The sequence below is a fragment of the Schistocerca cancellata genome, chromosome 7 (assembly GCF_023864275.1).
Source record: "Schistocerca cancellata isolate TAMUIC-IGC-003103 chromosome 7, iqSchCanc2.1, whole genome shotgun sequence".
Lineage (NCBI taxonomy): Eukaryota > Metazoa > Arthropoda > Insecta > Orthoptera > Acrididae > Schistocerca > Schistocerca cancellata.
This window is the reverse complement of record NC_064632.1, coordinates 489074628-489146716: the sequence shown is the minus strand read 5'-3', so window position 1 is coordinate 489146716 and position 72089 is coordinate 489074628. Positions and strand designations below refer to the sequence as shown.

At 42.9% G+C, this 72089-nt stretch overlaps 1 non-coding gene across 1 annotated transcript; it reads left to right on the top strand.

The window, feature by feature from the left end:
- Positions 1-48716: 48716 nt before the first annotated feature.
- Positions 48717-48791, top strand: Trnat-ugu (transfer RNA threonine (anticodon UGU)). The gene has a single exon. It is a non-coding gene; the product is annotated as a tRNA-Thr (tRNA).
- Positions 48792-72089: the final 23298 nt, after the last annotated feature.

Genomic DNA, 72089 nt, shown 5'->3' with positions numbered 1-72089 from the left:
GTACTTATTGTCCTCTGAAAGCTAAGTTCTGCAGAAGTCAATGTACTTACCTCATGATAAACAAAAGTGAAATGCTTTGCGTATAGATATCTTAGTTATTATGCTTATTGTTGTGATGAAGAAATTACTGTGCTGTAACATATTGTTGTGCTACGGAAAAGGCTGTGTCATTGTAGCTATACCACAAAAGTTACTACTAAAACATGTTTTACTTTCCAGAATAATACAGAAAAACTGTGCAGATATGAAACAGAAACACCGCAAAAGCAACATTGTAAATTGTCACACATTAGTAGCGTCGTGATAAAATCTTGTAGCTGTCACATAAACTAACCACTGTGTCATCTGGTATCTCACAGAAAGTACATTAAATCCAGAATGTATTTTCAAGTAAACCAAAATGTTGCATTAGAATCTCATTAGCAGTACCAGTATACGTTCTAAGTATGTGAGCCTTATAGTCGTTACGTAATCGTGCAACTAACAAGCAAGAATGTACACACACAATAACACTGTGACGTCTGTTCACTATAACAATGCATTCGTAATTCCTGTTTAAATAAGTTCTCTTGGTTCCTGACTGGATAGTTAGTTAGCTTTAAAACATAGTTGCATGTTAACAGTTTGTAAGTGTGACAAAGAGTACTAGTAACATTAAGTGAAAAATTTTATAGCAAAGACTAAATTAAAAAACAGTTTATCTCTCAATAAATGGTTTTACATGTGAAATGTGGTGTAACCCTTTGCTCATCTTAGTAAGCAGAGTTTCAACTTTAATGCAACTATCATGTGGTATACGTCGGTAAAGAATACTGGAATTTTTCTCTAGGTTAGCGTCTATGTTATTTTTCCCTGAGCCAGCGGGCGCACGTGGCTGCCTGCGGTGCGAGCCATTGTCTGTTTCTTTGTTGGCGCGCGTCCTTACTGGGATTAGGAGACCTAACTTCTACAAATTCACCGTGACGAGAGGGCCCTGCCCTGTTTAAATCCCGCCAGTTCTGATGCAGTTCAGGTCTGTCGTTACGATCATATCGTCTGTCGTCATGTCGGTAGATTCCATAGTTTCTTTCTTGTCGGTCACGTGGTGGAGAATTTCTCCCTGAGTCGTAACTGCGCGCTGGACCGTTGCGTCTAAAGTTATTCTGTCTCCCTTGATAATAATTATTTTGGTTCCCATATTGTCTGTTTCTCTGGTTGTCTCTGTGATAGTCATTACCGCGGAGAGGTGTTCTTTTCCTGTAATTATTACTACTCTGCCAACGGTTGTCATACGGGTGGTGTCTGTTTTGGTCATGATTTACGTTATAAGAATAGCCTTCTCATGTATTATTTCTGTCATCGCGGAATTGTGACAGATGTGACCAGTAATTGTTGTGCTCCTGTTTTCGCGTTCCACGATTGTCAGTGTCAATTTCCAGTTCTTGTAACAGTCCCTGAAAAGCTTCAATGTCGTCTTTGCAACGTCCTCCTAAAATAATATGTCGGAAATATTCAGGCAGTTTGATTAAGCAAATGCGGATGAGTTCTGAGGGGCTGTATGGGTTTGAAAGATACTGATTCTTATGCAACATGTCTTCAAAATATTTCATAAGACTGGAAAATTCAGATTGTTCGAAATGTTTCATCATTATGATGCTATGTTTTACTCGGTCTTGTGTAGTTTGAGACCAATATGCTGAGAGGAAGGCATGGTAAAATTCTCCTTCACTGTGACAATCGTGAATGACCGATCGCATTCTTACAGCTGGTTCATTCTCCAAGTAGCCACACATAAATTCTAACCTGTGCTCCAATGACCAGTTGGGAGGGAAACAATGAGAGAATTGATGGAGCCACGCTTGTGGATGAATGTCGTTGGCAGAATTGTTAAACGTTTTGAATTTACGTGTAGTAATGAACAGCTTATAGTCAAAATCATCGTGTCGGGGAGTAGCATGTCGGTCATTGTTACGTCGTTTCAGCGGTTCCATCTCAAAATTCGGTGTACCTTCTTTCATAATTTCCGAAGTGCCCTGAGTTATTATTTTATGGCTGGTCCGTTTTTTTATGTCCCTCTTCCCGTATTGGAGCGCGAGTGGCCTCTGAAATACGTAATTCTTGTATTACCTGTGTCAGCTGATCTTGTACTACCTGGATTTCTCTTTGTTGTTGCGTATTAATTTGATTCTGATTTTGTTTGAATTTCCTAATTTGTTCGCACTCTTCTGTGTCATTAAAGACTACTGGTTTTGTGTCATTCAGATTATCATCTACCTTCGTAGATAAATTATTTAGCTGATCCGAAAGTTCAACTACTTTCTCTGATAATGAACTAATTTCCTCCATGTGTCTTTCTACTGTGTGCTTTAAGTTTTCCTGAGTTTTTGCTAGTTGCGTAACCGAATCGGTAGATGCAATTGAGTCTATTTTAGCTTGCAAGGTCTCATGATTTTCATGAACAACAGTTTGCAGTTCTTTTATGGCTGCTTCGTGATTCTGTAGTGCATTTTCATGACGCGAAAAAATAGGTTGGAAATGCTCACAAATTTGTGTTTTTACGTCATTACAGACTTTTTGACATTTCGATTCAATGTTATGTAACTCAGTAGTTAAATCTTCACGTGTTTGTTCAAGTGTGGTGTCTAACTTCCGAAGATTTTGTTCCATTGTGTCTAACTGTTGCTGTGTTTGTCTCTGGTGTTGTTCCATTGTGTCTAACTTTTGAAGCTTTTGCTGTGTTTGTCTCTGATTTTGTTCCATTGTGTCTAACTTTTGAAGATTTTGTTCCATTGTGTCTAACTTTTGAAGATTTTGTTCCATTGTGTCTAACTGTTGCTGTGTTTGTCTCTGATTTTGTTTCATTTGCTGCATTAATTGCAGTAATAATGTATTAGTGTCTGGAATCTGTTCCTCTATGCATTTTGGCAGTGCATTTGCACCGGCAGCATTCACATTTTGACAAGCAGAAAAAGTGTTTTGACTTGTTTGAGAAAACGGTGAGGCTCCAAAACCTGAATCTACAGTATTTGCAATATTGTGTTCTGTCATTTCGGATTCATGAGGCGAGCTGTTGCCGACCGATCGATCGATAATGCTTCCCTGTTCACTACCTGTTTCACTGTCTACACCATTATTTGACGCCGCTCCATTTCCCTATGCACAGTTACCAAATTACTACTTTGAATATTAGTTAATTCATTACATGGTGGCGTTAACACACTGTTTTCGTCTTCACTGTCATTTCTCAGTTTACTTTGGATCCTAGTATTACGTTTTTCACACGCCATTATTGTCACAATATTTCACACGACAACAAAGAAAAACACTATTTGAAGAGCAACAATAAGAGAACACATTAACATAGCACTGAAAATATTATCTCGTTAATTGCAAGAGCAGCTGTGAAATACTTGGTGCAAATCTACATGCATGCTACAACTGTTATACTGTACAACAATGAAAGACTGCAACTACAAAGGAGATTCTCTCTACAATTATGCACTAGCAATAAACAATAGTTACACTAATTACACAAACTACAAGAAAAAATCAGAAGATTCCAGGTTCGAATCCTGGCAGGGTCGCCATATGAAACGTCCCCTTTGAAAAATTATACAAGACTGTGCTTAAACTAACACACAATATTTTTAGCGCAACGCAATCTGACTTTCAGAAATCCCTACAAAAGAATGGCCCTGACTATCATTAACCTATACGTTTCACAAATCACTTACCTCACAAAAATCTTCATTACTCGAACTACTGCAATACAGCGAGCGCCACTACTGCCAGCTAAATAAAAGATTCAAACTACGGAAGGCACTAACTACTGATAGGCATAGTTAGCAAATGAAAGATTTTGATACAGAACAAACAATGTATTTACCTCAATAGTGTTCAAAAGTCATAATGTATATAGCAGTTCATGATATCTAGTATTGCAAATTTCAAAACTTCGCCATCTCTCTCCCCACATCCACCACTGCTGGTGGCTCTCCTCCAACTGTGCAACGCTACGCGCTGTTCACATCCAGATGCCGCTGCCCAACACTACAATGGCAGACAACAATGCAAACTAGCCACAGACTGCACACAGCACAGCCAGTGATTTTCATACAGAACGCTACGTGGCGTTACCAATATAAAAACCTAAACAGTCTACTTACTCGTGGAAGTAGTTGCCAGTGGGTAACTAATGAAAACAAATCAAATTTCTTTCAACAAATGGAAATTTTATTCCTAAAAGACTTTTTTTTTAGAAACATATTTAAAACTGTAATCCGAAAGCACCTTCAAAATATCAAGTTACAATTTATTCAGAGGCACAAAGAACAAACTTTTTACAGTATGAGCTTTCGAGCTGAGAACCTTGCCGCTCCCTTTTGACACAGCCGTAGTCACGACCGCTCACAACAACCTCAGAAAGAATACACTGGTGCAAATCTGCAACACACCAGATTACTTTAAATTAAAAATTTTAACAACTGACACAAGCACATAAACTATGCACCCCGTAGGAGCGATGGAAATGGTACAAAACACTAACATTAAAAGATTAACTTACCACCGAAGGTGCAACTTCATTTTTTAAAAAGAAAAAGCTCTTACGGTGGAAGGGTGGCAACTTTATATACTAAAATAATCATTTAAATAAAAACCCATGAAATGCAGTCTTACATAAAATATACAAGGTTAGCCAAACATGCTCTACATTACACATATACCGCCTCTCAAAGTAATAGGCAAGATAAAAACAAATTTCAGGAATTCGGCCGTTACACTTCAAGCAATAAATTCGTTAACACCGAATCCGACAAACATGACAGAGGCAGCTATTAACGTATGGCAGATTGACGGGGAGATTACTGAAAAACCCTAAACCGCAGGTTGCTCTAACCCGCCTCCACTCCACAAGGAAAAAACGGACCACCCAATCCGTAAATAACCACCGTCCCGCGGGTGGGCAAACGGAGAATGATGGTGGGACGACCCTAAAACAAAGCGGCTGGTGACCTCCCCAAGAAAACAAGTAGAATTTAACAAGTGAATGAAACAACATATCTCCAATTATTTAACTTCTAATAAACTGCGATTTCTGGCGAAGACCTGGCGCAACACCCCCAACGCTCTCCCGAACCGTCCGCTGCCAGTCGCTTCGACGGACATAGGAAGGCGCGCCGATCTCCCGTCTCACGGTGTCGCAGCTCGCACCGGCCGGACCGATGTCGTGGGTTGACTCCTGTTGCTCTCGTCGGCCGCGAAGCCATTACCCCTCGCTATACGGCGCGGCCCACTGGACTCACGTGGCGACCTCACATGCGCCGACCAACCGACCGATCCAACCGCCAGTGACCGTTGCCTGAGCAAACTCGAGTAGACTGGCGGCCTAACGCGCAGACTCAGATGCAGGAACTCAGTCAGCCCCGACCGGCGGACCACTAGCTGAGTTCTGTTACTGGCGGAGTGGCAAGACTCTCATTTTTCCGGCTATAAAGGTTGATCCAAACGACAGACATACTAGCACTCCGAACAACAGACACACACTAACTGCCGCACAAATGCGAACGAGAGACAGACCAGAGGTGATGAGTGACTGACACAGACTCACTCCAACTGACCAACTGCCACTGGTGAGTTTTTTTTTTTTTTTTCCTTTATTGAATTTCAGTTCCCCCCGAAGGGGGCGGGCTGGCAGCAGCTTAGGACGCCGCTCTGCAGCCTACAGATTTTCTGATAAAGAGCAGGAGAATAAACAATAATAAAAAACAGGCGATAAAATCGGGGACTTAGTGAGTAACAAGGTGAAAAGAAAATGGGGAAATTAAAACAAACAACAGACGGAGGATGAAGCGAATAAAAATACATACGGAGCAGACAGGGGAAACAATAGACAATTAAAAAAACACGGCGACAGTCTGGATTCTGTTCGCAAAGTATATAAAATGCACACCCAGCGACAGCATGGTTTCTGTTCGCAACACAACACTGAATAGTCACTAGAACACAGCACGAAAAAGTCGGCAAAGGTGACACCACAGTCGAGAGCAGGTGGGGGGAAACTGGACAGGAGATGGGAAAACAAAAAGGGGGGGAAAGGAGAGTAAAAGCGAAGGGGGGGGGAACCGGGAAAGGAGCTGATGGAGGATGAGGACCCATAAGAGGGGTGGGGGGCAGACGCAACAGGGAGGGGGGAACTGGTGAGCTTATAGCGCCTCTTAAATGCACGTGAATAGGCAACCTTTCCCCTTTCCCATCAGAGGGAGACACCAAAGCTGGGATTGCCACAGCGGCGCCACCGCCAGCAACGGAGGGTGACTGCTTCACACTACGCGCTGCGACGCGTTCTTCAAAACAGCAATTTTTACCACGGCTCACATATTCACGTATTATTTTTCCTTCTCTTCCTTTTCCTATTATCGAATTCCAGACCCTTATCACGATTAACTTTTCGCCTCCTTTAACTATTTTAATAATTTCTTTTATTTCATCATACATTTCTTCAATTTGCTCATCATCTGAAGAACTAGATGGCATGTAAACTTGTACCACAGTGGTAGACGTGAGCTTTGTGTCTGTCTTGGCTACGATAATGCGCTCACTATGCTGTTCATAGTAGCTTACGCGCATTCCTATTTTGTTATTCGTTATTAAACTATCCCCTGCATTACCCCTACTTGATTTTGTATTTGTAACCCTGTATTACCTGATCAGAAGTTCTTTTCCTCCTGCCACCGAACTTCACTAATTCCGACTACTTGTAACTTCAACCTACACATTTCCCTTTTTAAATTTTCTGAGCTACTTGCCAAATTAAGGGATCTAACATTCCACGCTCCGATCCGTAGAATACCATTTTAGTTTCTCCTGATGACGACATCCTCCTGAGTTGTCCCCGGCCGAAGATGCGCATGGGGGGCTATTTTATCTCCGGAATATTTTACCCGAGAGGACGCTATCATCATTTAACCAAACAGTAGAATGGCATGTCCTCGAGATAATGTGCATTGTGTATTTAAACCGGGCACCTTGAAAGGGAGAGGCTTCGTGCCGCCGTAGCCCTCAGTGGTTCACAACCCCACAACAGGCCACAGCAGTCCACCCATCCGACTGCCGCCCCACACCGAACCCAGGGTTATTGTGGGCTCCAGCACCCAGTGGATCTACCACCCCGAGAACATCTCATACCAGACGAGTGTAACCCCAAATGTTTGCGTGGTAGAGTAACTATGGCGTACGCGTACGTGGAGACAGTGTCTGCGCAGCAATCAGTGACATAGTGTAACTGCGGCGGAAATAGGTGAACCAGTCTGCATTCGCCGAGGTAGATGGCAAACCGCCTTAAGGGGCTCCGGAACGCCCTATACTTGCAATGTTAAAATAACGCTTACAAATTACATCTTTCCTCACAAAGTATTTTAGGTAGGAAGTTGAACTTTTTACAGATTATTTATTGCAATATGGGCTACAACTTAACACAGGGATTTTACAAAATTTTAGTTCAGTTATTAAAGATGATTTTTTTTCAATTGTAATGAAAATTCACAACATTTTTTTGCAATTTTGTATTTATATATTCAAAAATATACAGTTTTTTGGAAAAAGGCTGTGTTAAATTATGCAGAAGGTACTGTGTAACATTTACTGAAAGTTTGAAACAAATATGTTTGGAAGATCCTTAGAAAACATGTAATTAGTATGAGAAAATAAAAGTTTTGGGAATCGAGCGACAAAGATTGGATTAACTTTTTAGTGCATTCCAGGTCCATAGGATGGATTATCTTCATCCTCTGCAAACTCCTCCTCCAGCTTCCTCTTGTTCCTTCTCCTGTTTACTCTTGCTTGTATTTCTAGACTCTTTACAGCCCTGTCTGCAGCCCGAAGGCGTTCCTTGTCTAAAGCAAGCATCGCTCGTACCATGTTAGAATGTTATTATTTACAGTAATAACACATACCTTTGGCTTTCCAACTTTTCTCCTTTTCTTAAAAGCCTTCAGAGAATTTCTAATAACTTTACTTTATTATAGTTCAACAAAACAGAGACTCAAGAAACAGAATTAATTACGAATATTTTCGAGATAACGACAGAGTAAATAAACATGAAACAATCGACAATCACACCAGCGATATATATTGAACCATAACAGGTTAGCCACAACACATACTTTATCTCACATCACTAAAATATACCTGATGAACACGGACGTTAATAATAACACCATTTGACAGCAGTTTAACAGCGCCACAGTGGGTCACGCCCATGTAGAACACATTTCAAAATTTTTTTTTAAATAGTTGTAGTCTTCGGAACTGAATAAATTATATATCTATTAAAAGGTAATAGTCTGCAGATTCAGAAAACGCAAAAAAGTAAAAATTGAACTTTTCATGATTTTGAGCCTTTCCGAAGCCCCTTAAAAACCATCCACAGACTGGCCGGCTGGTTTCCCCTTGCTTTCATCAGTTCGCAGTATCAATCCAGCAAGACAGTTTTGGTTGATGTTACAAGGCCAACAAGCATCCAGACTGTTGCACCTGAAACTACTGAAAAGGTTGCTGAAAACAGAAACCAGTACGTGGTACTGGACAGCAGCTGTTCATCTGAAACACTGTTATCGTCAGGAGTGCACAGGGAAGTGTGACAGGACCGCTCTTGTTCCTTACGTATATTAACGTTCCCTGTGTAATACATTTTTTGACGAATAGCTAGACTGATTCACGAGGCAAGTTTACGCAAATAGTACATAAATATTTCGTGGAAACTGGCTGACCCATGGTGAATTAAAGTCCGCTGAAGCTGTGAAAACGATGCCATCGGCATACACAAATTCAGCTATAGCAAATCCATACAGCACTGAACCTTGAGTAGAATCTGAGTCGGGAGTGGTGGTCTATCGTGTGTCTTGAGAACCAAACGGTCGCGAAGCCGAATCCCGGTCAGCTCGCGGATTTTCATTGTCTTTTAACCTAATATTCACCTGTCAATGAACTGGACGCTTACCAGAAGTTAAAGTTGCAGCGAATTCCGTATTAAACCGTAGGTGACATTTTCCTTGAGCACTTACTGAAGTCGAGTTTGGTAGACCTACAGTCAAGCAATGGCTTGGTAATGATAAGGTCTGGGGATCGAATCTGGAGCGGATTACTGATTTTTATCTCCGTTTGTTAATCTAAAAATCACGTCTATGTGATGTAGTGATTTACTGGAAACGAAACATGTTCCTGATTGAACGTTAAAATTGCACGTTAAACAGTAGCTCGACTTTTCCCGGCTGGAGAATTGGCTGGGTGCAGGGCTTCCCAAGCTCTTCCTCCGACAGAACATAATAGAATCCTAGTACTTTGATGTAGTGCATCTGTTAATTTTGAAGGTTAATAAAATTTTTAAAAAACGAGAAAAACTTGTTTTATTCAGTGACTAGTCCAGTTTTAAAACATAGAAATCAAAATAAAGATTTAAAAATAATTAGTATCGTCAAGATGTCAAAAATATTCCATGTTATTAACCCTCGCAATATCAATTCGTTTCCCATAAATAGCGTACCAACGAGGGGAGGGGAGAGGGCTGCTTTATGACCACCCCAAAGAAAAAATTTAAGAAAGCAATTTATTTGTTGTTGACTTACACCAACAACATATTTATTAAAGTCGTACTGATGTGTAAGTAAGTCATATAAGCTGAAAATATCTTTTAGCACACTCTCAGCAATAACAACCCACTTTTCTCAAGGTGTATTAACAGCGGGTGCATACTGTATCGCAACCGAAAAAAATTAGTAATACATATTTCGTCGTTAGTTGCTGACTACTACTCACGACATACTTTTCACAGAGATATTGACATGCAAGGATGGTCCTGAACTGAAAATTTTCAGCATAACATTAACTGCTGAAGTTATATCTATTCATAAGACTTAAATTTTTGGGTTCAGTGTAACTGAAAATTTTCAAACATTAATGACAAAGGGTAGAAGAATTCGTTAGTAACAATTTATTTTTTTTTAATTTTAAAATTTAAAGCAGATGACTACAACATAACATTTTCAAAAGGTGGGCGTAAAGTACGCACCGCCCCCTTATTACTGCGGGGGTTAATACTTTTTCGCGGAGCACTTATTCACCTACTGCGGTACACCAGGGTTCCACGGAACTCAGCTTTTGAAACCCTGGCTAGGGAGGTGCAAGTCGCCTAAGTGACGTTCAGCTGAAACATCCGCACCAGGATACTGACTCACACATTATTACTACCAGGACCTATACAAAGTGTACGTACGTACATTCTCCTGCTATACTGGTTATAAATTAAGGTCACATGCGGTCTTTTTCTGCCAATATGTGAAGGCTAATCTCACGAGTTACTGAAGGGTTGTTGATAAAGTTTTCACCAGTACTCTGAGGGGAAAAAAAATCTCAAGACCAAAAAGGAGTTATGCAACGTAAACGAAAGTTCGTAGGCGTGTTTCTATTCAGGTTTTTTCGGGTCATTCGCATAAGAGTGGTGATAGTAGCGCAACTATGAAGACACAAATCAGATTTGCTTTAAATAGACGGACGACGGTTCAATCCCGCGTCCGGCCATCCTGATTTAGGTTTTCCGTGATTTCCCTAAATCGCTCCAGGCAAATGCTGGGATGGTTCCTTTCAAAGGGCACGGCCGACTTCATTCCCCATCCTTCCCTACTCCGATGAGACCGATGACCTCGCTGTTTGGTCTCTTCCCCCAAAACAACTCAACTCAACTTTAAATAGACGGCCGTGAGCGTTACTTACCTTTGAGATTGGACGTAGTAAGTTGATGTCTATGAGGCGACAAAGACGCCATTGTCAACGCCTCGATGTGTTTGAACGAAGTTTTGTAATAGGGCTAGGAGAAGCAGGTTGTTCCTTCTGCGATGTCACAGAAATACTTGGCAGGAATGTACGAGGGCAGTTCAATAAGTAATGCAACATATTTTTTTTCTGAAACAGGGGTTGTTTTATTCAGCATTGAAATACACCAGGTTATTCCCCAATCTTTTAGCTACACAACACTATTTTTCAACGTAATCTCCATTCAATGCTACGGCCTTACACCACCTTGAAATGAGGGCCTGTATGCCTGCACGGTACCATTCCACTGGTCGATGTCGGAGCCAATGTCGTACTGCATCAATAACTTCTTCATCATCCGCGTAGTGCCTCCCATGGATTGCGTCCTTCATTGGGCCAAACATATGGAAATCCGACGGTGCGAGATCGGGGCTGTAGGGTGCATGAGGAAGAACAGTCCACTGAAGTTTTGTGAGCTCCTCTCGGGTGCGAAGACTTGTGTGAGGTCTTGCGTTGTCATGAAGAAGGAGAAGTTCGTTCAGATTTTTGTGCCTACGAACACGCTGAAGTCGTTTCTTCAATTTCTGAAGAGTAGCACAATACACTTCAGAGTTGATCGTTTGACCATGGGGAAGGACATCGAACAGAATAACCCCTTCAGCGTCCCAGAAGACTGTAACCATGACTTTACCGGCTGAGGGTATGGCTTTAAACTTTTTCTTGGTAAGGGAGTGGGTGTGGCGCCACTCCATTGATTGCCGTTTTGTTTCAGGTTCGAAGTGATGAACCCATGTTTCATCACCTGTAACAATCTTTGACAAGAAATTGTCACCCTCAGCCACATGACGAGCAAGCAATTCCGCACAGATGGTTCTCCTTTGCTCTTTATGGTGTTCGGTTAGACAACGAGGGACCCAGCGGGAACAAACCTTTGAATATCCCAACTGGTGAACAGTTGTGACAGCACTACCAACAGAGATGTCAAGTTGAGCACTGAGTTGTTTGATGGTGATCCGTCGATCATCTCAAACGAGTGTGTTCGCACGCTCCGCCATTGCAGGAGTCACAGCTGTGCACGGCCGGCCCGCACGCGGGAGATCAGACAGTCTTGCTTGACCTTGCGGCGATGATGACACACGCTTTGCCCAACGACTCACCGTGCTTTTTTCCACTGGCAGATCACCGTAGACATTCTGCAAGCGCCTATGAATATCTGAGATGCCCTGGTTTTCCGCCAAAAGAAACTCGATCACTGCCCGTTGTTTGCAACGCACATCCGTTACAGACGCCATTTTAACAGCTCCGTACAGCGCTGACACTTGTCGGAAGTCAATGAAACTATACGAGACGAAGCGGGAATGTTTGAAAATATTCCACAAGAAATTTCCGGTTTTTTCAACCAAAATTGGCCGAGAAAAAAAATGTGTTGCATTACTTATTGAACTGCCCTCGTAGCTATTGTACTTGACTCAAGAGAATGTACGGTCGCAGGAAGACCGGGCTCCGGACGGTGGCGTAGCACTACCGAGAGGGAAAACCATTGTGTTTGGCGTACGGCTCTGACTCATGTACCGCATCTGCAGGAGGATTTTGAGCAGCAGTTGGCACCGCTGTGACGCAACGAACTGTCACAAATCAGTTACTTCATGGTCAGTCCTGAGCCAGACGCCGTGCTGCGTGCATTCCACTGACGCCAAACCACCGCCGCTTGTGGCTTCAGTGGTGCCAAGCGAGAGCTCACTGGAAAGTACGGTGGGGGCGGTTACCCCAGGCACCTTGACCGCATATGTGCACGTCAATCTGGTGACTCGACCTGTTGTCCTGCCATTCGTGAACAAAATTCCAGGGGTTGTTTCCCAACAGGATAAAGTTCGGCCGGCCGGAGTGGCCAAGCAGTTCTAGGCGCTACGGTCTGGAACCGCGCGACCGCTACGGTCGCAGGTTCTAATCCTGCCTCGGGCATGGAGGTATGTGATGTCATTAGGTTAGTTAGGTTTAAGTAGTTCTAAGTTCTAGGGGACTGATGAACTCAGAAGTTAAGTCTCATAGTGCTCAGAGCCATTTGAACCATTTGATAAAGTTCGCCAACATGCCGATGTTGTGAGCCAACATGATCCACAGTGTCGACATCTTTCCTTGGCCTGTTCGATAACCAGATCTGTCTCCAGTCGAGCACATGTGGGACATCATCAGTCGAGAGCCCCAGCGTCATCCACAAACAGCATCGGTCGTACCTGTTTTGACCGACTAAATGCAACAGGCACTGTCCCACGAGCTAACATCCGGATCTTGTACAACACGATGCATGCATGTTTGCATGCTTGCATTCAACATTGTCTGTTACACCGGTTATTAATGTACCAGCCTTTTACATTTGCAATTGGTAATCTCGCGCTTCCTTTAATCTCTGATCCTGAAGTTTTAATAACGTAATGTTAACTAAACACATGTATTCCAGAAATTTATTTACCATGGATTAATTACTTTTTGGTGCTACAATTTTTTCCGTAGCTTAGATACATTGACCCAAGATGCGGGTCCTCTATAAAATATATTTGGTACAGATTGGCTGAACTGCGAGGAATTGGCGTATCTGTACGTGGAGGCTACTTTCAGGAACTACTGCAGGAATTTTTATACTCGTGGCATATTGGCGCGCCGACCGATGTGGCCGAGCGGTTCCACCCGCTTCAGTCCGGAACCACGCTGCTGCTGCGGTCGCAGCTTCGAATCCTGCCTCGGGCATGGATGTGTGTGATGTCCTTATGTTAGTTCTAGGGGACTGATGACCTCAGATGGTAAGTCCCATAGTGTTTAGAGCCATTTGAACCATACTGGCGCTACCACCGCGCTGACAAATGAACGGCAGCGACGGCGTTTGACGCACATCTCGCGTTGTTAGCTCGTTGCGGATGGGCAGTCCGGTCACGCCTTTGGGCGTTGCAGCACACTGGCAAGTGTCATTTAGTGCTTAAATCGTTAACTTTACATGGAACTGGTAATTTTCAGCTACCTACCGTCGTTCTGCGATTTTTAATCATAACTCTGCACCGTGCCCCGTAAACTAAATTACCACGCCGATCGTTGATACTTGGTGCTACCCAAGGGGAGGCGGGGGTGGGTCGCCAGTTCACTATGTACCACGGCTGATCAACAAAGACTGACACAGACTGTTTTTTGTCACAGATGTTTATTACTGCATTTGAATATCTACAAGATCCATTTCAGAGTACTCCCGTCCGACTTGAATGCACTTTTTACAGCACCTCTGCCAGTCCTCAAACACACGGTGCTGGCCATTCTTTGTCAGGTCCTTGAGAATCGCCTCAGATTTCTTGAGCACTGCTTGAGAGTTCTAAAATCGAATGCCCCTAAGCTTTGTCTTTAGTGATGCGAATGACGGAGAGAGAGAGAGAGAGAGAGAGAGAGAGAGAGAGAGCACAGGGTGCCGGAGCTATAAGGCGAATGCACTTCACAGGTAACGCCAAACTGAGTCAGAAACTACACGACGTGCTTTGCGACGTTTCCGACGTGAGGCCGCACATTATCATGATGAAGTCGTCACCTAGACGAGAAACTTCTGGTCGTTACCTTGCAATGCCCTTCCTCAGTTAAGCCAATACTGATGTGTACCATGCTGATGTATTTCCATGGCAGTCAAAACAACTCATCACCATCACCATCTGCTACGGTCGCAGGTTCGAATCCTGCTTCGGGCATGGATGTGCGTGATGTCCTTAGGTTGGTTAGGTTTAAGTAGTTCTAAGTTCTAGGGGACTGATGACCACAGATGTTAAGTCCCATAGTGCTCAGAGCCATTTGAACCATTTTTGAACCATCACCATCGTTGCAGATAGACAAGCTTTCCCCTTTTTTAGTGTTAGAGAGCCTGGCGATCTCCACACTGTGCTGGCTCATTTTCCTTCAGGATCGTAGTGGTGCTGCCATGACTCATCACCGGTGATAACCGATACCAGAAACGCATCACCTTCATCAGCAAAGAGACGCAACACTCCACGTCTTGCCTCCATTCGCACAACCTTTCGTTCGGCAGTCAACATACGTGGCACCCAACGGGAGCAAATACGGCTGATATAGAGGTTGTTGGGAATGCAGAAGGACGATGTAGGTTTTCTTCAGTCAGAAAGATTCCCAATAATTAGTAATAAAGTGGTATTTATTAAATATGAAGAAATACCTAACTTCAATCATCCTGTTGTGAAATTTCCAGCATAATTCGATGTTTGAAATTATTGCACAGTCCTCTAAAATATTCAAGTTCTATCAGTGTGCCTCTGAGTGATACCTACGTAGAACTGACCCACGAGACCTAAGTCTCTGAGACGACGGACGAACACTGTAGCTTGTAGACTCGGCGGTAACTGAAGACTGTACACGACTCGGCATAGTGTAGAGAACTGTTCGCCGTTGCTAAGTGCTCCAATATTTAACGAGGCATCGACGAATCGCTTTCCATACTCGTCATACCGACGGGTTGGCTGCGGCTCCTGGCCGTTCTCGGTTTAGTTCTTATTGCCAACCCATATAGCTACTGCGCTACAAGTGTTCCAAGCGCGTCTTATCGATTGTGGTGCGGTACTCTCTGGAGCTGTGAGCACCGTCACCACGGAGGTGATCATGCATAATCGTAAATACACTGCCATATGAAATTTTCAACACTTCACTAACATTACTTAACGTTATACACCGGTACTCACGGACAATCGCAGTAGCTGTTTTGATACTGACTTCAGTCACAGCAGAAGCCGAAACGTTTGGCCCACACTGCTTAAACACTGTCGAGTCGTCTTTCTTTGAAGACCTTGTACCACCTAAACACTGTTGCAGGAGGTAGTGCAGCTTTTCGTACGTTCCAGTGACTGTTTGGTTTAAACGAACACAGAAATTTATTGCGCCGTAATTCTCCTCTCACGTCACTTCCATTCTCTGGTATGTGAAATGCAAAGAGCGTCTACAAAATAGACCATAACGACCAGCCTAGCGATACGAGAGTGCTGCCGCCTACGGACAATACGTATAAAACCCCGCTCTTTTCATATATTCATCGTACAGATGGGAAACTTGTAGGAACCTACAGGAAAAAATAAGTCTTTGTTTATCAGCCCTGGTAAATAAACGAACTGACGGAAACGCTGACTGAATGCTGACGACGCTCGTAATTAAACTGTTCCGCGACACTCTTCTTCTTTAGTATGTAACTCAACACACTAAAAAAAAATGCAAATGTGTGTGAAATCTTATGGGACTTAACTGCTAAGGTCATCAGTCCCTAAGCTTACACACTACTTAACCTAAATTATCCTAAGGACAAACACACACACCCATGCCCGAGGGAAGACTCGAACCTCCGCCCGGATCAGCCGCACAGTCCATGACTGCAGCGCCCTAGACCACTTGGCTAATCCCGGGCGGTTCATCAAATAAAGATACTATCCGGTCCACCTACACTTCTTTCAGATCGCGAAGTTTTGCTTTTATTTATAGTTAAAAACAGTAAAGGATTATTTTTGTTACTATGTTCAAATATAAGCACATAAAATAAGTAGTAAACTGAAAATTAAAACAATAAAAACTGTGCAAAACTGTTTTTCTTACATTTTGATAAGATGTTTGAAATTATTATTGTTGTTATTATTATTATTTCTATAATTTCTGATGATAATTTGAGAACATCTTTGGATAAATTATGCATTATATTAATTACAAATGACTGTCTTCGGATGCATCGATCGACATGTTATAACGTTTTTCCTCTTCCATTTAATATCACTAATCTATTTCGTTTAACCTTTTAGCACGTATTAATAGAGTTGATTTCTAGAAGTTCTGTTCTATTTACCACTTCTGTGTGTCTCTATGTTGGAAGGTAATGGTTGCCAAAGTGTGATAAGGCAGAGTTTATCTTGTAAAGTTTGTAACTCGTATTTTACGTTTTGTGTTGCGGAAGAAATAAACTGAGCAAATAGTAAAGACCAACAAAGCTAAGCAGTATTTCATTTCCAAGAATTAATATATGAACTGGTACACCTGGATCGTTCCCTGTAGAGAGGAATCAACGAAACAGATAGCGAGGCAAGTAAAAGGAACTTAGAGAACACTACAAAAAAGAGATATCCTAATTAACGCATTCCTTTTCAAATAGTGCTTTTCCGCAACACTGTAATAACACATTTCATCTTTGTATTTTGTCATATGTATAGTACACCAGTGCAAGACAATGATGTCTGTTGAGGAACTTCAATCAGTGGTTTTAAGGAAACGGCTAGACGCTGTAGTGTAAGAGAAAGTCTCGTCTGTGAGCGAGGGCACCCATACTTGGGGTTAGTGGGCTTGTGGGCCCCATTAGCTCTCATGGAAACGATAAAATGTACTACAGTCAATATAAAGATGGTATTATGCAGTTTTTTTTTAACAGAGTCTGGACTGGAACTGTTATACAACTACTTGTAAGTCGCCCTTACTCTTCCAGAATATTAAAAATATCCCATAGCTCTAGGTTTAGTCCCCCCCCCCCCTATAAACTGTGATATGAAAGCCCTTGTCTGTGAGTGGCTGTCGGAGAATACAGAGGACTTGGCTAGAATTACTATTTTGTTTGATGGCGGCAGCTTGCTCTAAATATGTGGGGAAATGTAACTCATTGTATATGAGCAGAAAAAACAACTCCGTAATGTTCGAATACAGAATCAGTTGTATGCCGCTTGACCCTGCCACGCCGATTACTTACATGGAAAGCGACGCGAAATGGAAATAGTCTTTTGTAGGGAACGTGAATTGCCGACTTTGATTTATTTGGGGACTTTCAGGAAAGTGTAGCTCATCTATAAATGAGACAGCGTACGGGACACTTGTCTGACACATCCTTGAGTAGTGCTCGAGTGTTCGGTAGCACCACCAGGTCGAATTAAAACAAGACATCGAAGCAATTCAGAGACGTGATGGTAGATATGTTGTTGGTAGTTTCGATCAGCATGCTCCGTTTAGTCAAATGGGAATCCCTGGAGGGAGGAAGAGAATCTTGAGAAAATTTAGAGAACCGGTACTGCGACAGACTGCAGCTCCTATTAACATCGGAACACGTATCATGTAATGACTTCAAAGACTACATAGGAGACATCAGGGCTTTTATACAAGCACATAAATAATCTTATTTTTCCATCGCTCCATTTGCGAGTGGAATGGGAAATGGAATACCTGTCAATGGTACGAGATATTCTCCTCCATGCACCATATGGTGGCTTGGCTAGTATGTATGTACTTATAGAAGTGGATGAAACTCCAAATTCTTTTTCTTTCCTTTTTGCCATTGTTAATCATGTATCAGAAAACCATAACCATTCAGTCTTATTTTACGAAAGTTTGAAGCTCCTTTTGATGTATTCCAGAAATTTCTTTACTCTACATTAATTACGTTTTGGTGCTACAATTTTTTTCTGTAGCTTAAATACATTGATTCACAAAGCAGATTCGTCTATAAATTTTATATATATTTGATACAAACTGGCTGAACTGCGAGGAATCAGCGTGTCTGTACGTGGAGGCTACTTTCAGGAACTACTGCGATTTAAAAATTGCATTGTTTAGAAAATCTGCCTTATGCAAACACAATTATTTATATTTTTTTTTAATATTGACCCCTACATGTTTTGACACCTGTGTGTCATCTTCTGCGCATCGAACTTTTATTTCTGTAAAGTACAAAACCAAATTTATAATGTAGGCCTATGTACATTTTGCTTTGTTTTGTTTAGACGCTCACCTTAAATTACATCGCTAAATGAACTGCATTATTATGCATCGGTTTTTGTGCCCTTTTTCGTAGTTTTTTGACTGCATGTAGTCTGAAAACTAGCCATGAACAAAATTATGGTGTATTTGTGAAGAACTTTTTCGTGGGTAGAGATTATGTACGTTTCTGTACTTAAATTTTTCGTCCTGTTGCGTGTCTCTGGTTGATGTCTCGATCAGCTGCTACTCAGTGTACTGTTTCCGTACAGTTTTGCACAACATTTTCCCTCACTAGTTCACCACACATGTACTTTCACAAAATGTGTCGAAATGTGATCTGAGCAGACACTTCTAAACCCATATTCGATGAGAGGTGTTATGTTATTGCTGTTTCTCACTTGTTCATTGTTGGTCTTTTGTTTGTTGTGGCGCTAATTTGGAATGTTTCGTCAGAACCAGTGTTGTGTGGCTGCTGCGAGAGGACAGAAATATATATATATATATATATATATATATATATATATATATATGTGTGTGTGTGTGTGTGTGTGTGTGTGTGTGTGTGTGTGTGTGTGTGTGTGTTTGTGTGTGTGTGTGTGTGTGAGAGAGAGAGAGAGAGAGAGAGAGCTGGAAAGAGGGGTGGAGAGGGAACCGAGAAAACATGGTATGTTCATATCTTTTATCTGCTCAATCATACTATCAACAGCAACCCTGGTATCTTTTGACATCACATCCTTGTACGCAAATGTGCTAGTAGAAGAAACAATCAGCTTTGTTAAAAAACTATTGCAGTATTAAGGGGACATAACAAATGCACACATAGATGAGATAGAAGCCACACTAAAGATTATAACAGAACTACTTCACTTTCAATAAGGAGTTCCAATTACAAAAATTTGGCCTACCAACGGGCTCACCTATCAGCGGTTTAGTTGTAAACATATTACTAAACCACATCGAAAACAAAATATTCAATGAAATCACACATCAGAAACAGTACAAGATTATATACTGGTAGAAATATGTGGATGCCATCATTCGGTTGACTGATGAAACAGACACCCAAATAAAAAATTCTGCAGTGATATAAATACAGTTCACCCCTGAATAAAATTCACCATTGAGGCAGAAGAGGAAATGAAACTTAATTGCTTAGACATCACCACACATACACAGAATAAACAACAAACATAATTTTGGGATTTTCAGGAAAATTACAGCCACAAGAACCATTCCCATCAACTCCAATCAACCCCAACCACACAAATTCTCAAGTTTCAGACACTTGCTACACAGGCTCAACAGAACTCCACTGGACAAACTCAACTACACACAGGAACTAAACAAATACATGAGATAGCCAGAGAGAATGGGTACAACACACAAAAGATAAACAAACTGAACAATAAAATTTTTAAAAAATTAAAAGAGAATAAACCATGAACAAATCACCAACCACAACAGAGAACAAGTACACAAACTTCAGACAAACACAGAAAACCAGGAACGCTCTACAAAGAGTACAGCAAAAACGTCCACAGGGTGAACATACTGAAGAAACAAGGTCTACGAATATCATGCCGCACAAGTAACACAGTACAGAAAAATCTGAGCACTTAGAACAGCTCTGCAGAAAAATTCTCCAAAGCTGCAAGACGGTCTACATAGGCCAAACATGCAGAAATTTCAAAATGAGTCACTATGAGCTCCTCAGAGCCCTAAAAGTGATAACACACGCTCCATTTTTGCAAGTCATCTAGTGCAAGGAAACCTCCATTCAACAAACATGTAGACTGATCTTAAAATCCTCAGAGAAAGCAACAGTCTATTAAAAACTCACAATAGAGGAGAGCTACCACATACAAAAGGCAATAATACAAGGAAAGAGAGCCCTGAATGAAAATACAACACTGGGCAACAAAACACTGCCCTACAATAGATAAAATATTATGAATTTGATATTGTGTTTTACAGGAATAAAAGTTCGACCCACAGAAGATGACAGCTATGTATCGAAACATGTCTGAGTAAATATAAATTTAAAAAACAAATTAATTGCATTTGCATAAGGCGGATTTTCAAAACAACCCAATTCAGTATCATATTTAGGTTTCATTCCCTCTTTTCACTGTCAAATAGGAGACTTACTAGTCTAAACATTTGCTGCATATATTTTTAGATAAATTATATATAGACACAAAGAAATTAAACTTTATAAAATAAAGAACTAGTATAATTATTTCATACACTATTTCATTATATCAGGAGATAAAACGAAACATAAAATTTATCCGTTTTATTTCCTAATGTTTATTAAAGTAAAAATTTGGAATTAACGCCACAAGACGGTATTTTAGAGGAAGAAGTAGACTGAAGATAGTGTTACCGCAACATCTGATCGAACTAATTCACTAACAGCGTCACAGTTGAACTATGTTTCCAAATGATATACAACAGTAAAGTTTCTGAATGTGAAAAAGGATAACGTATGTACTACATATTTCATTATAAAATGTTACCTGAGCGTTTAATCCACTCTAATTGGTGACAACAATGTTTAACAGAAATCTGGAAATTCACCAAACTAACGATTGTTCCTCTAACAAAAACAGGGAGCTACATGAGACGAATGACAGCTAAGCCACTGGTACAAGTTACACTGAAAACATCGAGTATCAATTTAACTTATATTAGGAAAATGTAGCACTGCTAAAAATAGAAGTGAAAAATTGGGAGGTAGCATGGAGTTGGATGTAGTAAAGTGCGTATCTCAACATATCCAGAAAGGAGAACGATTTTTCTTACATTTATTCGCCTCAGCGGCCGTCGAGAAATAATGACTATAATGAAATTCCTGAATAAGTTAAAATTTCAAATAAGACATAATTATTTTGCCTTCTTCTAAAACTGGCGCTATGAGAGCCACCATAAAGCTGTTAATGGATCACGCAATTATAGTGACACTTAAATTATTCTTTTAAACATTTAAAGGAAATTCTCAAATTTTGTCAAATTTTATACATATGAACATTAAAATTACCATAAAGAGTGAGAGAATCACTATTAACAGAATTTAAAGATTACGTAGCTACTTTTCGTTATTCAAGAGTTAAATTGATGAGCGGTTCATATATAAACATAAATGCATTAACAGTATTAAATTACTATTCGAAGAGGTGAAAATAAACCCATTTGCTTAACAATCACGCTTTGATATAAGGTGACCAGCTTTACCTTAGGCCAGACATCATTCGGTCACTTCATTCAGCTCAGATTAGCTACTCTAAACCAAACACAGGGTAAAAACTGAAACAGTATAGCCACAGTGTGACAATAACAAAAATTAATTAGAGTTCGCTGGCCGAAATATTTCGTAAGGACCTATTATACTTTTATTTCGGCTCAGTAACCTTGAATTAAAAAATAATAATTGTGGCAACTTAAGAGATGAAGGGAGCAAATAACTCAAAAACATTAATCTTTCATGACGGTTTTAACATGTGATCATTTGAAAAGGAAAAACACAATTTAAAAAAGATTATTTTTTTATAATTTTCATTTCAAAAGGCTGCGAAGAATTTTTGAATGATTTTGTAATGCCTTCAGCTGCCATTCTCTTTATTTCACGTGCGATTGTACAACTGCTCGAAAGTAAGGTGCTCCTACAACCTACAACAGTTAAGAGGCACTCTAGTTTATTTTATGCGCATTACATGCATTCGTAGGGACAAGGACGTACATGGCATAATATACTACTACAGAATCATCCATTAAATACTTGAAAATGGCCTAAGGACCAAATTGTACAATCGTACATGAAATAAAACGAATGGCAGCTCAAGGCATCACGAAATCATTCAAAAGATTATTTTTTGTATATACCCAGTCATGATTGCACCAAAGAGTTTCAGTTTGAAACTTGGCTTAAGAATGACAGGGGCATGTTCTGTTACTTTGGGATGCTGGTTCACATTGAGGAGTAATACAAATATGGCAGTCACTAATCAAAGCTAGAAACGCCATGGACACGCTTTTCGCAGTTAAGGATCACCATCCGTAACATGAAGAACTGAACCTCAGTCCTCTGGAAGAAGCCCTAGTCGCTATGGGGAACAATAAGCGAAGACTGAGTGGAGGAAAACCATGCGTGCAGTTCAATCACATCGTCGAGTGGCTATGCTGCCACTTGTGGGATGCTGGTGAAGCCATAATTATGATACGAAATACACACTAGTTTAATCAGCGGCAAAATCGTTACTAACGCATGCATGGCCCAAGAATTAATTCTGGAAAGGAATATGGAGTACAATTAGTTTAATATATCTACTAATACTTGTAATATTGGGCAGGTATCTCATTATATGAAGAGAGTATTTCTGAGTCATATGTTTCAGCGGTGTGATAAACTGGAAAACCTAACACACAGTATTTTCGCATAATATTATTCCAGAAGCAACAGTGATTGACGTTCTGAATTAAAGTGGTGATCAGCGAAGTACAATTCAAAGTGTCCGACAACTACGTAGCATCTTTCCATTGTTTTCATGGATGTATCCCGTCAACACCAGGATTAAAACGTTTTAAGCCGAAATGACTACAAAATGAAGAAATTAATTACAGGTACTGTTTCTTGCAGATTTACCTTAAAAGAGAAGATGGAAGGCATACTTAAATTCTCCATTCCTATGAAAACTAAATTTATTTTGATTTCAATCTGTGAATTTTTGGAAATAAAATCAAAATGAGGCATGAAATAAAAAGAATTCCGTCATTGAGATACACTCCTGGAAATTGAAATAAGAACACCGTGAATTCATTGTCCCAGGAAGGGGAAACTTTATTGACACATTCCTGTGGTCAGATACATCACATGATCACACTGACAGAACCACAGGCACATAGACACAGTCAACAGAGCATGCACAATGTCGACACTAGTACAGTGTATATCCACCTTTCGCAGCAATGCAGGCTGCTATTCTCCCATGGAGACGATCGTAGAGATGCTGGATGTAGTCCTGTGGAACGGCTTGCCATGCCATTTCCACCTGGCGCCTCAGTTGGACCAGCGTTCGTGCTGGACGTGCAGACCGTGTGAGACGACGCTTCATCCAGTCCCAAACATGCTCAATGGGGGACAGATCCGGAGATCTTGCTGGCCAGGGTAGTTGACTTACACCTTCTAGAGCACGTTGGGTGGCACGGGATACATGCGGACGTGCATTGTCCTGTTGGAACAGCAAGTTCCCTTGCCGGTCTAGGAATGGTAGAACGATGGGTTCAATGACGGTTTGGATGTACCGTGCACTATTCAGTGTCGCCTCGACGATCACCAGTGGTGTACGGCCAGTGTAGGAGATCGCTCCCCACACCATGATGCCGGGTATTGGCCCTGTGTGCCTCGGTCGAAGGCAGTCCTGATTGTGGCGCTCACCTGCACGGCGCCAAACACGCATACGACCATCATTGGCACCAAGGCAGAAGCGACTCTCATCGCTGAAGACGACAGGTCTCCATTCGTCCCTCCATTCACGCCTGTCGCGACACCACTGGAGGCGGGCTGCACGATGTTGGGGCGTGAGCGGAAGACGGCCTAACGGTGTGCGGGACCGTAGCCCAGCTTCATGGAGACGGTTGCGAATGGTCCTCGCCGATACCCCAGGAGCAACAGTGTCCCTAATTTGCTGGGAAGTGGCGGTGCGGTCCCCTACGGCACTGCGTAGGATCCTACGGTCTTGGCGTGCATCCGTGCGTCGCTGCGGTCCGGTCCCAGGTCGACGGGCACGTGCACCTTCCGCCGACCACTGGCGACAACATCGATGTACTGTGGAGACCTCACGCCCCACGTGTTGAGCAATTCGGTGGTACGTCCACCCGGCCTCCCGCATGCCCACTATACGCCCTCGCTCAAAGTCCGTCAACTGCACATACGGTTCACGTCCACGCTGTCGCGGCATGCTACCAGTGTTAAAGACTGCGACGGAGCTCCGTATGCCACGGCAAACTGGCTGACACTGACGGCGGCGGTGCACAAATGCTGCGCAGCTAGCGCCATTCGACGGCCAACACCGCGGTTCCTGGTGTGTCCGCTGTGCCGTGCGTGTGATCATTGCTTGTACAGCCCTCTCGCAGTGTCCGGAGCAAGTATGGTGGGTCTGACACACCGGTGTCAATGTGTTCTTTTTTCCATTTCCAGGAGTGTATAATTACTACTGGTGTATCAGTGTTTATCTGCAAATATTTCGGCTGTGGCAGCAGCCAGAGCTAGAAGTATAAGGGAGCAGATGTAAACAATTTTTAATCTGTGCTAAGAACAACTGGCTCTTATAGCGATAGCAAATGGACGGTAAGTCAACTAACATGTGAAAAAAATTAGGACTTTCCTGACACTTCTACGTAGAAACATGACTGCAAGATGAATAGAAGCAGCAGAGGAGAAATAATTTGCATTAATCAAAGCATTTTCATTTACAGGGTTACATACGAAACATAATGAGAGGATTGTTATAATTTTTAGTAATGGCGGAAACGTGAAAGATGGCACTGTAATGTGGGAGGACTATGTAATAGGGATAGGAAATAGCAAGAGACCAAACGTAGAGATTCGTAGACGGGGTATCTTCGAAAAGAAGAGGGAATGGTGGAAGCAGTTAAAGGTCAGAGATAACAAATTTATTGGTCAGGGAGAAATACTAAATACTGTATTGGGAAAACAAAAGACAATACACGAAGCCATATTATCGAGTAGCAATAAATTAACAGATGAAAGTGACAGCCTGAATTCAAGAAGTTAACACATCTGCATTCCATTGAGAGTGGTACAGTTCATGCAACATATGCTAATGAGATATTACTGATACGTAAGAGTTAATAAGCAGACAGGTGAACAGATAATGAGGAAATCCTGCTGCGTAACAGACAATACGAAGCATCAATATCGTAGTAAAGAGGGTACGTCGGAGGAATACGTGAGAGTGGCAGAGGCCTAGCAGAAACTTAAATCCGCGTTTATTAACTGAAAGGTTATCCACAAGAAGAGCAGAGGCCTGTTGGAGTTATTTAAAACTGCATTAAAAGCCGGTGAAACCAGTGATGTACTACAGTTTTGAGTATTTACATCATGATATTAGCTCTCAGACAGCAAAAGCAAATTGAAAGCTAGCTGAAATAGTTCCTTCTGGGAAACTTATTTATTCCACAGAAGAGTTTTTGATTAGAAACTTGTAGCTTAGTGCAAATGATTTACACACTTCTGTCACTAAACTATTACTGTTTATGTGAACTCACCTGCAAAACGTCAGAATTGAATCATATTTAAACACAAATTAAGGTAATAACCTACAAGCTAACTCGTCCTATGTAATCACGGTATACCGTCACTCGTGGAACGTGTAACAGAAAATCTAGATCCAGTCCTTCCGTTAGCTTGCATTGAATGCACTTCTACCTTTCTACTATGCTACAGCGTCATGTAAAAGTAAAAGAATGGATATCATGGAAAAATTGGAAATTTTCATACATAACACAAAGCATGGAGATAACATTCTTAATGAAATAACCGAATTCAAAAACTTAAAATTCTTCAACAGTCTTAAGCCCGTTCTGACTCAATAGATTCAAGATATGTCAATGTAAATAGTTGTCTACAAATCTGTCAGTACCAAGAAAGTCGATACAGAACCTCGATAATCGATACAGACTCACATGCTACAGTCCGCCATCTTGTCTTCTGTGTATAACATCGAAGCAATTTGTGCAGTGAATTACGTTGGCAATCAGTGACATAAAATAATGTGCAACAGTGTAATGTCAATCTACAGCTCCGCCATTACACCAGTGATGCAAGTGAAGCAGCAAGATGACGAAATTGTAAGTGATCAACTGTCATATAAAAGCCTTTCACACTATTTTCGTGGCACATAACTGATGCTAATCTATCTGCATCCTATACAGGCTCTGATATACATAGTCAACCACAAAGAAGAAAACCAGCAGAAGACATTACTGATTTCGATTTCTAGCCATACACTGCCCCCCTCCTTCCCCCCAAATGCCACACCAGCAGCTACAGTAAAAAACAATGGAAAAAGTGTTCTAGATTAATCTAGTTTAAGACTATTTATTAGTAGCATTTCTCTACATATGTATGTGTGTTTGTACAAACGCCTGAAGATGAACAGAACATGTTCGAAACGCGTTGGGTTATGTTAAATTGGGAATTATCTTGCTGAAAGGTAAGCCCAGGACGACTTGCCATGAGGGGTAACAAAACTGGATGTAGAATATCGTCGTCATACCACTGCTGTCTAAGGATGCCGCGGATGACAACCAATGGGATAGTGCTATGAAATGAAATGGCACCCCAGGCCTTCAGCCTTGGCTGTCACGCCGTATGGCTGGCGATAGTCGGTTTGGTAACATATCGTTGTCTGGGGCTTTTCTGGACACCTCTTCGCTTGTCAACGGGGCTCGTCCTGAAGCGGGACTCATCACTGAAGACAATTCTACTCCTGTCAATGATGTTCCAGACTGAAGACGTATCTTGAAACGCCCCAGACCGTGGTAGGATACCATCCTGACATCCAACAACTCTAGGACTCAGTGCCAAGCCAAATAACTGTTTGCATGAGGACCAGAGGTGGACCAACGCGTTATTGACTTGCTCAATTTGTGAAGCTCTTTCTCTTGAATAAATCGTCAAATATTCATGTCACTGCAATCATTTGTATGGCTGTACAAGTACATAACATGTGCCAATTTCTGTTCCATTTCTGATGGTTGCTTCGTGCAGCAGTATTTTCCTATCTCACTTTAGATTTTTGAAAAAGATTTTGCTTTTAGATGGGAATGTTTTACAAATGAAAAAGAAGTTGAACGTAATCTAACCTAAAAGCTGTTAAACAATTCAAGTGGCGCAACTGCAACATAAGCTGGCTATCGACTGCATTACTCACCTTGTTTGAGAGCTAAGGCCATTGGAAGGAGCACACGAACGAGAGAGAGAGAGAGAGAGAGAGAGATGTCTTTTTCTGAGTTAGGATTGTTGGTTTACAACTCTCTTAATGAGTAATGATGAGATTTCTGCAGTCATCGCTGGTGGACTGATGGGAGTCACTGCTGGGTCCCATACCCACCCACTTTGACCCAACGCTGATGGAGATGACCGGACGCGGCGTGAGAATCAATGCATTAATGAAGTCCGTCACACAATATTTCGACATTGATCTAAAGTCTGAAAAGTAGAAAAAACGACTAGGAGATCGTAAATAGGATGTAAAGAGATTTTATGAAACAGTAACCCCCAATGGTAATTTGTGAAGTTCTTGAGTAATGTGAAAGTAGTGTGTCTCACATACATAACGATGATACAACTGAGCCATGATCTAAGTCATTAATACGAGGGTAATCCCAAAAGTAAGGTCTCCTATTTTTTTATAAGTACATAGACCTGTTTATTTCTACAATGGTTTACATCGGTTACCAGGTTGAATATCTAGCTATTTTTCGATATAATCACCATTTCTGTCGATTCATTTTTGTAGACGCTGTGTAACTTTTTGTGTGCCCATGTCATACCAGCTCGCCGCCATGCTGTTCAGAAAGTTATGAACCCCTTCTTTCACCTCGTCGTCGGAGCCGAATCGCTTTCCGGCCAAATGCTCTTTTAACTTACGGAACAGGTGATATTCACTGTGTCCCAAGTCAGGACTACAGGGTGGGTGGGTGATTAAGTTCCACTGAAACTGTTGCAGGGGAGCAACGGTTTGCCGAGCGATGTGTGGGCGAGCGTTGTCACGGAGAATGTGTACGCCCTTGCTCAACATTCCTCTTCTCCGGTTCTGCATTGTCCGTTTGAGTTTTTTCAGAGTCTCACAGTACCTCGCAGCGCTAATTGTGGTCCCAGTGGGCATAAAGTCGACCAGTAATATCCCTTTCCGATCCAAAGAAACGGTTTTCATGACTTTACCGGCAGACTGGTTGGTTCAAATGGCTCTGAACATTAAGGGGCTTTACATCTGAGGTCATCAGTCCCCTAGAACTTAGAACCACTTAAACCTAACTAACCTAAGGGCAGCACACACATCCATGCCCGAGGCAGGATTCGAACCTGCGACCGCAGCGGTCGCGCGGTTCCAGACTGAAGCGCCTAGAACCGCTCGGCCACAACGGCCGGAACGGGAGACTGTGTTTGTTTCAATTTCGGTGAAGAAGGATGCCGCCACTGCCGTGATTGTTGCTTGGTCTCAGGCGTAAAGTGGTGTGCCCAGGTTTCGTCATCCGTGACAATTGAGTCCAGAAGGTTGTCCGGTTCGGCTGCAAGGCGGTGAAGAAATGCGCGGGAAGCATCAACTCTTTGCCACATGTGGTCCTCAGTCAGCATGTGTGACACCCTTCTTGCGCACACCTTCCGGTAGTTCAATGTTTCCATTAAAATTTTGTGAGCGGTGCTTCGGGAAACCTCAGGAACCAACGTGCAGAGAGAATCCAGGGTGATCCTCCGATCTACACGCACGCTTTGCTCAACCTTCAACACTGTCTCCTCAGAATTTACCGGTCTCCCGCTCCTTTGCTCGTCGTGAAATTCGGTCCGACCAGTTACAAACTCTCTACACCACTTACGAACATTTTTGACATCCATGCACGACCCACCATACACTTCCGTCAATTGGCGATGGATTTCAATCGGCGCAGTGCCCTTTGCTTCCAAAAACCGAATAACTGCGCGCAATTCGCACTTGGCGGTAACATCCAACGGGAGCTCCATGCTCAAAAGCTGCCAAGACAAGACTGAGCGCCTCAGCGCGGTGTGCGCATGTTTACACACAGTGCGTGAAGCACTCTTCATAACAGTGTGACCAACTGCCACACAAACAGAGTTCAGTGCTTATAAAAAAATAGGAGACCTTACTTTTGGTATTACTCCCGTAGAAAAGAAAAGCTATAAGTTATGGTAAAAGAGGTCTAACACATGGTGGTAAGTCAGAAAATAATACCATCTACTTTTTTTTCATTTTACAAGAAAAGTAAATGCCATTTATACAGGATAACAGTTACAACACTGACGATTACCTCTTTTAAATATAATCACCATATTTATCGATAATTTTTTTTCCTCCTTGAAACAGGAGCATCTATTCCTGTGCGGTAAAAATCATGGTCCCCCTTCCTCAGCCCCTGGTGCACAGAATGTTCCAAGGTTTCTGCATCTTCAATGTGGAGCCCCCGGTAAGCTTCTTTCGGTAGACCGAAATGATGAAAGTCTGATCGTGCAACAGATTGGATCTAATTGTTTACGTTGTCTCTTTATTCTGGTCGGTCAATATTTTCGATACCCAGTGTTCATATACCTTGGAGTAGCCCTGTTTCTCAATAACGGCCATTGGGCTGCCTTTACCAACGAGTAACTGACAACAAATTCCGTCTGTTGTTTCCCAGCCGTCATCACGGATGATTTGATGGACAAGCAGGACGGTTTGAAATCACTGCAGTCACTGGCTAGTAATTCCACATTGCTAACATCGTAGCATTCCACGCAGTTTCTACTGTCTTTCGTGAATGCGACTGGGCATTTCACCTTCTGCAGTAAGAAAGTCACAGAACGCTGTCTTATACGTTCGTGAAAGTTGTCCATTTGCTAAACTTAAACAGGGCTACCACCTGTTGATGTAAGACGCTGTCACTGGAGTGAGCCGTAGAAGGTTTTGCGAACATGCGTCACGTTCACGACTAGTATATTACCAACGTAACGGAGAAGAAAAAATAGGAGAGATCGCTCCCTTACTAACCTTTGTTCTTATTTACAAGCTCTAAGGCGATGCAATACGAATGGAACATCAAGAGAGAGGCACACGGATAAAAAAGATAGTCTTCCTCCCCTATAGTTCAACCTGGACATCCGAAGGGTCAATGGCGACACTAACAGAACGGCTTTAGTGTTGGATTAAAAATCAAGGTGACAGAATATCAAAGATAAGGTTACAAAATCTGCAGAGTACACCCGGTTTTGAAACTCATTGCGATAAAGATATTGATTGAGCTAAATGTGGAAATGAAAGTCAGTGGATTGTGGAATTCCCGGAACGCTCTTTTGGGTCGTCTTACTTGCACGGTCAAACTGCCTTCTAATGTCACGCAAACTACAAATATTTGTTGCAGTCCTCTTACCAGTTGCTGTCCTTCTTGCCTAGTTATTCTTGACACGTCCAGTTTCCCGAATGTCAATGACACTATTAGATGATAACATCACTATCCTCAGAGAATGTCACGAAGAGTAAGAGAGTCTGCTGAATGGAATGAACAGTGTTATGAGCACGGAATGTGTATTGAAAATGAACCAAAGAAACAAGGATTAATGACGAGTAGCAGAAAGGATATTAGTGATAAACTTAACGTAGAAATCGGGGACTGTGTAGCAAAGTGCACGAATTCTACGAGATTAGATGTAAAATGGCACATGACGGACAAAGTAAGGAGGACCTAAGCGGAATAGAACAGGCAAAGAAAACATTCTTCACTAAAAGATGGCTGCTAGTATCCAACTTAGGACTTTAATTTGAGAATGAAATTTGACCAGAGTTTTGTATGAAAGTTAAACATGGAGTGTGGGAACACCAGAGAGGATGAGAACAGAAGCTATTGAAATTCAGTTTTGTAGATGGATACTTCAAATTTTGTGAACTCATGCGATACGAAAGGTGGATGTTCTCCGTAGGATTGCGGTGGAAAGGAATATGTGGAAAGTTCTGACTAAAATAAGGGACAGGAAATAACGTCCGTGATAACAGATGGACGCCTTAGAGGGCAAGAACTGAAGCGGAAGACAGAGAATGGAATTGGGTGTTTATAAATTACTTAGACGAAAATAATATTTAATTGTGATAAAGGTCAAAAAATGTGTGTGAAATCGTGTGGGACTTAACTTCTAAGGTCATCAGCCCCTAAGCTTACACATTACTTAAACTAAATTATCCTACGGACAAACACACACACGCATGCCCGAGGGAGGACTCGAACCTCCGCCGGGACCAGCCGAAAAAGGTTAGTTACAGAAATGTTTTGTACAGCACTGAATGCAGTATATCTTCAAGTGTTGTTCACAAATATTCAGTGCGGCTACCTTCTGTAACACGACAAACGTCCCAACTGTAATCAGCTTCCAACAAATCCTATGGAGCAATTATTGATGTGTGGTGGCAACTGCCTGTGTTATTTGTTTTCGCATCTCGTCGACCTTTCGCAGAAGCTGAGAAACAAACACTCTCTCTTTAATGTAACCCCATGCGCAGAAGGCCATTGGGGATAAATTAGGTGGTCGTGATAGCAACGTTATTGATCCACTACGTCCAGTCCGAGATGGCACATTCCTATGGACATACGCGAAAACCTCACGATGATAATGTGGTGGCGCACGATCTGACTGGAAAACAATTCTGTACCCATATGCTGTTGTAATTGAGGCATTAGATAATGTCAATTTACCCGGACTACGAATGTAAAACTGCCGAACTTGTTCAACTGCTGCGTCAGAGAGTGCTGCTCAACCCTGACCCGGCGTCCCGTGTGATGCGCAGCCAGTTTCGGTGAAAATATTGTAGCAATTAATCACAGTTTGTCTTTGATGTGATGGCTTGCGATGAATAGTCTTGAATCGTCTCTGAACTGTAGTAGAGGAATTGGATTCATGAAACGATAAGCAACACCGTACACGTTCTGCACCATTATATGACTCCATGACGACTGTTGGAATAACTCATTCAAGCATGCCACTTAGCGGAAACTAACAGCATTGGGAAGGAATAAAACCTGAATATGATATACGGCATACTGCATTCAGTTCTTAGCAAACATTTCTGTACTTTTCTTACCCTTTTCAGAAATAAAGAATTTAGGTCTACTTCCTGAGAAGAATCGAATGGAACAAGAGAGGAACTAGTGGTGAGTCGCAACAAACCAATCAAAAGACTGGTGCAACCAGTCCTGCAACTAGCGCACATTTAATTATAACTACTCCTCTCAAGCGCATGTATTTAATAAAGCATTAAAGTTAATAACGTATAATTAGTATTCCTATGTTTACCAAATGACCACACAATTGACCACAACATGAACGGATTTCCAGTAAGCCACTTGATAAAACGAGTGCTAAAGTCGCATTTTGTTGATAAGGACTCCCGATACATATCGAAGCCATCGCACTGTGTTCGCATATGATTATACGCTGTTTTTCATATTATTGGTTCCGTGTTGGTTAATGAAACGTGTGGCGGGTTTTCAACATTCCAGATTGGAAGCTGTTTTATTTCATGAGTTATTTTTCTTGTAAAACGTAAATGAGTTGCCCTACTGAAACCCTAATTTAATTTTCAGTCGAACTGGAGCAGTGAGCTTCCTAGAATTCCTCTACGAATGTTAACAGTCGATGTCTATCATCACACCTTACCAGGGGCGAAGAGTGACACTGTTTGTAGAGTACGATGAGTGCTACGAATTTCGAAAAAAGAGATAATTCTAAAACCAAAAAGTGTAAAACAAAAACACTGCAAAAGCAACTTAGTTATACGTTTCTACTAAGATTGCATGAAACTACTACAGAAATTGTTATAAATAAATACATAAAAATATTAAACACCTACAAATTAATAAAAAAACGCATAGCAATTCACCTCTACATCTTTTTGTAAATTAGTTCTATCTTCCTGACCATTTGCTGGGGGATAGGCATCGATAACACGAGAAATGAACTCTTGCCGTTTGGTTAATGATTTCACAGTTCGCTTCTCTATCGCCAAAATCGTAAAGTTTGACGGTCTGTCATTTGTCAGTGTGTTGCGATGGTAACTTTTAGCACGTTTTAGTGTGATCATGCTACTTGCGCAGGAAGCGGTGATCACTAGATTTGCAAGAACCAACCACAGTAATCTCTCACATACAAAGAACACAATTTTTAAGTTATTGCTTATAATGGATTTAAAGAGACGGCGAGGCTGTTGATGTTTATCCTTACTGCCGCAAATAAAGATAAGTTCTACTTTTAGGTTTTCACTGTCAAAGAAGGCATATATTTTAAGCATATTTTCAACTTCACGTGTCGGGAAATTGTTTGGCGTACTGTAACCTGAAAACTACTTCCCATTTACATGTTCTGTAAAATCCGTTTCTTGAAAACCCTTGAATCTAGTTTCCGTGCTTATTGTCACTGTGTCAGTTATTCCAAATACTGTCCGTCTTAATTTCTGAATACTTGTTTCTGTTTCCATAAAACTAATTTCAGATATTCCTGCTGAATTTATATCGTTCTTAGCTTCCACTAGGCATTTCAGAATCACTTCTTCACATCGCGATCCTTCAACAGCTTTAATACAGTATTCATCTTCGAGCTTACAATGTCATATAGACAGTTTTGCTTTGCAGGATGCCAAATAAGGTACTTGTATATGAAGGGCTTATTTCAATAGTGGTACAAGTCCATTTTTGTTCATCCTGAGGTACAGAGTTCCAAAGTTAAATGAACGCTGAAAAATGTGCAGTTGAGATACCAGAAATATACAAGTATATATACTTGAATATTTCTGGTATCTCAACTAGTGATTTTTCAGCGCTCATTTAACTTTAGGACTCTTTATCGCAGAACGAACAAAAATGGACTTGGACCACTATTGAAATAAGCCCTTCATATTGTAAAATCGAACTGTACAGCTGCAGTAGAGAATGAAAAGTTCGATCCTCCAGTACATTATTTAGCCCAGTTGCTTGATTTCAGAAATTATCATCCCACCCACCATTGTTTATCACGTCATTAAATGTTCCTTGGTCTGTGCAGCGCGTGAACGAAAATTCCACCTTGTTCCGCAAGGTACTTTAAATTCCCTTTCCCTCAGAAGTTCACTTTTTTACTATAAAGGCTAAATTGCGTCAAATCCTGGGACATTTGCTACGAAATACAGGGTGACAATTATTGAACTATGTGGAAAAATAAACGAAAATTCGTTACGAACTACGGCATGCACGCACGTTATTCAACATGTAAACTACCTACAGATATCCGGATTTAGGTTGTGACATTTTTCAATATGCTTGCCATCATTGGCGTTGGTGTGGCGCAGACGAATAGCGAAATTCTTCACGACCAGCTGAAGTATCGGAACATCGATACTGTCAATGATCTCCTGAATGGCTGTTTTCAACAGAGCAAAGCTTTTGGGGTTGTTGCTGTACACCTTGTCTTTAATATAGCATGTGTTCGGATTCGGAGAATATAGCGGCCAATCGAGGCCCATGCCAGAGGCCTGTGGGTACTGCTTGGATGGAGTCGAGCTCCGTCTTTATGAATGACATCTTGTCGAAATCAGGGTCACTTTGGGTAATGGGGATGAAATCATCTTCCAAAACCTTCACGTACTGTTCGGTAGTCACCGTTTCATCAAGGAATATCGCACCGATTCTTCCGTGACTGGATGTTGCACACCTTACAGTCACCCGTTAAGAATGAAGAGTCTTTTCGATCGCGAAATGCGGATTCTCAGTCCTCCAAATGCACCAATTTTGCTTATTGACAAACCCATCCAAATGAAAGTGGGTTTCATCCCTAAACAAACCATACATGCGCATAGTAATTCCCATTACGCCCCGAGGCCAACCGTGCAGTTTGAAGGTCCTAACGCAAACCGTTCAGAAGTTATGACTATTTTACTTCATACAGTTCAATAACTGTCACCCCGTATTTACTTGCGTGAGTTTGTTACAGGAATAGAAGAGAACCAGATTAACTGATGTGCATAGTAGTGTACAAACATAGCAAGAGGATATGCTTGTTTCACAATAGACTGCACACCATAATTATTCCCTGCCGTTGCACTGCAGCCGTCGTATGTTTGCGACACTAATTTTTCTTACCAATATTCCAACTGCTTAGCAGGTGTAACAAAATGGTTGTTGTGCCTTGTGCACTCTGGTATTTGGATATGTCATAAAACACAACGAATCTCTCTCGTATTTCCCCTGACCTGATTCGCTATTTGCATAAAGAAAAACTCCACGCATTTGACTTCTAGTTGAGACATCCGTTGTTGCATGGGCTTGTACTGACATAAAAGGACTATTAATTTTCAATTTCACTTGAAAGTTGTTCTCTAATAATATCCGTGATATAAGTTATTAATTCCTTCTTTGTGTCAAAGAAAGTGCCTTTAAATAGTCCATCGGATGCCGAAAGATGTTGCATGTACAGTTATTCTTCTGCCAAGAAATCCAAAAGTTTTCAATAACGTCCTTTATTTACTGACACCTCAGATTCGTCATGACTTTGAAGAGCAAACTCTTGCTGTGCTAAAAACAGATACTCGACATAGTTCTTTACATTATCGTATGGTTTCGATCAAAGTTCTCGTTATATTTTAAAGCTACCCGGTGCACTGCTTCCGAATGAGAATGATCAATTTTTACTGCAACTAGCTGACTGTGTTTAACAGCTGCTGCGGCAAGTGAAATGGAGCATTCATGCTTTTTAGCTTTCGAAAGGAAATTTTGAAGCCCCTCTTCCCGTACGCCTTCATTTGAGCTGCCACTTAACCACTCTTTCGAATTGTACCATTGTGTTTCGAAACGTCTTATAAATTTTCCATAAGATCTTTTAATGGACTGACTAAGGTGTCGGAATTCGTTCTTTCACCAGGAGTTTGTCTTCCAAAGGAAGACGAGAGAATACTGCCGTGTTTTCACAGTTAAAAAATACAGCGAGTCTTGTGATCCATTAAGAATGTCCGTGGCAATTGGAAGTACTTTGCGATACCATGCTTTACAAGATAATAATTTAAATACACTCCTGGAAATGGAAAAAAGAACACATTGACACCGGTGTGTCAGACCCACCATACTTGCTCCGGACACTGCGAGAGGGCTGTACAAGCAATGATCACACGCACGGCACATCGGACACACCAGGAACCGCGGTGTTGGCCGTCGAATGGCGCTAGCTGCGCAGCATTTGTGCACCGCCGCCGTCAGTGTCAGCCAGTTTGCCGTGGCATACGGAGCTCCATCGCAGTCTTTAACACTGGTAGCATGCCGCGACGGCGTGGACGTCAACCGTATGTGCAGTTGACGGACTTTGAGCGAGGGCGTATAGTGGGCATGCGGGAGGCCGGGTGGACGTACCGCCGAATTGCTCAACACGTGGGGCGTGAGGTCTCCACAGTACATCGATGTTGTCGCCAGTGGTCGGCGGAAGGTGCACGTGCCCGTCGACCTGGGACCGGACCGCAGAGACGCACGGATGCACGCCAAGACCGTAGGATCCTACGCAGTGCCGTAGGGGACCGCACCGCCACTTCCCAGCAAATTAGGGACACTGTTGCTCCTGGGGTATCGGCGAGGACCATTCGCAACCGTCTCCATGAAGCTGGGCTACGGTCCCGCACACCATTAGGCCGTCTTCCGCTCACGCCCTAACATCGTGCAGCCCGCCTCCAGTGGTGTCGCGACAGGCGTGAATGGAGGGACGAATGGAGACCTGTCGTCTTCAGCGATGAGAGTCGCTTCTGCCTTGGTGCCAATGATGGTCGTATGCGTGTTTGGCGCCGTGCAGGTGAGCGCCACAATCAGGACTGCATACGACCGAGGCACACAGGGCCAACACCCGGCATCATGGTGTGGGGAGCGATCTCCTACACTGGCCGTACACCACTGGTGATCGTCGAGGGGACACTGAATAGTGCACGGTACATCCAAACCGTCATCGAACCCATCGTTCTACCATTCCTAGACCGGCAAGGGAACTTGCTGTTCCAACAGGACAATGCACGTCCGCATGTATCCCGTGCCACCCAACGTGCTCTAGAAGGTGTAAGTCAACTACCCTGGCCAGCAAGATCTCCGGATCTGTCCCCCATTGAGCATGTTTGGGACTGGATGAAGCGTCGTCTCACGCGGTCTGCACGTCCAGCACGAACGCTGGTCCAACTGAGGCGCCAGGTGGAAATGGCATGGCAAGCCGTTCCACAGGACTACATCCAGCATCTCTACGATCGTCTCCATGGGAGAATAGCAGCCTGCATTCCTGCGAAAGGTGGATATACACTGTACTAGTGCCGACATTGTGCATGCTCTGTTGCCTGTGTCTATGTGCCTGTGGTTCTGTCAGTGTGATCATGTGATGTATCTGACCCCAGGAATGTGTCAATAAAGTTTCCCCTTCCTGGGACAATGAATTCACGGTGTTCTTATTTCAATTTCCAGGAGTGTATTAGGCTACTTACAGTTTTCCTTTCGACAACACAGTGCTGTAACGAACTGATGACGCATAACGTCTGACAGATCACACCGAAATATACTTCACTAATCTATTAATCACTAACACTACCCACTACATTTCAATTACAAAATTAATGTGCAAGGTTCCACCACAAGCGCATATATTGTCGATACGAATAACTAGCGACATTCCACGGAACTACCAACATTTGAAATAAGTAAGGCAACTAAATTTTAATTTGAGGAACAATGAAAGTACATAGGCTATTTTCTATCTTCTTGCAACAACATCCTGAGATGCAGTCACATTTATTTTCTATGAATTATGAATGTCTTCTTGTTCTATGTGTTTGAAACAAACACTTAAATTAAGAGTTAATTGTTATCTTACTGCCCGGCTGGCGGTTAGGTGATGCGAAGTTGCGCTATTAGGGAAAAGCTTAATGACATTCCACTCAGCCATGTATCTATTTGCTGGCGAGAAGCAGAAACAAATCTAGTGCTAGCTTTTCAAAATCGTATCAACCCTGTGTCGAACCCCAGTGTGCCACTCGAAACAAATGGGTTCATTGCACATGCTCCTAACAAGCACTGAATTCTGAGCAGCTATTGGTTACATAGCTGGAGGAGCGATGCATTGTACTGGCGGGCGTATATTCGAAGTTCTATCGTAAAATATTTGAAAACATTTACAAGCGTACGTGATCATATCGGATTAAAATTAGGTTAGACTAATTGTTTTTGAAATTTTTGTGTAGGCTCAGCCTTAGATTCTTAATGGATGCTTCGCCACTGCAGCTTACTGCAAACAAACTGATAAACTTTTGGTGGCTCCCACCATGGGGCAAGCAGCATGTGACCGTCTGGTTTTTCCGTGTAAACACCATTCCTGTTAAGAAAAACTGACCGTAGGCTACTCGCACATTCAACATCGTGTTACAACAAAAAATTTCAAACACCGCAGCATGAGTACTGAATTCTCACATGAATATTTTCCTTATTGGAGATTTTAAATACATGAAACAATCATCTGGAGCTGCAGTTTGATCGAAAATGCAGTTCAAGAACCTTGCACTACAACTCCCCAACAGATTCAGTGAAAAAATGTAAAATTATGGTAGCTGTGCAATCTCTTACCATATTATTCCCAGTTTCAGACAGTAATCCACTTGATTATAATATTGGTTCCAAAACTCTTGTAAGGTTTCGTTGAAATCTCGATGAAAGATCCACAGGAAACAACTGTTTCTACAAAAAAAGTTAGAAAAAAAAGAAAAAGGCTACCTGAAACTGCCACTATACGGGAATTCGGGAGAAGTCACTAAATCTCGTTTCTCAGAAACTACAGTGATTGTGCCAACTAGTCCGAAAGAAGACAGCCGAAGCCCTTAAAGCCAATGAATTTAAGAAAGCATAAAGTGGAGAAGCAGACGACGACGAAGATGAGGTTGATCATGATGAGGAAAATGATGAGGAAGCAGAACAAGATGATGACTGTGATGCCGTTCATTGACTGCAGCTGCAAAACATAGTACTGTGATACGAGTTTCTGAACAGACAAGAGGGTTGCTGACGCAACTGCATGCGTAAATTTTAAATTGTGCACTTATGAACAGTTCTGTTCTACTTATTGTATAATGTTAGACTGCAGCTAGTTTCTTTTACTTTGTTTTAGATCCGAAGATGATCCAGCGTGATCGAAGCATGTCATTTGATTAAAAATGTGTTGGTGAGACTGAAGAATAATGAAAATTGCTTTCAAAAGCGCAGATATTTAATCTGACGCTCCATTATGGTTGCAAAGTGTGTAAAATATAACACAATTTTATTTTTCTGGAACTTTTGGAGAGGTTTGTAATTATACTTGTATATTATGGCAAGTGACACTTATTTGTGTGCTTCCATAAATGACAAAAAGTTTTATCAGTGAAATAATAGAGCCAGTTTCACGTCTGCTGTATGCAGTGACGAAGTAAAAGTGCACCTAGGTGGGCGTGTCCCGACAGGTGTGCAATTTATCTCTCGAGCTTACGAGCGAGTACTGGCTTTCTGTTGACGTCATATAGGACACACGGCTGTTCCGGTTTATTATAACGCTCATTAAAAGAGTAGGGAAAAAATTAATTTTTCCCGCAAAATGTTTTTAACGCATTGATGCAGTACAGACAAGCGATGTCTAGTTTTATCCCTTCACCTCCTCTAGCGCAAGAATCCAACATGCACATCCGCGAAAGAGATGAAGTTCCTGGGGATATCTCTAGAAGCTCGTGGTAAACAACGACAAGATAGGAAAGTTGCTGACTGATAATTACTAATCGCATTTTTGCAAAGTTATCACAATTTTGCCTGATGACGCAGCATCGTGGTGTACTGTAAATGCCGGAAGACTCGCTAAGCAACTTGTATCTAATGTTGAACCAGCAGAGATGTCATTATTATCACAGTCGCTGTCTTTCCAGAACTATCGATATAAATTCCACTACACGTAGTGAAAGACCTAAATATGTTTCACTCAACTTCCAAATCGTTAGCACGTCACACATTCAGAGCATTTAGTAAATCATGCCGGGATATAGAGTGAGCCTTTATCTGTAACTGTGTGTCTTTAGTAACTTGGTCACACGTATCTTTATTTCCTCTACCTCCCACACCATTTTTATGAAGTCTTAATAGTGCATTCCTATGTTCCTTTCCCATTTCTCCTCTCTTTCAATGACAGAACGAGTGAATGTGACTGCATTCTGCATTTTCGAAAGCTTTTGGCTGTGAGTGTAGTTTCCGTCTGCTGCTGTGCCATTTTAACCAGATCTCCTGTTGACTTAGGGTGAGCAAGATGGTCGAAGTGCTGTTTTGTTTGTCACAGTGCGGCAAGGGTTTCTCTGACCAGTTCCGCTACCCGTGTATATCGATTTTGTTTGTACTAGGCACTAATACCTACGCTCTTGGCGAGAGTGTGTAAGTATCAGCCTATCTGACGTATTAATCCATTTTTTTTACACCCCAAGGTCTCGGTAATCAAGAGGTATACTTTATTAAACGTAGTAAGAGCTAGGAATTTTGCTGTTATTCGATTTTTATAGGTAATTGCTTTGTTCAGACAACTTAGGAATGCGGTAACGTTGCGGAATTAATTGCTCATTTTGTCATGGAGCAAAAAATGTCTCAGGACAACTGAGTGATTAGAAGACAGAGGCGGTCAAGTTTTGGTATACATCAATGGCAGAACGCGGCTTAATGACCATCATTATACCGGAGGACAGGGCAGATGTCTCTCGTGAAGACAGGCAACAGAATAGCCCCTAAGATGAAAAGAAAACGATGCACCACAAAGAAATTCATGTCTGTTTCTACAACTGCTCCACTTGCGTTTTTGCCCATATGTAAAGGATTATGAGAGATGAAAGCCAAATTAAGGAGAAAGACAGAGGTAATTATCGTGAAACAAAACATCGAGTGTTTCGATACGAGGTGCAAGAAATAACCATTCAGCCACTCAGTCACTGCAAATGGAACATAACTATTAAGTCGGCCATCCTCGCTGGTGCGCACTGAGCGTTTTACTGCAGTGTTGTGACAGTACGATTAAGACCCTAGTTATGAACACGTGATAAAACATGACGTATACTTAGGAGTAACTTTACTGAACTGCACATCAATTACTGGGCTCTTGCTTTCCATCTCTTAGACCTGCCCCGCGAGACGACTCTCCGAGCTGCAGGAACGTAAGAAATGCAGCGTTCAGACAGCGCGTAAATCCTCTCCCCGCTTCATTAATCATGGTTGCTTTCACAGTTTCTTTGGGTGCTGGCGACGCGCTCAAGCACCAGACAACTAGTCCAGAGTTCGTCCTGGCGGCTCTGTATGTATTTTACTAATGCCCGTGCTTCGGGAAGTGTTCTGTTCTTTTCAAAAAGGGTGATCCAAATTGAATATAAATGTCATAAAGAACTCACAGCTTCACTGAGAATTGGAAAATCGTCTTGATAAGACAAGTGAAGACACTTACGGAAATTGTCATGAAAACGCCCCGTTGAACTTGTATGTTATTTACTGTTTGTATGTTAAGGGGCTCACGAAAAGGCTCAAAATCATGAAAAGTTCAATTTATACTTTTTTGCGTTTTCTGAATCTGCAGACTATTACCTTTTAATAGATATATAATTTATTCAATTCCGAAGACTACAACTATTTAAAAAAATTTTTTGAAATGTGTTCTACATGGGCGTGACCCACTGTGGCGCTGTTAAACTGCTGTCAAATGGTGTTATTATTAACGTCCTTGTTCATCAGGTACATTTTAGTGATGTGAGATAAAGTATGTGTTGTGGCTAACCTGTGATGGTTCAATATATATCGCTGGTGTGATTGTCGATTGTTTCATGTTTATTTACTCTGTCGTTATCTCGAAAATATTCGTAATTAATTCTGTTTCTTGAGTCTCTGTTTTGTTGAAGTATAATAATGAGTAAAAGTAAAGTTATTAGAAATCCTCTGAAGGATGGCAACATTGTAAGGTGCAAGGTATTTAGAAATATGGGAATGAAGATAGGTTCTAACATGGTACGAGCGATGCTTGCTTTAGACAAGGAACGCCTTCGGGCTGCAGACAGGGCTGTAATGAGTCTAGAAATACAAGCAAGAGTAAACAGGAGGAGGAACAAGAGGAAGCTGGAGGAGGAGTTTGCAGAGGATGAGGATAATCCATCCTATGGACCTGGAATGCACTAAAAAGTTAATCCAATCTTTGTCGCTCGATTCCCAAAACTTTTATTTTCTCATACTAATTACATGTTTTCTAAGGATCTTCCAAACATATTTGTTTCAAACTTTCAGTAAATGTTACACAGTACCTTCTGCATAATTTAACACAGCCTTTTTCCAAAAATCTGTATATTTTTGAATATATAAATACAAAATTGCAAAAAAATGTTGTGAATTTTCATTACAATTGAAAAAAAATCATCTTTAATAACTGAGCTAAAATTTTGTAAAATCCCTGTGTTAAGTTGTTGCCCATATTCCAATAAATAATCTGTAAAAAGTTCAACTTCCTACCTCAAATACTTTGTGAGGAAAGATGTAATTTATAAGCGTTATTTTAACATTGCAAGTATAGGGCGTTCCGGAGCCCCTTAATAAATAGCGTTATCGTTCTCTTCATTGGCTGGAAATTGTGCTTATCCATCCTGCGATTGTTTTCTTTATTTAAAATATATTTGAATTTACACATCTACTTCGTAAGACTGCAGAATTCACGGGAATGGCTGTTTGTGGTCTCATATGACAAAAGTGTAAAAATTATTGTCTGTCCCCGGAGGCACTATAATGTTTCTTTCCGCGTTTTTATGTTCCATGTGCGTAAAACATCCATGTTCGTAATTATATAGTTCGGCCAGTATCGGACATACTTTGCGTATTCCGTAGGTTGTACCTGTAGTACTGTGTCAATTGGTTCAAATGGCTCTGAGCAATGACTTAACTTCTGAGGTCATCAGTCCCCTAGAACTCAGAACTACTTAAACCTAACTAACCTAAGGACATCACACACATCCATGCCCGAGGCAGGATTCGAACCTGCGACCGTAGCGGCCGCGCGGTTCCAGACTGTAGCGCCTAGGACCGCTCGGCCACTCCGGCCGGCAGTACTGTGTCAGAGGAGTATAAATCTACTGGCACCTTCCTCTCATTCGATACCTTGAAAGGTGGCTACACTGAGCCACAGCGCCAAAAATCGCGCCAGAGAGAGTATTGTTCCGCCGCCTCCACTGGCAGTGCGTGTTGAGAGGTAGCGGCAGGCAGTGCTTTATGAGACGTAGTGGCAGGCAGTTCTTGCCGAGAGTTCTTGCCGAGAAGTTGTGGTGGACACTGATTGTAGCTGAAGTCAGAGTGATATGCGGTAGTAGTGAGTGTTGTTCCATGTTATGCAGCTATGTGATGGGAGAGATAGCAGATGTTATTCTAATGGAGATATTGTAATGATCAGAGTGCTTTTCGTCAATATAAATTAAGGTAACTGACTACTGTTCTTTATTTTCTTATTATTTGTGTGTCCTGAATAATGTGTCAATACAGGTTCCGTCAACAAAGCATCTGGCTTGTGTTCTTGTATTAGAGTGTAATTCTGATTTTCTTGCGCCATTATAGTATTTCTAATTTTCTTTTATCACGTCAGTATAATTGGTATTTAACATTTCTTGTCTTGTTGAAGAAGAACCGTGCCAGATGTGCGTTGAGTCACACTACCACACACAGAACAGCGACACTTGTGCCTTGTTGGTTTCGTAGGTTTTATAGTTGCTGGGGACTTAATTAATTAATTGTGTTAACAAAAATTTTCATTTCATTCTTGTTGTCATTCTATGCAGTCAGATAGCGTAACAATTACTAGTCAGGGCCAGCCGTTTACGAGACTTACGTAATCGGACATACAGCTACTAAAAATTATTCGCATTACATTTTATAAAGCCCCCATGCAACCTTTCTTTTGGTTTCTTCAGGATGTCATAAACACACGAGCCGGGCGGAGTGGCCGAGCCGTTGTCGGCCCTACAGTCTGGAACCGCGCGACTGCTACGGTCGGAGGTTAGAATCCTGCCTCGGGCATGGATGTGTGTGATGTCTTTAGGTTAGTTAGCTTTAAGTAGTTCTAAGTTCTAGGGGACTGATGACGTCAGTCAAGTCAGATAAGTCCCATAGTGCTCAGAGCCATTTGAACCATAAACACTCGAAAATGTCAAGTACAGATCATAAAACTTTTGCAGATGTGCTGCACTTCTCTATAATTGCCCCAAAGGCAAACGTCTTCCATTCGCTACGCCTAAATAATGATACTGTGAAATTAATCGCTTCGTATTATTTCCAGATAATTTTAGTTTCAAAGTAAAGCTTCAGTGGAACATTTGTTAAATATTTCTCATTAGTGTGAAAAACATATACACATATTTAAGAGTAACTCCTGTACTCTACATTAGATGTGCATATTAGCTTCATCACTTTACATTTCCTACAGTTATCCAGGAATACCAGTTTCTTCTACACTTCAACGTCTCGTCACTGGACGATCAGGTAGTGCTTCACTCTCTCTTTTCGTAATAAATTACTTACGTATATGATGAGAAAATTGGCGAACCTGCCACGTTTCAATGGGCACGCGGATTCCATACTGAACAGTTGCCGTCCATGATTGCGTATTGTCGTTAATAAAAAAAAATGGTTCAAATGGCTCTGAGCACTATGGGACTTAACTGCTGAGGTCGCCAGTCCCCTACAACTTAGAACTACTTAAACCTAACTAACCTAAGGACATCACACACATCCGTGCCCGAGGCAGGATTCGAACCTGCAACCGTAGCGGTCGCGCGGTTCCAGACTGTAGCGCCTAGAACTGCTCGGCCACTCCGGCCGGCTGTCGTTAATACACTGATGAGACAAAACCTTAAGACCACCTGCTTAATGGTCTGTTTGTCCTTCTTTGGAACGAAATACATAACTAATTCTGCGTATCAGGGATCCGACAGTTTGCTGGTAGGTTTGTGGAGATATGTAGCATTAGATGTCCACCCATAAGTAATGTGATTCGTGTAAATAACGGGCCGCTGCTTTCCGTACGCGGTGATGGGACCCGATAGCGAACCATATGGGTTCCAGAGGATTTACATCAGGCGAATTACATCGCCGAGACATAAACATTAGTCCACTAAAGTGCTCCTCAAACCACTGTGGCACGAGTATGACCACGACACACAGTCATAACGCTGAAATATGACATTGCCTTTGGGGAAGGCATCAAGCATGAAGGGATGCAGGTGGTTCGCAGCTGTCTGCTTGTCTTCGATTACTACTACGGGTCGCATGCAAGCGCAGGAGAATGTCTGTTGCAGCATAATACTGCTCCCTCCAGCCTACATGTTTCGAGCCGTCGTTCACATCGATGACGGCGTTTGTGGAGACGACCATCGCTGTAGTGTAGCAAAACTGTGATTCACCAGAAGAGCCGATACGTTTTATTGATCGCCGGTCGAATCCCGATGGTCTTGGGTCCACTGCAGTCGTAATTGACCATGTCGTTGGTCAACATGTGGACACGTATGGCGGTCTGCTGCGGAGATCCATGTTCAACAATGTCCAATAAGCGGTGTGTTCCGAAACACCTGTACGTGCACCAGCATTGTGCTCTTTCGGCAGAGATGCCACAGATAAACCTCTGTCCTATTTTACAGACCAGACAAGCCTCCGAACCCCACGTTCTGCGAAGAGTCGTGGAAGTCCAACCATTTAGCAGCTGGTGGTAATTTCACTGTCCTTCTACCTCTTTCCGTATATGCTCACGACAGTAGCACGTGTACATTCGACCAGCTTCGCCGTTTTCGAGATACTCGCTCTCAGGTTCTGCGTAATAATAATCTGACCTTTGTCAAAGTCGATTGTCTCGGTGGATTTCCCCATTCGCAGCCCGTATCTTCACAAGGGTGATCCCCGTCCGTGTCTGCTTCGCGTACGTAATTTTTCTAGCGAGTCACTTGCCCGAAACACCACCAGGAGGCATCCACCGTCGCGGTAGGCAGTGGTCATGATGTTTTGGCTGATCACTGTATGTAAGAAATGCTGTTAGCTGATTACACACTTCGTGCACGCATGTTTCTCGTCAGTTTTCGTTTGAGACGACGTAAAAAATACCTGCAAATTACAGGAGCACAAAAACTACGAGTTCACTTTTGCAGACGATTTGCAGAAACTAATGTATGAAAACGTATGAAACAGTGAACCGTGGAACTACTCAATTCTTTAGAAAATCACAATTACAATCTCACCACAGTTATTTAAAAAAATATGAAGCGTGGGATCACTGGCGAGGGACAAGCTTGTGATTGTATTATAATTTTAATTCGACTCAAAACAAACTTTATCATAAACTTCAATTCGTACATTTGCCCTCTTACTGATGCAATATACAAATGTTCACATTAATTGAATTACATAAACACGAATAAGAATCATATTTTGCATGCGCAACCAAAAACAGAGATAGTAGGCACGGTGAATAATCAATCATAAACAATCGTTCTTCTTTAACCATATCTCAAAAGGCTAGTAACACAATACACTTCCAACCCAAAGTTACACAGCCACATAATACCGCAACTCCATTTAAAAACAGAGATCTTAACACTTAATAAAACTGAACTGCCCACATAAGGTCCACAGTGAAACATGCTTATACTAAAAATGCAAAGTGGGCCAACCAAGCTCGCAAAACTGGCACACAGGAAAAATAACAAGTTGCACATCCAATAAAGATACACACATGATTAACATAGGTCTTGAATAAAAATGGCTAGTAAGAACCTGTAAAATAACTTACAGAAACGCTAATATTAACAAGGTGGCCTCACTTACCTATAGAGAACAGCGTTAAGGCCCACAGCAGTATTTGGAAGTAACAACGCTACGGCCGGCAGGCAATATGAGCGTTCACTCCCCACGCCTTGTGCACAGGCTCACTAGCAGGCGGTATATATTTATGTACAGTCCGACCGGCCTCACAATGAGCGGTCCTGACAAGAATCCATAACCGCACCTATGCCAGAAAACGAGCAGACTTAAAAAATGGCCTGCAGCACAGATAGATTGCAATGAAAACAAGGTTAAATCACAACCACACTGGAATATATAATAAGCATACCCCCAAATTCTAATGGAGCAATACTCTAATATTACCTGTCTTCTAGTAAATCAGCAGGAAAATTAGAGATCACTTGCAGTTGCCTTAAGGCACTTTCGACATTAAATAAACATAACTATATATGACGGTAGTATCTGTTCCCGAAAGAACTGTGGTGTCACCGCCAGACACCACACTTGCTAGGTGGTAGCTTAAATCGGCCGCGGTCCATTAGTACGTGTCGGACCCGCGTGTCGCCACTGTCAGTACTTGCAGACCTAGCGCCACCACATGGCAGGTCTAGAAAGACGGACTAGCACTCGCCCCAGTTGTACGACGACTTTGCTAGCGACAACACTGACGAAGCCTTTCTCTCATTTGCCGAGAGACCGTTAGAATAGCCTTCAGCTAAGTCCATGACTACGACCTAGCAAGGCGCCATTAGCCTTACATAGCAATTGATAATTATCGTCTAAAGCATGTCTCAACAAGAACGATGTATACCAAAAGGATGGATTAAAGTTAAGTAAACAGACATTACGTTCTTTTCTTATTAGCATTCAATTACTTATCCTGTTCCAGAACTCACGCCAGCCGGCGTGTGTGTACGCGTGCCTTTCGGCTACCTCCGAGTGGCGTGGCTGTCTTGCTACGCCACAACAAGAACAGTTACCGTCAATGACCATGCAGCTTTGCTAGAAATGAAATGATATTTAAATAGACACCCTAGTTGCAAGCAGGCGTTGATATACTTCATTGGGGACATGTTGAAAATGTGTGCCCCGACCGGGACTCGAACCGCGGATCTCCTGCTTACATGGCAGACGCTCTATCCATCTGAGCCACCGCGGGCACAGAGGATAATGCGTCCGCAGGGACTTATCCCTTGCACGCCCCCCGTGAGATCCACATTCCCAACATGTCCCCAATGAAGTATATCAACGCCTGCTTGCAGCTAGGGTGTCTATTTAAATATCATTTCATTTCTAGCAAAGCTGCATGGTCATTGACGGTAACTGTTCTTTCGGGAACAGATACTACCGTCATATACAGTTAAAAATATGGGTTCCCGGCCTTTGACCTTCTTGTGCGAATGCACACGCTATGCCCGAACTCGTACGGGACTTGGTAGATTAATCTGCCACGAATAATGAGTATGATGGGCAAACATCTATTAGGCGCACTACGAATGTAGTGTTGTGGACATGTTGGGAATGTGGATCTCACGGGGGGCGTGCAAGGGATAAGTCCCTGCAGACGCACTATCCTCTGTGCCCGCGGTGGCTCAGATGGATAGAGCGTCTGCCATGTAAGCAGGAGATCCCGGGTTCGAGTCCCGGTCGGGGCACACATTTTCAACATGTCCCCAATGAAGTATATCAACGCCTGCTTGCAGCTAGGGTGTCTATTAAATATCATTTCATTAAATAAACATACCAAATCCTGCCGTGACAAATGATTAAACCATTAACTCTACGGCTGCCGGGCGCGAACACAACGGCAACCAGTCCCCAAGCGGTCAATATGTCCTAGAACAAGTTAAAACTTGCTTGCAAACCACACTCCTCAAACGATGAGAAACCAAATGAGGAACATCAGCCTCCATAAATAGCCACTGTGGAACCAAGTTCAGAAACATCTCCGGCAGCTACCCATGCCACAATAAGTTTCAACACTCTTCTTAGTTAAACACAGGATAACTTGGAGCTTGCAAATTACGAGTTGGGAAGCTGTTCAGCGTGAGACGACGAACCCACCACAATTTTGCACTTCAAGGCGCCCAATGATCGGCACCGTACATCCGGAGTGACAAAAGACAAGAACGGCGAGCACGGCGAGGCCCATGCGCCACGGTTAGGGACGCCGGCTTCTTTTCCACACAAGTTCGATCGATGAACGCCGACCGGAGACTCTCTCCTCAGGCGTTCACCTGGGAAACCACCAGGGGGGAGCAGTCAAAGATAGCAAGACAGCCGAATATCGATAGCAGCGATGCAAGTAGAACACCCTAGCGCCAGCCGCCACGGCTCAAGCAGTTCTTCCCTAATTCGTTTTATTTTTGGACGTTGGCAAGTAAGATGCTTATGAGGGAAAAGATGAATTACTCATAGTTGTATATCCCTTTGGTGTACTGAACAAGAGTAGTATTTAGACTGGATGATGCACTCTTCACCGTGTTGAAACATTCTGGAAAACTAAAACAGTGTGTTGTACCGGGATTCGAGCCAGGTATGTCTTACAGGTAATAATACCGGCAGAGAACAGTCTTATTTGGACACGAAATCATTGTGGTGCAGCATTTGACACACCTTTCTCATTATAAATAAACGCACTATATCTCACTCAGTAAAATGTATATGTATGGTAGCCTTTGAATGTACTAATAATGAAACGCAACTCATGCCTTGTGAATCAATACCCGGGAGTAGAAACGCGAGGAACAACCACACAATGTCCGTCGTAGGCATCTCCAGTTGCACGGCTAAATGCCTTAATATGATGCTGGAAATCTGAGGCCTCTCGACGAAACTAACTTCTTAAAAAGAAGTCTTACGGTTAACACCAAAGTTCCGTCTTGAGTGTGACTTCATGAAAGGCTGTGGTAACAGGGAACACGGAACTTCCGCAAATACGTGGAACTTCAGTGTTCTAACTGCGTCGCGGAAAAGTGTTCAATCAGTGTTGAAAAATCTGAAGTGACAAACACTGAGAAAGGATTAACTTCTCATGCTTGGGATTCAGTCATATAATATTTCTTAAAATACATCATAGTAAAAGACATCCTACTGGCCTTTGCAATCACAGCACTATTTAGAAAGCTGAATGATGTCGACAGATGAAAAGACTTTACGATATAAAGCTTATAAGTTGTGCCCTTGGTGTGCAGTATCTTTGCTATGTTCACAGGCAGTATCTTTAGTAAATGTATTTTCGCGCCAACGGACTTAGCTCCACATGTCGTCAGTGCACCTGAGCTTGGTTCAAATGGTTCAAATGGCTCTGAGCACTATGGGACTTAACATCTATGGTCATCAGTCCCCTAGAACTTATAACTACTTAAACCTAACTAACCTAAGGACATCACACAACACCCAGTCATCACGAGGGCACCTGAGCTTGTATGTGTGATAGATTATTAGAACGATAGTAACGTTGACAGTTCAGTAGGTGTTTAACAACATATTACAATGTGATAAGTGTCGTACTCATCGGATCTTGTGGGACTCTCACAGTCAAAAGGCTGCCTTTTGACGACGACATGTAGAGAGTCATATTCAGACAATGTAAGTAATGTACATTTCTCACCAATTTTTATAAGTGCGCTACTATTTTAATGAAATGTTTGCTTGGTTATGTAAATACACCCTGTGCTTCACTTTTGTATTTTTTTGTGTTTAGGTGACTTTTGCAGTGTTACTTGCAATCGTAATAAATATTTTATACAGCAGCGGCGACTATGATGTCTTTTAAGAAAAAAAAACTGAGAAAGGAGAGTCTTGTGCTAACTAAATTGATGTTAAACGCACGGAATACTGAAGAGCAATATCTGTGAAACTACAACGAGAAATCTAAGGTCTGAGGGCCACATATAGCGTGTGTCGCAAGAGAAATGTTCAAAATTCTGGTATGTGACAAGAACGCTCATTTGAAACAGAAAACTTCAGAAGGACATATTCCCTATTCTGGACGGTTTCCGAGATAGAAGACAGTTAGTGTACATTTGTTTCTTGGCTGGTGGCACGTACGTATGCGTCTTACCCCCGCCCGCCACCTCTTTGACCTTAACCTGTCTCGTTGCTTTCAGTCTCTTTCCCCAGGATGTCTTTCTGCCACTAAACCATCGCCTTGAACGCGGATCTGTCTGTGGTGTGTTCTGAGTGAAGTAGTGCAAGGCACTGAGAGTTTATGAGAGGCCAGGATCGGTTAACTGTGCTTGCACACAAACCGGCTAAAATGCCACAAATCTACATTAATAAAGAATATATAGATTTATGTTTACGGCTTCATCCATTGTAAAAATACTGCTTCTGTTGAAGAATTTCATCGACGCTTTCTGACACGTCGAATTCCTTATAGTAGAGTGTTTACCTGAGTTTTCAGCACAATGTGTGAAGTTTGTATTCTTCAAAGTCCACTTAATTCATCTGAACATGTACTTCAGCAACTTCTGCAGGAGCGGCAGCATTATTCAGGCGGTGCAGCGTAGTCCTATTACCAGCACACGTCGAATTCCTGCACGTATCAGTGTACGATGAACACGTGTATGAGAAACATTACATGCGGACAACTTGTACGGAATTCACATAAAGTGAGTCCACAATCTTCATACTGGTGACAATGCCATACAACTTGAATTTTATCACTTGTTAAATAACAATCGTCATTTCTTTCCATTAATTCTGTTTCCTGATGAAGCCAAGTTTATACAGAACGGAATCAAGAAAACATATAATAATCATCGATGGTCCCAGGAAAATCCACACGCTACAGTGGAAACCCGTTTCGGAGTTTCTTTCTCGATAAATGTTTGATGCGGTAGGATCGGTAACACGTTGATGGTCCAGTAATTTTAGCAGAGCGAATGACAGGATGAATTGCTTGCATTTTTTTTATTTTATTTACTTGAAAATTCGTTTCTTGAGCCCATAGAACTTTTGTTCACCAAGATCGCCATATGTTAACGCCATTGCCGGCCTGTGTGGCCGAGCGGTTCTAGGCGCTACAGTCTGGAATCACGGGACAGCTACGGTCGTAGGATCGAATCCTGTCTCGGGCATGGATGTGTGTGATGTCCTTAGGGGACTGATGACCTCAGATGTTAAGTCCTATAGTGCTCAGAGCCATTTGAACCTTAATGTTAACGCCATTAGATTCTGGCTTATGGGACTGAATGAAGTGTGAGGCGTACAAACGAAAGGTGAATACGTGAAATGAACCGCTTGATCGCACCATTGACGCTGCCACCCTCATTAGGGAACTGGCAAAGGCATTCAGACAAGGAAGACAACATATTCTTCCAAGAGTGGACAAATTCATTAAAATTGACGGTGGGATTTTACAACATTTATTGTGAAGTGTACAGCAGTTGGAATGTGACGTGTACGATAATTCATAGAGGTGAATGTGTTAAAAATACATATTTTAAGCAATATTTTGTAAAACGCATTTTGTAATACTTACTAACTATTTCAGACATGTACGTGTCTAAACCTGACATTGTGCTAAATAGTGCAGAAAATAAATAAGAATGTACATTAAATGTTTTCTATTTCGTAAACCAACTGAAATAGGGAACATGTCTATATGAAGTTTTTTGCTTCAAATGACCTTTGCTCTCGTGTTTATGAACATTGACCATTAGTCCTGGGACAGCCCGTATTGCTTGCATAAAATTTGAATATAATGTGAACAGTGAACCTTAAAAATTCTCTGCTTTGAAAACCCACAAGGTTTCTTCGTTCAAATGCGGCGTTGAATGCACTTTGTTCTCTAGTGCCTGTGCGCTACACCTGTGGCTAAGAGGTTTCTGTTATACATCTTTTTTTATTAAGTATTTATAATAGGTTGCCAGCAGATTTAGGCAGGGAACTGAAAATTCTCAGGTATTAACAAAAAATAAGTGCAATCGTACTTCATTAGCCACGCATACAATTTATCTCAATATTTAGACCCAGGTATGATAATTTCAAATAACTCTGCTACTATTATTTAACATAGCTTGACTTTTCCAATTTTTATCCGGCTGATAGTGGTCTGCTTAAAATTGTGTAAAAGCTTGGTTGAAGTTTAAACTATACTTAAATTTGTGTTCTGCCTTACGGCAGGTCTTGTCAAGGGGAAAGCCTCGTCAGAGAGGTCCACCGCATGAGCGTCTCGTGAAGTGATTCCAGTGGTGGTTTAACCGAACGAGGTGGCGCAGTGGTTAGCACAATGGTCTCGCATTCGGGAGGACGACGGTTCAATCCCGCCTCCAGACGTCCTGATTTATGTTTTCCGTGATTTCCCTAAATCGCGTCAGGCAAATGCCGGGATGGTTCCTTTGAAAAGGGCACGGCCAACTGCCTTCCCCGTCCTTCCCTAATCCGACCGATGACCTCGCTTCTGGCTGTCTGGTCTCCTTCCCCAAACAACCCAACCCCAACCCCAGTGGTGGTTCCCCGTTGCCTTCCACTGATGATGATGAAATGATAATGAGGACAACACAACACCCATTCCCTGAGCGGAGAAAATCTCCGACCCAGCCGGGAATCGAACCCGGACCACTTGGCGTGACAGACCGCCGCGTTGACCACTCAGCTGTTGGGGTGGACTTCAACCTATAAACAACAGCTAATTTGTACGAGAGGCGTTCAGTAAGTAATGCGTCACATTTTTCCCCCCCTAAATGAAGGTTGGCTTTATTCAGGATTCCAATAAACCACATTATTCCTCTCTCTTTTGGCTACAAAACCCTATTTATCAACATAACCTCCTTTCAATGCGATGATTTTACGCCTCCTTTCTGGGAGAAGCTGTACGACCGCTTGTTACTACTCCAATAGTCGACGTCGGCGCTAACATCTTGCTGCATCAATAACCTCCACATCATCCACGTATTGCTTCCCGTAGAGTGCAGCCTTCATTAGGCCATAGAGATGGAAATCGGCTATAGGGTGGATGTGGAAGAACAGTCCAATGAAGGGAGCTCCTCTCAGATACACATACTTGTGTAAGGCCGTGCGTTTTCATGGAGAAGTTCGTTTAAATTTTTGTTGTGACGAACATGGTGAAGTCGTTTCTTCAATTTCTCGAGGATAGTACAGTGTACTTCAAAACCCGCCAGGTTAGCCGAGAGCGGTAATGCGCTGCTTCCTGGACTCTAGTAGGCGCCCCGGCCCCGGATCGAAGCCGACCGGTGGATTACCATTGTCGACCCGTGTGTCGGCCAGCCTGGATGTGGTTTTTAGGCGGTTTTCCACATCCCGCTAGTTGAATACCGGGCTGGCACCACGTTCCGCCTCAGTTACATGACTCGCAGACATCTGAACACGTTCACACTATTCCATGGCTTACATTAGATGCAGACAGCTGGGGTACACTAATTCTGTCCCGAGGGGTACGGGGTGGTGGCCGGAAGGGTATCCGGCCACCCCTTATAACTAACCGTGCCAAATCCGTTCCTAACCGTGCCGACCCTGCGTAACTGCGGGACAAGCCACCAGAAAAGAAAGAAAGAAAAAGCACAGTGCACTTCAGAGTTGACCGTTGCTCTATCAGGGAGGACACCTAACAGAATAAACTCTTCAGAGTCCCAGAAGACATCGCCATAGCCTTAACGGCTGAGGGTGCTGCATTAAACTTTTTCTTCGGAGGAGAGGTAGTGTGGCGTCACTACATGCACTGCCATTTTCTTTCCGGTTCGAAGTAATGAACTAACGTTTCATCGCTTGTGACGATGTTTGCCACGATCAGCCGCGTAATACTCACGCATTTCCGCACAGACGGCCTTTCGTTGCTCTTTATGCCTTCTGTTAGATGGCTAGGAACCCAGCGGGCACACACCTTTGAGTAGCGCACCTGCGGGACGAGTGTGTGAGCACAACTAGCAGAGACGTCCAGCTAAGCAATCAGGTTTATGATTGTGATCCGTCGACCACATCGAGTGAGACTGTCCGAACGTTCCAACATTATACACTACTGGCCAATAAAATTGCAACACACCAAGAAGAAATGCAGATGATAAACGGGTATTCATTGGACAAATATATTATACTAGAACTGACATATGATTACATTTTCACGCAATTTGGGTGCATAGATCCTGAGAAATCAGTACCCAGAACAACCACCTCTGGCCGTAATAACGGCCTTGATACGCCTGGGCATTGAGTCAAACAGAGCTTGGATGGCATGTACAGGTACAGCTGCCTGTGCAGCTTCAACACGATACCACAGTTAAAGACTAGTGACTGGCGTATTGTGACTAGCCAGTTGCTCGGTCACCATTGACCACACGTTTTCAGTTGGTGAAACATCTGCAGAATGTGCTGGTCAGGGCAGCGGTCGAACATTTTCTGTATCCAGAAAGGCCCGTAAAGGACCTGCAACATGCGGTCGTGCATTATTCTGCTGAAATGTAAGGTTCCGCAGGGATCGAATGAAGGTCGTAACACATCTGAAATGTAACGTCCACTGTCCAAAGTGCCGTCAATGCGACAAGAGGTGACCGAGACGTGGAAGCATTGGCACCCCATACCATCACACCGGGTGATACACCAGTATGGCGATGACGAAAACACGGTTCCAATGTGCGTTCATCGCGATGTCACCAAAAACGGATGCGACCATCATGATGCTGTAAACAGAACCTGTATTCATCCGAAAAAATTATGTTTTGCCATTCGTGCACCCAGGTTCGTCGTTGAGTACACCATCGCAGGCCCTCCTGTCTGTGATGCAGCGTCGAGGGTAACCGCAGCCATGGTCTCCGAGCTGATAGTCCATGTTGCTGCAAACGTCATCGAACTGTTCGTGCAGATGGTTGTTGTCTTGCAAACGTCCCCATCTGTTGATTCAGGGATCGAAACGTGGCTGCACGATCCGTTACAGTCATGCGGATAAGATGCCTGTCATCTCGACTGCTAGTGACACGAGGCCGTTGGGATCCAGCACGACGTTCCGTATTACCCTCCTGAACCCACCGATTCCATATTCTGCTAACAGTCATTGAATCTCGACCAATGCGAGCAGCAATGTCGCGATACGATAAACCGCAATCGCGATAGGCTACAATCCGACCTTTATCAAAGTCGGTAACGTGATGGTACGCATTTCTCCTCCTTACACGAGGCATCACAACAACGTTTCACCAGAAAATGCCGGTCAACTGCTGTTTGTGTATGAGAACTCGGTTGGAAACTTTCCTCATGTCAGCACGTTGTGTGAATGCTCTGAAAAGCTAATCATTTGCATATCACAGCATCTTCTTCCTGTCAGTTAAATTTCATGTCTGTAGCACGTCATCTTCGTGGTGTAGCAATTTTAATTGCCAGTAGTGTAAGTGTTACAGCTATGTGCAGCCTGTTGGCACGCCAGAGACTGGACAGGTTTGCGCGAACTCGTTGCGGTGGTGACCGATGCCTCGACCAGCGACTTACTGTGCTTTTATTCACTGCCAGGACTCCACAGACATTCTGCAAGCGCCTATGAATATCTGAGATTTTCTCGTTTTCCTCCAAAAGAAACTCAATGATAGTTCTCCGCTGGGAACGAACCTCCGTGACACATGCCGTTTTGAAGGCTATGTATTGCGCCCCCACCCATCTGAACTTCATGAAACTGCAGGGGCTGAACTTAGAGAATTCCACGACGTCCCACAACAAATTCCGAATTTTTTAAACCGAAAACGGCCGAGAAAGAAAGTTGTTCATTACTTACTGAACTCCCCTCGTATAATAGGAATTTACTTTTTTTTATAAATGAGCCGTTGTTTTTTTTTTTCATTATATACAAATAAATGCAAAGCAAGGAATCCCCATTTTTGACAGTATCAATAGACTGACATAATCTTAATTTGTTGTTAGTGTATGTCACAGTGGTGATCTGCAGTGGACAGTTCTGTCTGTTGATATACGAAGGCTATTTTTCTTTTCAAGTGTAATGTCCCCTTAGAAAAATTATACATGACTGTGTTTAAACTGACACACAATATTTTTAGCGCAATGCAATCTGACATTCAAAAATCCCTACAAAAGAATGGCCCTGACTAACATTAACCTATACCTTTCACAAATTACTTTCCTCACCAAAAATCTTCGTTACTCGAACTACTGCAATACAGCGAGCGCCACTACTGCCAGCTAAATAAAAGATTCAAACTACTGAAGGCACTAACTACTAATAGGCATAGTTAGCAAATGAAAGATTTTGATAGAGAACAAACAATGTATTTACCTCAATAGTGTTCAAAAGTCATAATGTATATAGCAGTTCATGACATCCAGTCTTACAAATTTCAAAATTCCGCCATTTCTCTCCCCACATCCACCACTGCTGGCGGCTCACCTCCAACTGCGCAACGCCACAAGCTATTAACATCCAGCTGCCCAACACTACAATGGCAGACAACAATGCAAACTAGCCACAGACTGCACACAGCACAGCCAGTGATTTTCATCGGAGCGCTACGTGGCGTTACCAATATAAAAAACCTAAACAGCCTACTTACACAAGGCCCGATTGGTCACGAAATTAAAAGCACAGTGAAAATCGGATGCAGCTTTGTGCAGATGAGTCTCGCACTGCACCTAGTACGTCCGTCGATCACGCCACGTCGCGGTTTTCAGTTCTGAGCGCTCAGTGAGCAGGTTAAGTAGGTGCTTACAACATAGTTTGAAATGTGAAGTTCATGCTGTCATTCGATTTCTTCGTGCTGAGAGGTTCTACACTATGTGATCAAAAGTATCCGGACTCCCACATCAACATACGTTTTTCATATTAGGTGCATTGTCCTGCCACCTACTGCGACGTATTCCATATCAGCGACCTCAGTAGTCATTAGACATCGTGAGAGAACAGAATGGGGCGCTCCACGGAACTCGCGGACTTCGAACGCGGTCAGGTGATTGGGTGTTACTCGTCTCATACGTCTGTATGCGAAATTTGCACACTCCTAAACATCCCTAGGTCCACTGTTTCCGATGTGATAGTGAAGTGGAACCGTGAAGGGACACGTACAGCACATAAGCGTACAGGCGGCCTCGTCTGTTGACTGACAGAGACCGCCGACAGTTTAAGAGGGTCGTAATGTGTATCAGGGAGACATCTATCCAGACCATCACACAGGAATTCCAAACTGCATCAGGAGCCACTCCAAGTACTATTACAGTTAGGCGGGAGATGAGAAAACTTGGATTTCATGGTCGAGTGGCTGCACATAAGACACATGTCACGCAGGTAAATGCCAAACGACTCCTCGCTTGGTATAAGGGGCGTAAACATTGAACGATTGAAAAGTGGAAAAACGTTGTTTGGAGTGACGAATAACGGTGCACAATGCGGCGATCCGATGGCAGGGTGTGGGTATGGCGATTGCCCGGTGAATGTCATCTGCCAGTGTGTGTAGTGCCAACAGTAAAATTCGGAGGTGGTGGTGTAACGGTGTGGTCGTGTTTTTCATGCAGGGGGTTTGCGCCCGTTGTTGTTTTGCGTAGCACTATCACGGCACAGGCCTACATTGATGTTTTAAGCACCTTCTTGCTTCCCACTGTTGAAGAACAATTCGCGGATGACGACTGCATCTTTCAACACTATCGAGCACCTGTTCATACTGCGAAGTGGTCACACGACAATAACATCCCCGTAATGGACTGGCCTGCACAGAGTCCTGAACTGAATCCTATAGAACACCTTTGGGAAGTTTTGGAACGCCGACTTCGTGCCATGCCGACCCATATCGATACCTCTCTTCACCGCAGCACTCCGTGTAGAATGGTCTGCCATTCCTCAAGAAACCGTCCAGAACCTGATTGAACGTATGCCTGCGAGAGTGTAAGCTGTCATCAAGGCTAAGGGTGGACCAGCACCATATTGAATTCCAGCATTACCGATGGAGGACGCCACGAACTTGTAAGTCATTTTCAGCCAGTTGTCCGTATACTGTTGATAACATAGCGTACCTGATTTCATGCAGCGCAAGAAACGTAACTGTCACGTGTGACAGCAAAGTGTGGCAATGGTGCAGGAGCTTTCCAGCAAGGCGTGCAGACGTTCATGATGCAGGCGGTCAGGGAAGGAAGCGTCAACCGACGATCTTGTTCAGCTATTGGATCAGACGGTTGGAGCAAAGCGTGCGTGAGGGGGCAGTTCAGAACAAGCGAAGGGGAATGTCGTCATCTGGCTTTGTCCCTGAGCACGATGTGACGGTACGTCACATAAATTGGCATTTTGAAAAAGAAAAGGGTTTTTGCTTGTGTGACGTGTGAACTATAAATTATTTCAAGACTGTGTACGTGTGCGCGATGTATAATAAATATTAAAAAGTGTAATTATTACCACCAAAGCTCACAAACAGCAATGTGATTAACAAAGAACATTTTTTTGTCTATAATCCATGTGTAATTAAAATGAACAGGACCAGAGACTATTGTTTTATTGAACTCTCTCTCCTATTTTGTTTCGTCTAGCGGAAGGCCGCCATTGTATAGCAGTCTGGTATTTAATGTAGGTTTGTCTGTAATTTAGCAAAATATGCTTCTAATTGTTATGAGAATGTGTGTATTATTGATTTAGTGCGCACCTCTCATAATAGTAATCATTAATTATAATTAACAAATTTATTCTCAGAACTTCGTGTTGCAGGGAGCTCGTCTCCTCCAGCAGCATTTGGTCGTTCATCACGCTGACGATATTTTATAATTAGAAATTAATGTCGCAATATTAAATGTCAATGTGAGAGATTTCTCTATTTTGATCTTCCAATAGTTTCAGAGTTAACAGAGTAAAAATATATTTCATTTATTAACATTTAGAATACTGAATGAGTTAAGTATGTTTTAAGTTTGGTCGCTTAACGGCAAATGAGATTCTCTCCAGTTTTGCCTTGCAAATAATGAATAATAAATAATGAAAAATATTCCATTCAACGAGCATAACAATATCTCAGTTATTTTATGGAGTTTGGTACATAATGACCAGTAGCCCCTTGAGAACCAATTATAGGTGTCGTAAAAGCACGCACATTTTCTTTTGTAAATAGCAGCGCTCACGCGAACTATCTTTAAAAGGCGGTGAGTCGCGCGCTGTGTTTAAAATATTATTCCGTACGTACTTCGGAATAGCCGAGGTCCATACGTATGTTATCGTGGTATTGGGTTATTTCAAAGTCTCATGCTAGCCCACAATATTTAACAAAGTAAATGATATTGCAGTATTTAATAGATATTTATTTTTGTTAAGTACCACGATAAGTAAAATACCCGTGTACCGCGATAACGACAATGTTCGGCCCCACGCTCTAGTTGCAACAATGACGCTGCTGCAGCATTGTCAGTTGGGAGTGTCTGATCGCCAGCATGCATGCCGGCCTTGGCTGATTCTGATTTTCATCTCTTTGCCCACGTGAACCGCTGGCCACGAGATCAGCAGTTTACATACAACTAGCTGTAGACCAGCGAAGAGAATTGGTGGACTGTAAAGGCGGCTGCCCTCTATGGCGAAAATATTAGAAACTTAGTGTATTGGAAAACTGGTACCATTTTACGACAAATATTTAAGGCGCACTGGAGACTGTGTAGAGAAGTAGCTGGAACTGTATTGCTAAATGTTGTAAGTAAAACGTTTGATTTTCACTGTGGTTTCGATTTCACGACCGAAGGAAGCTTGAAAAAAATATCCCTCGTATAACTCTTTCTACGCCTGTAAAAGCTCTACTGTATGACAAGTATTTACAGAACCTGATCTGGGAATTAATTAATTAATTTTAATATAGTTCATTCTAATTTTACCCTCACTTGTCTCCTAGGAAACCACATTTACAGTGTAGTCAACGTCGCGAAATTTTTTATGTGCAGCGTATTTTAAAAGTACGAACCACCTTCAAAAATTCTCACGTTCAAGTTTTCTGCTGACTTCACCGGGACTGAGAGAAGCTTGTTCTCAACTTGCCTTCAGGGGTCGTTTTTGCGCGCACGAATTCATCCAGAGTTGAGAGAAGCTTTTAATACATACAGAGAGCCAAAGCGTCCCGGTTTATTCCGGAATACGAAAGATGGCGTCTCCAGAGTGCTCACATATCGCTGTCGCCGGACCGATAAATGTCGCTAGTCGACCGAAGACAGCAATGCCAGCACTGTCCGCGGGTATTCCTGGACGCCGCAGTGCTGGAATGCGTTTGCGGTGTAACCTTCATCGGCGCGTGCTCTGGCTGCTCACGTGTCTGCACGTTTAGTGTCAGTTCTCTCGGAGACTGTGTATAGTCCAGCTGTGCGTGCTGTTTCATACGAATTTCTCGACACTTTACAGCTGCCACAGCATATATCACAGGCTACGCAGATGCAGTCCCAAGAATTCTGTCATCGAGCGCGATGCAGCTGTGACTGAAGACAAGTCAGGAGTATTCACGTGTCCTCTATCTCCTTCGACAAGGGCGGGGCTATTTCTTTCCGCAGCCCTTGGGGCTTGTGTTGCATGTCTCATGACCTCAAAGACGAAGAGACGTCAAGACCTGATCTCTCTTTCTCCCCGCCTCTTCCGTGCTCTTTCTTTTCTAATTCTGTCTTACCCACGTCTTCGCTATACTCTTCCAACCAGAGAACTGGCCTGATGCTAACGTATTGGCTTACGTCTCGCAGAACCGAAGACCAGTGCCCTCTGCACTCGTTCGTATTTCAGAATTTTTTCCTGGAAAAAGGTACAGTGTAATCATACGGAGCAAACATCTCCCCCTGTTCTCGGTCCTTGTTCACTCTGCCCAGTAGTTACGTGGCGTCCTCGCCAGTTAACTCCTTTCTCACAGTATTTCCATATACACTCCTGGAAATTGAAATAAGAACACCGTGGATTCATTGTCCCAGGAAGGGGAAACTTTATTGACACATTCCTGGGGTCAGATACATCACATGATCACACTGACAGAACCACAGGCACATAGACACAGGCAACAGAGCATGCACAATGTCGGCACTAGTACAGTGTATATCCACCTTTCGCAGGAATGCAGGCTGCTATTTTCCCATGGAGACGATCGTAGAGATGCTGGATGTAGTCCTGTGGAACGGCTTGCCATGCCATTTCCACCTGGCGCCTCAGTTGGACCAGCGTTCGTGCTGGACGTGCACACCGCGTGAGACGACGCTTCATCCAGTCCCAAACATGCTCAATGGGGGACAGATCCGGAGATCTTGCTGGCCAGGGTAGTTGATTTACACCTTCTAGAGCACGTTGGGTGGCACGGGATACATGCGGTTGTGCATTGTCCTGTTGAAACAGCAAGTTCCCTTGCCGGTCTAGGAATGGTAGAACGATGGGTTCGATGACGGTTTGGATGTACCGTGCAATATTCAGTGTCCCCTCGACGATCACCAGTGGTGTACGGCCAGTGTAGGAGATCGCTCCCCACACCATGATGCCGGGTGTTGGCCCTGTGTGCCTCGGTCGTATGCAGTCCTGATTGTGGCGCTCACCTGCACGGCGCCAAACACGCATACGACCATCATTGGTACCAAGGCAGAAGCGACTCTCATCGCTGAAGACGACACGTCTCCATTCGTCCCTCCATTCACGCCTGTCGCGACACCACTGGAGGCGGGCTGCACGATGTTGGGGCGTGAGCGGAAGACGGCCTAACGGTGTGCGGGACAGTAGCCCAGCTTCATGGAGACGGTTGCGAATGGTCCTCGCCGATACCCCAGGAGCAACAGTGTCCCTAATTTGCTGGGAAGTGGCGGTGCGGTCCCCTACGGCACTGCGTAGGATCCTACGGTCTGGGCGTGCATCCGAGCGTCGCTGCGGTCCGGTCCCAGGTCGACGGGCACGTGCACCTTCCGCCGACCACTGGCGACAACATCGATGTACTGTGGAGACCTCACGCCCCACGTGTTGAGCAATTCGGCGGTACGTCCACCCGGCCTCCCGCATGCCCACTATACGCCCTCGCTCAAAGTCCGTCAACTGCACATACGGTTCACGTCCACGCTGTCGCGGCATGCTACCAGTGTTAAAGTCTGCGATGGAGCTCCGTATGCCACGGCAAACTGGCTGACACTGACGGCGGCGGTGCACAAATGCTGCGCAGCTAGCGCCATTCGACGGCCAACACCGCGGTTCCTGGTGTGTCCGCTGTGCCGTGCGTGTGATCATTGCTTGTACAGCCCTCTCGCAGTGTCCGGAGCAAGTATGGTGGGTCTGACACACCGGTGTCAATGTGTTCTTTTTTCCATTTCCAGGAGTGTAGATTATCTGTTTATTAGATGTAATTGTCTGCATGATTCCAAACTAGCCACTTCACAGGCTACGTATTGAAATAAAACAACCCCTCGTATTACAATCCTTTCTCGGTACCCTAATGAAATGTTCTCCGATGAGGATATTTATTGAAAATTTCGTAATTCCAGTTGTATCTAGTATACCAGCACAAAATAAGAGATTTCGTATCATACATTCAGTTTCATAAAATTTATTATCTCATTTGTTTACTTGTATGTCATGTTCGTCCCATATATGCTAGCATTATTTTGCATTCACTAATTAAGCCATAATTAAGAAAAATTAGGTGGGCATTGTTGTTTCACACTATTTTGTACAATGTGATGTATTTCTTATGAAAAAATGATTGAGCATAAAATACGAATGGTTTTGTGTATAGTCATTCAAAATTACTTTGAACTCTTTATTGTCAATTTATAATATTGCACTACGGTTTTGTTAACTTTACTGTTAAGAACATGTAAATAGGGGGAACAGAAGGCTCAGAGAACGCTCACTTGGAGGCAGTTCACAGACGCGAGCACTGTGTCGCACGTCAATGTAATAATCTAATTGTTGTACTACAGTTTTGGTGACTATGTAGCCTGTTATCTGCATCTACATCTATACTCCGCAAGCCACCTGAATGTGTGTGGCGGAGGGTCCCTTGAGTACCTCTATCGGTTCTCCCTTCTATTCCAGTCTCGTATTGTTCGTGGAAAGAAAGATTGTCGGTATGCCTCTGTGTGGGCTCTAATCTCTCTGATTTTATCCTCATGGTCTCTTCGCGAGATATACGCAGGAGGGAGCAATATACTGCTTGACTCCTCGGTGAAGCTATGTTCTCGAAACTTCAACAAAAGCCCGTACCGAGCTACTGAGTGTCTCTCTTGCATAGTCTTCCACTGGAGTCTATCATCTCCGTAACGCTTTCGCGATTACTAAATGTTCCTGTAACGAGGCGCGCTGCTATCCAGTGGATCTTCTCTATCTCTTCTATCAACACTCTCTGGTACGGATCCCACACTGCTGAGCAGTATTCAAGCAGTGGGCGAACAAGTGTACTGCAACCTACTTCCTTTGTTTTTGGACTGCATTTCCTTAGGATTCTTCCAATGAATCTCAGTCTGGCATCTGCTTTACCGACGATTAATTTTATACGGTCATTCCATTTTAGATCACTCCTAATGTCTACTTCCAGACAGTTTATGGAATTAACTGCTTCCAGTTGCTGATCTGCTATATTGTAGCTAAATGATAAAGGATCTTTCTTTCTATGTATTCGCAGCACATTACACTTGTCTACATTGAGATTCATTTGCCATTCCCTGCACCATGCGTCAACTCGTCGCAGATCCTCCTACATTTCAGTACAATTTTCCGTTGTTACAACCTCTCGAAATACTACAGCATCATCCGCAAAAAGCCTCAGTGAACTTCCGATGTCATCCACAAGGTCATTTATATATATTGTGAATAGCAACGGTCCTACGACACTCCCCTGCGGCACACCTGAAATCACTCTTAGTGTGGAAGACTTCTCTCCATTGAGAATGACACGCTGCGTTCTGTTATATAGGAACTGTTCAATCCAATCACACAATTGGTCTGATAGTCCATATGCCCTTACTTTGTTCATTAAACGACTGTGGGGAACTGTATCAAACGCCTTGCAGAAGTCAAGAAACATGGCATCTACCTGGGAACCCGCGTCTATGGCCATCTGAGTCTCGTGGACGAATAGCGCTAACTGGGTTTCACACGATGGTCTTTTTCGAAACCCATGCTGATTCCTACAGAGTAGATATCTAGTCTCCAGAAAAGTCATTATACTCGAACATAATACGTGTTCCAAAATTCCAAAATTCTACAACTGATCGACGTTAGAGATATAGATATATAGTTCTGACATCTGTTCGACGTCCCTTCTTGAAAACGGGGATGACCTGTACCCTTTTCCAATCCTTTGGAACGCTACGCTCTTCTGGAGACCTACGGTACACCGCTGCAAGAAGGGGGGCAAGTTCCTTCGCGTACCCTGTGTAAAATCTAACTGGTCTTCCATCAGGTCCAGCGGCCTTTCCACTTTTGAGCGATTTTAATTGTTTTTCTATCCCTCTGTCATCTATTTCGATATCTATCATTTTGTCATCTGTGCGACAATCTAGAGAAGAAAGTACAGTGCAGTTTTCCTCTGTGAAACAGCTTTGGAAAAAGACATTTAGTATTTCGTCCTTTAGTCTGTCATCTTCTGTTTCAGTGGGCTCCCACCAAGAAGAAGTTGTGCAGTTTGCCATTAATAAACCACTCTAAAACGACTTGGGACCTGGATTATTTCATGGAATTCACGTAACTAGATTTAGTTTGCAGATGAAATGGACCGGGATGACGACTTCAGCAGCAACGGCAGGGAGAAAATTTCTTCTAGTTACACAGAACTAAGATATGTATAAGCAGTGAAGTAAACTCCATATATCACTGCAGAACTAACTACTAAAGTGTAATGTTTGGAAACTGTTCTAGCGGTAAGCATATGTATTTGTCTCAAGTTATCTTTGAATGGTGGAGACCAGAGTGATCAGAAAAAAAGACACCCCCATGAACACACGTTCTTGATGTCATTGGAACACAAGTATAACAACATACTTCTCAAATTCTCTGTCTCATCAAATAATCTTTCAATGATTATTTCTGTTGTATATTAAAGTCACAATTCCAGTCTCCCCCCCCCCTCCCCCCTGCCAAATTTTGTTACAGTATACAACATACGATCATGAGTATGCTACTTGGTTGTCATTTGCAAGTTACTAACAGAGTCGTTTGAAATTAATAACACTAAACATATCAGCTATTAATGCACAAAAACTAAGATATTTATTTTATTTTTATTATTATTTTTTGCATGCAGTTGCTACTACTTCTTAAGAAATTTTCGTCCACGGTATGGAAGGTATTGTCCAAAGTAGTGATGACAGGCTGAATTTCAAATATTTTTTATATCTGTGAGCTATCTATGAAAATGATGAAAAGCTTTCGTTCATGCACGTTGAACTCCTCTCTGAGACGCCGGTGGCTTGAGTAATGAGTATGGAAGATAAGCTTTCCTTCTTTGTACCAGTGGACACCACTATTTTCCCAAATCGTGACGTTATTTTTGACGTTTTTCACTAGCGAACATATATATTGTGAAACAGAACTCAAATTATCTAATTTCTTGAAGAAGCGTTTATTGGATAATTAAGGAGGAGCACCCAGAAGTGTAAGAGGAAACGAAACTTCACGGATTACAGCAGTGATTCATGTCACAGTTATGAAGAACTTGTCAGTATGGATCCACATATCAACACGGCGACGCAACACCTACAGCTTGGATGTGTGCACTGATTCGATTGGGAGGGTGTCGTAAAAACGTAGTGTCCTCTCGTGAGGCAAACTGGCCAGTAACTGTTTCAACTGGTCCTTGGTACCGCAAATAGTGACACTAGGATGTAGTTGACATCCGAGCTGGTTCCACAAATGTTGTATTGGGAACAGATCTGTGGATTGTGCTGGCCACAGGAATACCTTAACGTCATGGGGAAAACATTGCTTTTCTGAAAAATTGCACCACTGTAATATCGCATGAGAGGTAATAGGTATAGATTCAAGGTGAATGTGACGCACCATTCACTCAATCGCTACCAGTTGTGGCCTGAAGTTATACCCAATGGTTCTCCGCATAATGACACTAGGAGAAAATCCAGTAAAATCTGTGTGGCTCTGCAGAACGTTGGAAGAATAAGACCTCTTCCCAGGTCGCCACAGTACACGCTGACGATAGTCATGTAGGGCAGTGAAGAACCAAATCTCATCACTGAACACAGTGTGACGCCCGTCATCAACATTCTATGCTTCTCGGTCGCGGCAGCATTCCAAGCACAACAGTTTGTGTAGTGGTTTTAGCGGAAGCCTACACATGGAGTGGAAATCCGATAGTCAGGTTGCAGGTCGTCTCTGACCAATGGTGTCGAAGAAAGCGCACTACGTGTACTAAGATGATAAGCGCATGCGTGAAGGGAGCAAGATGTGCTTGGTGCACAATACAGCGATTCTCTCTTGTGGTGATCAGAAGTGTTGGACTGGAACTTTGAGGACAAGCATGCCTGTCTTCACATTTTCATGACAGTCCGACGTCGGACCATTGTCGCAGTCAAATGTCCCACAATTTCACTAACCAGCGAAATGGAGACCCACAGGAGGCCCCATTGAAGCTCTGCCAGATGCTGATAAAGCTGAATCAACGAGTACACAGCATTCCATGTCCTTCAATGATCACCCAAGATCTGATGACGTTAACACCCCTTACATGCCCTACCACGACTTGTAACAATACTAAACACTACCAGCACTAGCACACGTTGGTGGTTACGCAATTTACAAAGACCTGCGACACTAATCATTTATATAGGGTGGTCCATTGTTAGTGACCGGGCCAAATATCTCACGAAATAAGCATCAGACGAAAAAACTACAAACAACGAAACTCGTCTAGCTTGAAGGGGGAAACCAAATGGCGCTATGGTGGGCCCGCTAGATGGCGCTGCCATAGGTCAAACGGATATCAACTGCGTTTTTTTAAAATAGGAACCCCCATTTTTTATTACATATTCGTGTAGTACGTAAAGAAATGTGACTGTTTTAGTTGTACCACTTTTCTCGCTTTGTGATTGATGGCGCTGTAATAGTCACAAACATACACGTACGTGCGGGTGGTATTTGCTTCGTGATACATTACCCGTGTAAAAATTCACCATTTACCAATTGCGGAAAAGGTCGATATCGTGTTGATGTATGGCTATTGTGATCAAAATGCGCAACGGGCGTGTGCTATGTATGCTGCTCGGTATCCTGGACGACATCATCCAAATGTCAGGACCGCTCGCCTGGTAGTTACGTTATTTAAGGAAACAGGAAGTGTTCAGGCACATATGAAACGTCAACCACGACCTGCAACAAGTGAAGATGTCCACGTAGGTGTTTTAGCTGCTGTCGCGGCTAATCCGCTCATCAGTAGCTGACAAATTGCGCGAAAATCGGGAATCTCAAAAACGTCAATGTTGAAAATGCTACATCAACATCGACTGCACCCATACCATATTTCTATGCACCAGGAATTTGAACGTCGTGTACAGTTCTGCCACTGGGCACAAGAGAAATTACGGGACGACGGCAGATTTTTTGCACGCGTTCTATTTAGCGACGAAGCGCCATTCACCAACAGCGGTAGCGTAAACCGGCATAATATGCACTATTGGGCAACGGAAAATCTACATCTACATTTATACTCCGCAAGCCACCCAACGGTGTGTGGCGGAGGGCACTTTACGTACCACTGTCATTACCTCCCTTTTCTGTTCCAGTCGCGTATGGTTCGCGGAAAGAACGACTGTCTGAAAGCCTCCACACGATGGCTGCGACAAGTGGAACATCAGCGATCTTGGCGGGTTAATGTATGGTGCGGCATTATGGGAGGAAGGATAATTAGCCCCCATTTCATCGATGGCAATCTAAATGGTGCAATGTATGCTGATTCCCTACGTAATGTTCTGCCGATGTTACTTCAAGAAGTTTCACTGCATGACAGAATGGCGACGTTGAAACGTCCCCTTAGAACAATTTTACACGACTGTGTTTAACCTGACACACAATATTATTTAGCGCAACGCAGTCTGACTATCAAAGATCCCTGCAAAAGAATGGCCCTGAGTAACATTAAACTATACCTTTCACAAATAACTTACCTCACAAAAATCTTCATTACTCGAACTACTGCAATACAGCGAGCGCCACTACTGCCAGCCAAATAAAAGATTCAAACTACTGAAGGCACTAACTACTGATAGGGATAGTTAGCAAATGAAAGATTTTAACAGAGAACAAAAACTGTATTTACCTTAATAATCATAATATATATATAGCAGTTCAATTTCAAAACTTCCGCCATCTCTCTCCCCACATCCACCACTGCTGGCGGCTCACCTCCAACTGCGCAACGCTACGCGCTGTTCACATCCAACTGCCGCTGCCTAACACTACAATGGCAGACAGCAAAGCAAACTAGCACACAGAGCGCTACGTAACGTTGCCAATAAGAAAACATAAACGGCCTACTTACAACGTACTTCCAACATGATGGATGTCCGGCACGTAGCTCGCGTGCGGTTGAAGCGGTACTGAATAGCACATTTCATGGCAGGTGGATTGGTCGTCGAAGCACCATATCATGGGCCACACGTTCACCGGATCTGACGTGCCCGGATTTCTTTCTGTGTGGAAAGCTGAAGGATATTTGCTATCGTGGTCCACCGACAACGCCTGACAACATGCGTCAGCGCATTGTCAATGCATGTGCGAACACTACGGAAGGCGAAATACTCGCTGTTGAGAGGAATGCATTGCCAAATGCATTCAGGTTGACGGACATCATTTTGAGCATTTATTGCATTAATGTAGTATTTACAGGTAATCACGCTGTAACAGCTTGCGTTCTCAGAAATGATAAGTTCACAAAGGTACATGTAACACATAGAACAACCGAAATACAATGATCAAACGTACCTACGTTCTGTATTTTAATTTTAAAAACCTACCTGTTTCCAAGTGTTAGTCTAAAATTGTGAGTCATATGTTTGTGACTACTACAGCGCCATCTATCACAAAGCGAAAAAAGTGGTGCAACTAAAGCATTCATACTTCTTTACGTACTACACGAATATGTAATAAAAAATGGGGGTTCCTATTTTAAAAAAAACGCAATTGATATCCGTTTGACCTATGGCAGCGCCATCTAGCGGGCCAACCATAGTGCCATCTGGTTTCCTCCCGTTCTTTGTAGTTTTTGCGTTTGACGCTTATTTCGTGAGATATTTGGCCCGGACACGATCAATTGACCACCCTCTATATCCGCTAAAGGTATGAGGTGACACACAAAAACGGGAACATTTCCACAGTTCAACAAAACTTGAACTGATGAAGAAAAGAAATTGGATTCATAATAATTGAAACCTTACAACTTTGTCATTTACGAAACATTGAGAGCATTTATCATTTTTTTAAAAAAGTACGTCCTTTAGATGGCGTGCTCCTGTACGAATACATTTGTGAAATCTGCTGTGGAGATACCTCTATTGACCGCTGCAACTTCTCAAATGGGATACTGTAAATTGCATCCCGAATACTCTGTTTTCCTCATTCGGGGTTCTTGGTCGAGACGTGTAGACTTCGCTCTTGAGGTAGCCCCACAATGCAAAATCACAAACGGATAAATTTGGCGATCTAGGAGGCCAGGAAATGTTACCGAATCGTGAGATCACACGGTTGCCAAACAATTCTCGCACATATGCCATTGATTGACGTGCAGTGTGTGATGTCGCTCTGTCCTGTTGAAACCAGGCTTCTTGAACGTTCGTAAAGTTGTTCAATGCAGTTGTAATGAATGTACGTAACTTCTCCAAGTAACGATTGACAGTTATTCTGTTTCCCTGTTCATTTGCGAAAAATATACGGTCCGATAATTCCATGTGATGAAAACCCGCACCATACTGTCACTTTAAAAGCGTGTAAAGGGCGCTCACGAATGTCATAAGGATTTGTGTTTGCCCAGTAACGGTAGTTCTGTTTATTTATGAGGGCAGTTCAATAAGTAATGCAACAAATTTTTTTCTGAAACAGGGGTTGTTTTATTCAGCATTGAAATACACCAGGTTATTCCCCAATCTTTTAGCTACACAACACTATTTTCAACGTAATCTCCATTCAATGCTACGGCCTTACGCCACCTTGAAATGAGGGCCTGTATGCCGGCACGGTACCATTCCACTGGTCGATGTCGGAGCCAGCGTCGTACTGCATCAATAACTTCTTCATCATCCGCGTAGTGCCTCCCACGGATTGCGTCCTTCATTGGGCCAAACATATGGAAATCCGACGGTGCGAGATCGGGGCTGTAGGGTGCATGAGGAAGAACAGTCCACTGAAGTTTTGTGAGCTCCTCTCGGGTGCGAAGACTTGTGTGAGGTCTTGCGTTGTCATGAAGAAGGAGAAGTTCGTTCAGATTTTTGTGCCTACGAACACGCTGAAGTCGTTTCTTCAATTTCTGAAGAGTAGCACAATACACTTCAGAGTTGATCGTTTGACCATGGGGAAGGACATCGAACAGAATAACCCCTTCAGCGTCACAGAAGACTGTAACCATGACTTTACCGGCTGAGGGTATGGCTTTAAACTTTTTCTTGGTAGGGGAGTGGGTGTGGCGCCACTCCATTGATTGCCGTTTTGTTTCAGGTTCGAAGTGATGAACCCATGTTTCATCGCCTGTAACAATCTTTGACAAGAAATTGTCACCCTCAGCCACATGACGAGCAAGCAATTCCGCACAGATGGTTCTCCTTTGCTCTTTATGGTGTTCGGTTAGACAACGAGGGACCCAGCGGGAACAAACCTTTGAATATCCCAACTGGTGAACAATTGTGACGGCACTACCAACAGAGATGTCAAGTTGAGCACTGAGTTGTTTGATGGTCATCCGTCGATCATCTCGAACGAGTGTGTTCGCACGCTCCGCCATTGCAGGAGTAACAGCTGTGCACGGCCGGCCCGCACGCGGGAGATCAGACAGTCTTGCTTGACCTTGCGGCGATGATGACACACGCTTTCCCCAACGACT